Source organism: Lolium perenne, chromosome 2, assembly GCF_019359855.2.
Source record: "Lolium perenne isolate Kyuss_39 chromosome 2, Kyuss_2.0, whole genome shotgun sequence".
Lineage (NCBI taxonomy): Eukaryota > Viridiplantae > Streptophyta > Magnoliopsida > Poales > Poaceae > Lolium > Lolium perenne.
In genome coordinates, this window is record NC_067245.2 from 44,359,482 (window position 1) to 44,430,251 (window position 70,770).

A 70,770-nucleotide genomic window follows, 5' to 3' on the forward strand; every position below is an offset into this window, starting at 1 on the left:
TCAAGCTGCTCAACACCCTAATACATGTGTGGCTATCATATATACTAGACCATAATAGCGCGCGTTGCTGCGCCCGTCGTTTTTAATATATGATTTATAGGAATTTTACAAATATATATGCATTAGACGTGGGAATCAAATAATGTGTTTAGTTACTAAAGTGAAGAAGTTTAGTTTTTTTAAAAGTAGAGTTTTATTGAGCTTCTAACAAAATAATGTTATAGGTGAGCATAAAGGGGCCAAAGTAGACAGGAAGAGTGAAGCAAAAACTATATAGGTGAATAGTTCTTTATAAAATACTTGCAAAACCAAATGCTAAGTTTGTGTTTAAACACAAAGTGTGAAGAAGTTTCCATGATTCAAAGAAAGATATCCCATTCCTAGAAAGAAGACAGTTGCATGTACATTAGAAACTTGATCATGGACGGTGCTATATTGGAGCAACAACCAATGTACTCCCTCCGTTCCATGAAAATTGTCTTAGATTTATCAAAATTAAGATTTTCCTAGACATTGTCTAGGGTGTAGGTACATCCAAAATTTGACAAATACATGGCAAGTTTCATGAGCCGGAGGGAGTATAAAATGATTGAAAAATTATAATCCCTTCCATGGTATAGAGTAATTAAATTTAAAGCACATATGGTGAACCAATCTTATCAAACAGAGTATATACCGAAATGTTGCATGGCTGAAACCTGTCCGTGGTTCAAGCTCCGCGCTTCCTAGCAGTCAGTTCAGAGGTAAAACCAACCTGTGTGGAGACCACCATGGATAATGCTTACGTTTTCACGTAATAAATGGAATTGATAAATTCAGCTATTTTTTCATGGGACTGTATGCTAAATCTTGTTCAAAGGTCAAAGAAACAATAATCTTGGTTGTCCAATCGAACTAAAAAAGGGAACATTTATTATGAGGGATTAAGTTGAGCCTTAACTAAAATAAGAAAATGGTAATAATAAATCTGAAAGAGATTCTTGAGTAGGTTGGACAGGACATTCATGTTTACTTAAATTCCCAAAATTTGTATGGACCTTGTCAAGCCTGTTCCCTCAAAAGCTCAATCCCATTCTATTTCACCAAGAAAAAAAAGGTTTAACCTGCAAAGATGGATTGTGAAAATATATTAGTGTGCAGAGGTGGGCTTAGTGCAATCAGAATAGATGACGTAACAAATTGCTCAACACTACACTGGCATGTGTGTGTGTGGTGGTGGGGGTGGGGGGGGGGGGGGGGGGGTAATACTGCACAAGTCCAAATCTGAAAAACATAATGCACCAAGGAAGTTGTAAATATCTCATGGCACCCAATATAAGAAAGGAACCGGTTGAAGCAACATCTTGCGTCTCAAAACATGATTTTCTATGCTTACCCAAGTCCTAATTATAATTTTAAAATATTAAGGCCATGTATGGAACAAAATGAAACTGCACAAGTCCAAATCTGAAAAACATAATGCACTAAGGAAGTTGTAAATAGCTCATGGCACCCAATATAAGAAAGGAACCGGTTGAAGCAACATCTTGCGTCTCAAAACATGATTTTCTAGAGTTACCCAAGTCCTAATTATAATTTTAAAATATTAAGGCCATGTATGAAACAAAATGAAACAGATAAAACTTCAACAGTAAACAAAATACCCAGCAAAAGCAAATGCAGCCGCTTTTTTTTTTCTAAATTAGGTACAATTTGCTTCTCTTAAAACACTGACGTAAGTTAAACATTCCTCTTAACAATTTATAAAACTGAAGTCTACAAACCTTGAATCATTCCTGCTAGTTGAAGCCTCCTTCGTGCTTGATTCGGCTGAATGCTAGTTGTGAGAAGATTAATCTGGCCTTTGTTCGATATGCAGGCAATGAAACAACACTGATATCCTGCGACGTAAGAAAATTATGTTGTCACAAACCTACCAATTTTTTTTTTTTTTTTTTTTTTTTTTTTTTTGAGAACGAGCGTGTAGCTCGGTGGCTGTGGTTGGCGGTGGCCACACAGCCCGCCCGGGATTGATTCCCAGTGGGAGCGATTTTCCGGGTGTCTCACCGGGGGCTCTGCCCCAGAATAAAAAATGTTAGTTTCCTCCCGCGGTTCGGTTAGAGGTATTGCAGTGCTTCCCACTGCCACAGGGTTTAACCCTGGAGTTGACTAGGCTCGCGGTTTAGTACGTGTGCTATCTAGCTTGTGCACTAGGGGTGTGTGTGCGTGTGGTGTGCGTGTGGAGTGTGTTAGTGCATAAGTTCAGATACTACAGCTGTACTAAGTTGAGGAAATCTCAAAAAAAAAAAAAAAAAAAAAACCTACCAAAATTGATTTAAAGCATCAGATTGTCATCTACCTTCACAAGTGCAAGTTTTGGCTTTGGTGCCTCACATACGCAGATAGGCATCCCACACTTCCATTCCATAATGGTAGCGGCACATATAATTAACCGTTGATTTTTTGTTGGGTGATGAAGTATATCTTTATCCAAATTAAGCCCTCCATTACATAATGGTAGCGGCACATTGAATCGTTGATTTTTTGTTGGATGATGAAGTATATCTTTATCCAAATTAAGCCTTGAAAAGAAATCTGTAGCACTCAAAATACTACCGGGAAAACACACATTGCTAGCACTCAACACCCAACCTCAAATAGGAATATATTAATTATATAGCAAAACAATGGCTTATATCGAAAGCTAACCCATGTGACTACTGACTACACAATCAGGTTACAAATACCGGGCTAGCTAGAGGATTTGTTGAAGCACTCGTAACAGACCTGGGCGTTAGTGTATGCCCCACTACTGAGGCAGGCCTGGAATCAACAAACTCAAACGATTTTAATTTTCATAGCTAGAGCAAACCTAATCCAACCTCCCGTGTTCTGGGTCGCTACCATGTGGTGAGTGTTTCTCGTAGTGTCCTCCCATCGCTGCTGCGGCAGTGGTGGTGTGTGACCTGTGAGTTTGTAAAATTCATCAGAATACTCGTTTCAAAAATAAACATCATAATAAGAGACATGGTGTTTCCGTTGCTACCAGACAAATCGGCGGTTTGAATCACAACAGCCAAACGAAAAATTATGAACACATATGAGGGAGGAGAGGATCAGTACACGATGGGGGAAGGTGGAGAAGTTGCAGAGGCAGAGGCCAAAGTGTGTGTACTCATCGAAGCTGGAACGGTTGTGGCATCTCCATGGCCTTGTCCGGCGGCTCTAGCAAAGATCCTGATTTCTTTTTGCGAAACAACATTCTGATCTTGATCGGATCGAGGGGTAAGCAGTATGTACATGCAAAGAGCATCGTCGGCGTCGAGGGAGTGTGGAAGTGTGGCCGCCATCTTAGAAGGCAGCGCGCCTGTGGACGCCAATTCCGGCTGTCGGATAAGCTGCCTCGTCGAGTCGTCGCGGTAGGCATCCTACATCTCTCTTCCGCGCAGAAACCGGCGACACACCAAGCTTTTTTCCTAATCCGAGACCCAGAGACGGTCGTGGCGGTGGAGAAGTGCGAGCGGCGGATGGGAGGATTGAAGACAGCAGGAGTCAAGGGGATATTTTAGAGCCCATCTGTACACGTTTTCTGAGTCCATGGACAAGGGCCCTAGTTTTACAGTTAGTCGGCCCGATTAACCAACAAGCGTCCAGGTCAGGCTGCAGAGTAGCAGCCCCTTTTACGGTGTTGGATACTTGGCTTGGCCTGCTCGGGTAAAGTCACACCGCACGTTAGATCTGGACCCTGCAAGAACGTGATCGAACGGTTAGAGCTGCCAAATCGCTGTCAGGGCACCTAGCTACTAATATAGGGATACACTTAGTGTACAAATACAAAGTACAAGATATACATGTTGTGAAGTGTATATGTCGATTGTCTAGCCCTTTCCATAAGTTCGGACTTTTGGTTCAAGTGGCTAGTGCATGAAGCTTAACATGGTATCAGAGCCCCAGGTCTCGAGTTCAAATCCTGGTTTTCGCAATTAAGCCTAAAAATTGTTGTTGCCGCCCTCTTTAGCCACCGCTGATGCCCTGTTTCGGTGTGCTCTTCTTCTTTCACGTGTTGACTTTCTCTTCTCCCGTCACACGCGAGTGGGGGTGTTGTGGAGTGTACAAGTAGATTGCCTAGTCCTTTCCATCAGTTCGGACTTTTGGTTCAAGTGGCTAGTGCATGAAGCTTAACATGGTATCAGAGCCCCAGATCTCAAGTTCAAATCCTGTCTTTCACATGGTTTTCGCAATTAAGCCTAAAAATTGTTGTTGCCCCCCTCTTTAGCCACCGCTATTTCGGTGTGCTCTTCTTCTTTCACGTGTTGACTTTCTCTTCTCCCGTCACACGCGAGTGGCGGTGTTGTGAAGTGTATATGTGGATTGTCTAGCCCTTTCCATAAGTTCGGACTTTTGGTTCAAGTGGCTAGTGCATGAAGCTTAACAATACATAGGGCCTACTTATATACAATCCGTCTAGCAGAGCATTAGAAAAATCCTAGAAAGGCGTATTAAGGAAAATGTATATAGAAAAACCATAACTATAGATTTGGGAATATAAATAATCTCATATATGTATAGAGTACTCTTTTCAGAGACATTGAAACACATAAACAAAATTATCAAATCACCACTCTGCTTACCAATATCATGCATTGATCTCTCAAAATATCTTCTCGTGCATCAATTCTTCAAGAGTATTTACCTTGGCTGCCATCGATGAGACCAATCAAGGGAGTGGTGTTGCTCCTAGGTACATATGCTCCCCTACAATTTTGATATTTTTTGAAATGTCAAAAAGTTCCAAACAAAAAATTCACATGTACATCTTGATATTCTGCGTACACACAAAGTCTTTCCATGAAAAATCAACTTGTAGTTTGAGTTGTGCAAAAAAAATAGTGCTAAAAATAAGACTTTTTTGTGAGACCTGTTTTGTCTTTTTTACATCGACCAAAAAAATATCGATTTCTCGTGAAACTACACGAACACACATAGATTGTCGAGATGTACATGCAAAATTTTTGCTAATTTTTTTACAATTAGAAATATGTTTTTTGGGTGTAGGGAGCATATGCACTCATGAGCCAAATTGAATTTCCGATTTTTCTAGACTATCTCTCCTCTCGCCCGAATCAACTTTTCCGTTCTTTCCCTAGCTCACGACAGGAACATAGCAAGACAATAGGGTTTCCCCGCATATCTCCCGCCATCCTCCCTCACAGTCCTCCTGACTCACCCGTCTCTATCCGCTCCGGCCCGCTCCTTCAAGGTCGATGGCGCCAGCAACCTCCGAGCCAGCCCCGTCGTCGCCGAAAGACGCCCTCCTCGGTCGTCTCAACTCCGCCAGCTCCTCCCTAATCGAGCTCCCTCTAGGTGAAGCCTCCCGTCCCTTTTTTCTGGGCGGTGCTAACGATCACCCCTTAGCTATGGTTTATAACCATCGCTAAGGGGAACCCGTTAATGGGCCTGGCCCATTAGTTCGGTTATTTAAAAAAATCCAGATTCAAAAATTTGCTTAGATTTCAAATTTGCCCAGATTTGAAATTTTCTTAGATTTAAAAATTACCCAGATTCGAAATTTGCTCAGATTTAAAATTTGCTAAGATTAAAAATTTGCTTACTTTAAAATTTGTTCGAATTTGAAATTTGATTAACTTTAAATTTTGTTAAAAAAAGAAAAAAGGAAAAAAGAAAAAATCAAAAAATCGAAGAAAAACCGAAAGAAAACCGAAACCCAAGAAAAACCAAAAAAAGTAGACAAAAACCGAAAAACCGAGGCCTACAGGCTCCCTGTATGTTAACGGGCCGCGGCCCAAAGTCTCCCGCGGGTGAAACCACGCGGGCGATGGTTTGTAACCATTACCCGCGGGTGATGAATAAGGAACTGCCCTTTTTTCTTCACCTAATGTTGCTGATTGCAAGGTGAGTCGCCAGATTTTATAGGCCCCATTGTGCAGCAATGGAGAATTGCATGTCAACCAGGCCCAGTAGCTAGCTGGGCTTAGGCCCCTTGGTTTGTGGGGCGCCCTCAGGGCCGGGCCTGAACGGGGCTCCCTCCCTCGGAATGCTGCAGAGCATCTTCTCAACCCCGTGGATTCTTCTTCGTCTTCTTCTTCCTGCACATCTCCAAGTTCGAATCCCGCACCCATTTCTCCCTTTCCAAAATCCCCACCGCACTCCGCCGATTCCTCGACGCCGCCGCTCCTCTGCGCCACCCCGATCGAGCTCCGTCCCCGATCCCCCTTGCGCCGCCCACCCAACCCTAGCTCCGTCCTCACTTCCTCACCACCGCCCCGCCCCAATCAGGTCCGCAGAGGGGCCCTATCCGCCGCGGACTCGTCCAGGCGCGGGCGCCCTCCCGCGCCGAGGTCGCCGGCCACGCTCGCGCCACTCACCCCCGGTATTGTCCCTATCCTCTGCCTCTGCCCGCGCGCGCGCTCTCTCATTGCACTTTATCATCGTTTGCCGCTCTATTCCCCGATTCCCGCGCGCGTGAGGTTAGGCTAGCTAAAGTTCCCCAGGATGGGATTAGGGCGCGCGGCCGGGAATTAAATCGCACAAACATCAGAGGGTGTAGTGTAGGCTGATGGTACAAGCAAAAGAGGAAAGAGATGAAGCACACGCATTAAAGCAGAAAGTTCTTCCTTCCGTTCACGGATTAATTAGCTAGCGCCAGCAATGTAACATACTGTACTACGTTGCTGGGTGCTATTTACTCGCCTTGTAGTATTATTAAATTATGCACCATCCCTCCTCCATCTATATTCCATGTTCGTCATGTGAACTCACTCCGTGCTGATTTTTTTTGCACAAGGTTCAAACAGCCTATCTTAACTGAACACCACACTTAGCAGCACTTAGCAGCGCCCCATTTTTTTTTATCATTGAGTTTGCAAGAGATTGCTTCTCGTAATGGCACATAGCTTCCTTATATGTAGTTACATTAGATCATGAAGGTTGTGTATGTAACACATGTTTTATCGTGGAAAGTCTTCCTGCTTAGATTTTCTTTTTCAGCACCCCCTTTCGATTTTCACCCAAGAGGCTACTGAAGCAAACCACCTAATCTCCAGTGAACTGTATTTCAGGTTGTTCTGTGACTCTCAATGTCTTCGACAAGAAAAGTGAGGAATGTAAACAAGCGCTATGCCAAAATTAATGAAGATTGGAACGATAAGGATGCCGCAGTTGTACATAAAAATAAAGTGCGAGTAAGTACCTGCACTCTACCGTGGTTTATACAATCACGTAGTTGTGTCATTGATCACAGAAGCATTTATTTGCAGAAGAAAAAGTTATCTGACCTTGGTTCTCAGTGGACCAAAGATGAGCTGGAGCACTTCTATGGAGCTTATAGAAAATATGGGAAAGATTGGAAGAAGGTTTGATCTCTGCCTTCTTATTGTGGTGTGGGATTAATTTTATTAAACAGTTAGGAATTTGTTCTTTAGGTAACCACATACTACACCAACATGATTACCCGAGGGATTTATTTTATCAAGCAGCAGTATTATCACTTGAAAATAACAAACATGTTGTAACCCACCTCTTAGGAGGATTGTAAATCAAACTCTACCTTTTCAGTGAAATGAAAAGCAAAGGTCCTTTGCGTTTCCTCCAGAGTATTATCACTTATCAGACCAAGCTGGCTGTTGGCTTGTTGTGGTCTTTTGTAGCTCACTGCTCGTACTACATGCTTGTTATTTTCAAGTTGTTAAATATATGTGGCTTATATACAGGGAAAAGGAAAACAATCTTGGTAATCCATCATATCATGCTGTTATATCAATGTACACATTATCTGTGAAGCTAATGCACTATAATAAACATATATTGTTGTTCAAGCAGAGTCGTAGCATTCTTCCATGTACCGAGAGACAAGATCAAGCTTGGTGTACAAATATGGAGTAGTTGCATATTTTCCTAGATCCTTTTGCATTCCTTAAGGAAGTGTGACCATGCGAGTTTCAAATAGTAGCAGCAGTGTGCTACCACCGTTGCATTCCCCTGTGACTGTAAAAGGTGGGTTTGTCACCTAAACGGGCCGGACTCAACTCAGTTCACACCAAACCTATCTTCGTTGGCTTCGGGCTTCCTTAGTCAAAACTCAAAATCCCACTCCATTCAGCCAATTTTTGGGTTAACTACGTCTCTGGTCCTCAGAGGCCACCTAGCCTGACAAACTTACTGCTCTCACTTCCTCCGATCCTGCTGGTGGGTGGGAGCAGGTTTAATAAGGATGCTATCTAGTTTGAAGACCTGAATTTATATTACTGATTGTTCATCTCAACTTGCAGGTGGCTGCTGCCGTCCATGATAGAACATCTGATATGGTGGAGGCTCTTTACAACATGAATAGGGTAAATCCCAGCCCTCCTTTGTGTTCGGTGGCGGTTCTGGACTGTCTGCACTTGGTTACCTACCACACACCAGCTTGTTTTAACTTTCAATCCTGACTAGCAAAAATGTGTGGCATTAGTTTATTGTTGTGATGCTGTTTCTTGTAGTTTAATGGGCTAATTTTAGCAAAGCAATACTTGAGTTTTTCATAGCATAAGATCCCAGGGCTGGCCACCATATCAGTCAATAATGATTGTGATATATACTGAGATCTTGGATTCCATCCATTTGGTTCCAGCCTTATCTCCTGCTATGCCCATATGTATGCATGATAGATTGTTTAAATAGATTGTATAAGTTGCACAATTCATTTTGCATGTATTTGTCTTTCTTTTGCTATTTTTTTATGGTTATGCTGATAAATTGATCAAGCTCTGTTGTATGTCCAGGCATATTTATCTCTTGCAGAGGGAACTGCTACTGCTGCAGGGTTGATAGCGATGATGACTGATCACTATAATATTCTGGTAAAGTTAAACTTGAATGCCTATAATATTCAAGCTTCTGTAGTTCTTTCCACGGATACCTGAAAATGTTGTGAAAGTTTAACAGGGATTCCATAAAGTACTGTATCAAGTATTAGTTGATTCTTGATATTTGTGAAAACTATATCAAGTACAAGAACAAGAACTATTTGTTGCATCTATTAATATAATAGTATGAAATGCTTAGGAGCTGCAACTATTAAGATTGTAATAGTCATTTGTGTTGACTATATTAAGCTAGTAAATGATTTTCAGGCTGACATCTCCATTACCTGTCCATCATTTATAGCAACATTCTTGAGGGATTACTTCAACATCATAAAATGGAATGAATTTCTCCCTTATAAGATTACAACACATGTGTTCTTGTGACGTAGCGGAATGGTGGACCTAGCCCTTATGGTGGCATATGTGCAGCCTTGGGTCACAGTTAGTCTGTTAGCGCTCTATGCCATTTTATTGCGTTTACCAAGAATGTTTGTAACTAAGGACATATGCTCTGAACTGTAGGATGGAAGTAACAGTGATCGCGAGAGTAATGATTCACTGAAAGCTTCTAGGAAGCCACAGAAGCGTGGGCGTGCAAAGCTTCAATCTGCGTCGAAGACATCTGATACACGCTACCCTGATCTATTGCAATCTCAGCCCACTTCATCGAGCTATGGATGCCTTTCTCTGTTGAAGAAGAAACGTTCTGGAGGTAATTTGAACATCAAAGTCTAAATGTATTACTCCCTCCGATCCATATTAGTTGCCACTAATATAGATGTATCTAGACATATTTTAGTTCTAGATACATTCATACTAGTGATAAAGAATATGAATCAGAGGGAGTAGAAGAAATAGAAAACTCAGATATGCTGTGAATAGTAGCATACATGTCCTTTTCTTTTTTTAATCTTTAGTACTCCCTCCGTCCATAAAAGGATGTCGAAGGTTTGTCTAAATTCGGATGAAAGTGTATAGATACATCTGAATTTAGACAAACTTCCGACATCCTTTTATGGACAGAGGTAGTAGATTTTCTAATTTGAGTAATAAAGTTTTATCTAAAAACGAAAACTAGGGGTGTGTGTATTTCGACTCAATCCAAGGGTCAGTCTTCCTGCTCCGAGACAGTGAACACTTTGACTTTGGTCCAGAGGTTTGGATCAGAAAAAAGACACGAGGGGAAATCGGTGCATTGGAATATAGGGACGGACCTATTTTAGTCGGCTACACCCTGTCTGCAGAGCAGCAAGCGAGGAGGGGTAAATATTAACTATTTTTTTTTTGATACAAATAGCAAGCAATCAGGAGATAATACAAAATCAGGAACCTATTCCTTCAGGCGAAAACTTCATTTTCTCCCCTTCCTTTCAATCCATCTTTTTCAATTGCAAAATCAAAATCCAGAAATAATCAAGAGAGACAAACTGTGGTCTGCTTCCTTTGCACGGCTTAGAGCATCTCTAGCAGAGCCCGTAAACACGTGAACTGAAAAATGCGAGTTCAGTTCACCGAACTCGTGTTTACGGGCCGGAAAACCGTTGTCACAGATTAGAAACCGTAAAAGTGGAACTGAAAAACGGAATTCGAAATGTCACGGGTAAATTAGGCGATGATCATAGTTCGAGATGAATTTGATGCTCCGATTGAGCATCAAAACTTACATAGTTCGACAAACTAAAGCTAAAGTACTTGTACACCGGCGAGCGCTACTTAGATAAGCAAAATGTGGCCTAAAATAGTGGCATATGCGCGCGGCAATGCCGGTGGTGGCGCAGCGTGTCGGCGGCAGACGGCGTCGACGTTGTCGTGGAGGAGCTTCACGCGTCGTCGGCGTCAAGCTCGACTATTTTGAGCTTCACGCGGCGGACGCGGGCCTCCCGGCGGGCCGCCTCGTATTCTCGGACCTGGCGGACGGCGTCCGCCTCCTCCCGGCGGAAGCGAGCGCGGGCCTCCGCCTCGCTGACGGCCTTGGTCTGCGCGAGGACGGCCTCCTCCTCGTCGCTGCCGTGGACGTAGTCGCCGGCGGAGATGGTGGGCGACCGCGCGGGGACGAGGTCCTCGTCGTCGCTGCTGTCCGCGACGGGGAGCCACGGTTCGTGGCTTGACTGGCCGGATGAGGAGCCCTCGCCGGCGTTGCCGTACTTGGCGAGCTTCCCTGGGGGCGTGAGCCCCCAGTTCGTCCACCGGCGGGCGCTGCGCTTGCGCGTGCCCTCCGACCGGTTCCATTTGCGCCACTCCGCCTTGGTGCGGAACACGGGCGGACGCGGCGGCGAGTCGCCGTCGCCCAATCCGGCGCCACGGCCTTGGGAGCCGCCATGGGACGCCATCGCGCCGACACGGAGGGTGGATCGGTGCCTGCGCTCTGCTGGATTGCTCGCCGGAAAAGGGGCTTGGCGGCGGCGGAGGGAGTGGAACGCCGGAGGGGAGTAGGGTTTGCAAACCGAACTCCCCTCCGCGAACCCTTTTAATACGGGGCGGCCGCTCGATTTCTCGGGGGCCTGAGCTCGTTATACGGGCCAGGCCGCGAGTTCGGGCTCCGTTCTGGCCCAGTTTCGGCCCGAACCCCTATTCTCGCCGGAATTTTACGGTTTCGGCCGCGAGTTCGGGCTCTGCTAGAGATGCTCTTAGTGACGATAGAGGAGCGGAGGGCTCCGTCCTCCGGGAATGCCCTCACCGGGGGCAGATCTCGCGGCCGCAAGTGAGAATAGAGAGCTGAGTGGAACACTGGTAGGCAGGCTGTGCTTTAGAGAAGATACAGAAGGGCGGGGCTGGTAACCAGCCTCCCTGCCTGCTGATAAACTTGCTTGAGTTCTGCAGCACTTGCTCTCGCTCTCCCTCACCCAAAGAAAATGGATCATTACATTAGATACAGTGGATTAAGTGTAGCAGACATTTTGGCCCGAAGGTTTGATCCATGCAATTTCATATGAGATTTGGTTCAGGAGATCAGGTGCGGTTTCTGAACATGAACCGTGCCCACCCCTAATGGCATTTGTAATGCAAGGTGCTTACAAAAAATAAACCCGGTTTTTTCTGAAGCAGAGTGCCTATTTCTAAAGGACAGATGCTTAATTAGGCACCTCTGGTGTAGAAATAGCACACCTCCGTAAGCACCTTGTACATGCCCTAAGGAGAACACAGAACAGGTCATATTTTCATTTACCAAAAGCTTTTAAGGCTAAATTTATTCTCTGTTAGTGTTTTAGTTTTTGTAAACAGTTAACAATCTACAATTCAACTATGAGCACAAAACATTTCACAATCTACAATGAAATTGTGAACTTGTACATATGTGTTACCTTCTTATAATTAAACACGGATACATTTATGTTAAGTTCCCATCGGCATGTGTTATTACTCTCTACTCTCTAACTTAGGACTAACTGCTATTTAATGGTTGAAAATATGACCTCCGAAATTTGCTTCATGGCTGCACAGTATTAAGATGTGGCACTGTGTACTCATAAACAAAATTAGGATTGAGGTCTTGAAACTTGTCTAGACTTGTTTGTAGGGAACAGGCCACGTGCTGTTGGAAAAAGGACCCCGCGAGTGCCTGTTGCAAGCATGTACCACCGAGATGACAAGATAGGTCCAGCAAATAGACAAGCAAAACCAGATGCTACTAATGGTGATGATGAAGGTGCTCATGTAGCAGCTCTAGCTCTAGCAGAGGTCTGTCAAAGAGGAGGCTCACCTCAGGTTTCCCAAACACTTGGAAGATCGAGTGATCATATGTTCCTGTCTCCTATTAAAAGTGCCGACAGAAAAGTAAGAACCCAGGTTCTATTTGCTCTTTATCTCTAGTCCACTCATCTTGCAAGGTAATTGCATGATCATATCTGTATGATGTTTGCAGAATGCGGATTCAGAGATGGGAAACTCAAAGATGCATGGATTTCAAGTAGAAGCTGATTATCCAGAAGGTAGCGTAGGAAGCAGGGAAGCAGAGACTGGTGACCATCCCAAATATGATTCTTATTTTATGAACAATGAAGGCTCTGCATTTGGCAAGTCTAAGCAAAAATTGAAGAGGCCTCAGAGGAGAAGAAAGAAAGCTGCACACAAAACAGATGATCAATTCGAAGATGACAGAGAGGCATGCAGTGGCACTGAAGAAGGGTACAGCGCCAGAAAAGCTAAATATGAATCAGAGGTGGACGCATTAGGAAGTAAAGCTTCATGGCCATCTAATAAATCAAGCAAAAGAAGTCGCCAGCTATTTTTTGGCGGTATGTCTGATCTTATCTTTTATTTTTAGAAAGGTAATGGAATTATTGAAAGATGATCACAATTCACAGCATATTTTCTTCTAGGCTTCTAGCACAGTTGAAACTATCAGTTAGGTGGTTTATTGACTTGAGTCTTATCTTTTATAAAGTTGCACGGTAGTATTTTCTCAACTATTGAATACAATATAGACATATTTATATTATTGAATGATAATAGTAAACCTCTTTGGAGGAGTGTAACACAAACCCTTCTACCTTTTCAATGAAAAGAAACACAAAGGCTTTTTGTGTTTTCTCGATTTTTTTATTGAATGAGAATAGTATTCCAGCAAGAAGGACAATGGGCTAAGCTTCTCATATTTACGTACATCACAGTATTTTCTTGATTCTGTGGTGAAACATAAGTATGTCCTATGCTTTGGTGGTCAACCATCAGTTTTATTTCAGAATATTTGTTGTCTTCATTGGGTTGTTGCATTTGTAAAATAAACTGACAATCTCCCTACCATGGAAAACTCAAACAGAACTATGTAATGATTATTACACTGAAATCGACGTTGCTCTACAAACTTCGTAAGGAGGATCTGTTGTTCTTTGTAAATTGTAATACAGTCTGTTCATCTTTGCTTTGCGCTCACACATTATTTATTTTACTGTGTAATGCTTGCTAAGTTGTAAGGATACTTTGTTGGAATTCTTGCTTTTGTATCTATATAGCACAAACCTTTGGTCCTGATTTGCCTAATTGGACTTTGTTTGGCAGATGAAATCTCAGCTCTCGATGCATTGCATACATTAGCTGATATATCTGTGAATATTCTACAGCCTTCTTCCAATGCTGAATCTGGTTAGTCTTATCCCAGACTATGGTGCTAATTCAGAAGTGGGAATATATTTTTACTATTTAATTTCCGTGCACCTCAATGTATCCTTTATCATGTAATAGTAGTTACTTTTTTAATGATTATGTGATGCGGTGGCAAAACCATGCAATGGACAGCTTGGCAGTACAGTTTAGTACTCTCTCCGTCTATAAATAGATATCCGAAGTTTGTCTAAATCTGGATGTATCTAGACACTAAATAGCGTCTAGATACATCCAAATTTAGAGAAATCTCAGATGTCTATTTATGGACAGAGGTAGTACTTAAGTTCTTGCAATCGCTGTACAATGGAGTCAGAGCTGATTATCCGTGGAGCCAATATGTCGTTCTTATCTTTTGTGGAGTCTAATCTTAAAGGAGTCCTGCAATCTGCATAAATTCCTATACATACAAGGACCATTTATGTACCCCCACAGCTCCAAGCATGCCTGCTTGTCTTATGGAAGAAATGGATACAGCAAATGTTTAGGCAACTCTGTAGCTGTGTAGATACCTTCCACCTTCCACCTGTTTTACCTGCAACACACTTAACTTCATTCACCGGCTTCCATTTGCAACCACAAGAATTGTAGATACTGGGCATACTGTTCAACAAATTGTTTAACCAGGTCCTCAAAGGTAGATTTTTTGCAAGTTTTAGCAGTCCGACCATCATGTGAAAATCTCAGAAAAGTTATGGACAAAAGTGGTTTTGCAGAGTTAGGTTTTGACCAATATGCTAAGTTTGTAATGATTTGTGTTTGATTGTGCTATTGATATTGCCTGTGCTTGTTTTCCAGAATCATCAGCACACATTAAGGATGAAAGCAAAGACAATGAATCTGATGAGAAGCCAAATGAATCTGATGAGAAGCCTAGTGTTCCTGCAGCAGTACCACTTTTTGAGAAAAAAGACAACTCCAGAAAAACGAAGAAGATTAAAAGGCAGTCAGAACTTGTAAACATTGAGATGGTTACTAGGAAAAAAGCTAGACTAACTAAAGATCCACATCATGATGGAAGTACTATTTCTGAAGTAAAGCAGCAAGATTGTAAATGTGGTGTCAAAACGGAGAAAAAGAAAAGAAAGTATTCCACAGGAAAGGTACCTGCAAAACTGTTACCTGTTGAACATGTGACAAGCCACAATATTGTTAGTTCTGTACGTTGCTTATGGTTTGCATATATTTGCTGCTTTATGTTCAGATCTCCAAAGATGCAAAGAATGCACTAAAAGATATTGAGAAGGCAGAGGTACGCACCCCACTTATAGTCTTGCCTTTTCTTTTGTTGCTCCTGATAAACAGTTTAACAAAATAAAGCTCTCTCTGATTCTTAATCTTTAAACCTCCATTTGGATAACATACCTTCTCCCACTTAAGAGGAGAAAATACTTTTTTGTTGCATGACCTCCTTGTTTTTAAGCAACTTTCTCCTTCTCTTATCCATGTGGTATATAGTTTTTTACGTCAATGACATATAGCAAATGGGGAGACTACTAAGACATACGTTGATCAAAGTAACTCTCATTGCTGTTGCCAAAGTATTCCCTTCCAAACATTCTTTTTTGTAAATTTTCCGTGGGTGACCTACTACAGTATGTCACTCCCAAACACTCCTTGTCTTTGTGAATTTAAAACTTGAAATGGCCAAGTTGACATTTTTCTTTCCTCCTGTGTTCTTCTTAAATGGCAAAATATGATTTTGCTTGTATATCTGCCTTTGCTAGGTTTCTGCTGAAGAAGGGAATGTAGTTTCTAATAAGGGTAGGCATACTCATGTTAGTCCAGTTTCAAAACAAAACAAGTCCAAAGCACAGGAAAGTTCTCCAGCACATGCTGATTTTGGAAAAGAAGCCATGGATAATATGGACACAACACAAAATGCAATAACTCAGCAATCTGACTCGCCGTCGAAGGCTAGAAGCCGGCGCAAATTAGGCATTTTAAAAGCACTTACTCCAGAGTGTAAGCCTCCTGAGGGTGCTGATGATTCCTGCGATAATGTTACCTACCCAGTGAATAACGTTCTCGATCTTAAGGTTTGATGTTTTGTCAAGAAACTTTTCTGACCTATTCATCTCATCATTTGCAAGGTATAGAAGTTACAACTTACGTTTTTCCTGACCCCTTGCAGGACAAGCTCTCTCACTGCTTATCGTCACGATTTCTCCGTAGATGGTGCATGTCCGAATGGTTCTATAGTGCAATTGATTACCCATGGTTTGCAAAGAGTGAATTTGTCGAGTACCTGAATCATGTTAAGCTGGGTCATGTGCCAAGGCTGACTCGTGTTGAGTGGGGTGTTATACGGAGGTCTGTCATCTTCAGTTGATTTTTTTGCTTCAGCTTTGTTTGTTTTCTGAGTCTAGTTTTTTGCAGTTCTCTTGGAAAGCCACGTCGATTGTCGAAGCAGTTTTTACATGAGGAGAGAGAGAAGCTTTCTCAGTATCGAGAGTCAGTCAGACAACACTATGCTGAACTCCAGTCTGGTGTTCGAGAAGGTCTACCAACTGATCTTGCTCGACCTTTAGCAGTTGGACAGCGTGTCATAGCCTGTCATCCCAAAACCAGGGAACTTCATGATGGCAGTGTTTTGACTGTTGACCTTGACCGTTGCCGGGTTCAATTTGATCGGTCGGAGCTGGGTGTTGAGTTTGTCATGGTAAACAATATATATCTAAGTTCTATTTTGATTATTTTTGTGGCATGTTTTATTTTATCTCTTATGGTTTAAAACGTTATCGACTGATTTGTTTTGATTTCTTGTATTCCACTCTGCAATGCATGCTTTCACTAAACTGTTTCTCTTCATTTGTCCATGCTGAACTGAAAACTAAGAGTAATACATTTTTTTTTGTTTCTCTTCATTTGTCCATGTGGATGGACCAAAGTGTCGTTTTGTACACTCACATAATCCGCAGAAAACAATTTTGATTTGCGACCGGAAGTTTCTACGGTGTACTATCATTGTAAAATCTAAAACAGTAGACAGTAATCTACTGATATTTTCATATCTTCAACCTAAAAAACATAAAATGTTTATCGATCAAAGGTTAATTAGCTTGACTGAACAAATTCTAGGACAACTCTTGTTTTACTCTGGTGGGAGAGCGGTATACATTTTGTGTTTTGGTCACTATGCTTTAATGTGATTGGCTTTCCTTGCACATCTATACCCATTCTATTCATTTGTTTTATACCCGAGGATGTGGGGTGTTATACTTATGGAAGAATTTTCTATCTGAGTGGCTTAGTGCAAATGTTTCTTCTTTATGTCTGTTCGAATATACTAACTAAACCAATGTAATGATGAAATATTGCCATGTCAAATAGGTTGCTGTTATTCACCCACAAAAAAGTTGTTGAATGTTAAGGACTTCTTTACTTTGCAGGATATTGATTGTATGCCACTACACCCACTGGAAAATTTCCCCGAATCTCTCCGACGGCAAAATATCGTGAATAAATACTACCGCAGCTTCCCAGAAGTAAAATTTGAGGATCGATCTAGAGAGTATGGTGGTGGTGGTGCAGCAAAATTCGTACCAAATGTGAGTTTCACCGGTGCTGATGCAACTTCCTTTGTACTTTTTAGTCACTCAACAAGTATTTTAATGAAGCAAGCTAAGATGACAGCATATGTAGTGGGAGCTTTATAATATATGTACTTGACGTGGAATAACCTAACTGTTGCTCCCTTGTGGAATTTCTGCAACAGGGAGACACATTTGATTCAGTTGCACATGCAAAAAATACTGGAAATGAGTCTACAGTTGCTGCACAACAGGCAATGTATAGTCAGCCATGTACACTTTCACAGCTACAGGAACGAGAAGCAGATATAAGGGCTCTTGCTGACCTATCACGCGCCCTTGATAAAAAGGCAAGTGCAACATGCTTGGTCTTTGTGATTGTGTTTTCTCTAGTGTCTGAAGATGAAAATGGAAACCACCTTTGTTATTAAAAGTTGGAAGTCATAATTGAAAATTGGAATTGGGCGAATCCATACGACCATATGAGTCTGTTTTGGTTTCATGTCAGCCTGTGACTGAAGGACTCTACAATCATCCAAATTCCACTGTGGGGCCAGTATGCAATAATAATTTATTGGATAAACATGCTAGGGGATTTTTTACGCGATCCAAGTGCACAACATTTATGTCTATGAACTATTTAATCTTTTGTAGGAAGCTTTGCTGGTAGAATTGAGGCACATGAATGAAGAGGTGTCTGGAAAGCAGAAGGATGGGGAAACTATTAGAGATTTGGAGCACTTCAGGAAGCAATATGCCATGGTGCTTGTACAGCTAAGAGATTCGAATGATCATGTAATTCCCAGGTCTACATGTCACTTGCAGTAGTCTTTTTTGTGTGTGGATTTCATGCACTAACAAGATTCAACAATATATTTTCATACTCAGGTTGCTTCGGCCTTGCTTTCTCTGCGGCAACGTAACACATTTCATGGGCATCCCACGCAGTCATATCCTATTCCTAAATGCGTGGAAAACAGTGGTGCTTTTAATAGAACACCAGACGCATCTAACCTTTTTGGTTATATTAACCAGGAATCTGGATCCCAAGTCATGGAAATTATTGAGACTTCGAGGTGCAGAGCTAAGGCAATGGTTGATGTTGCTATTCAGGTTAGATAGTCATACATATTTATACTTTATCATGTTATTATGTTAGTCAGTCCAGGGGTCCTTGATATTCATTCCTTTATATACGTTGGATGATCACCATCCGCATCCGTTAGTATAGATCAGTCTCACTTCATGGTAATAGTTAAAAGCATATATGAATGCAGAAAGCGATCCTTTTCAACCAGATCATGAACCCTATATTGCTCTTTGGACTTCACCACTCACGAGATCATATTAATTAAAAATATTTCAAATTCGTAATCTAACAGTAAATATTGAGTTAATAATGAAATGCGTGAAAATTTAAAGTGAATAAGTAGCAAAGAGAACCTACTTTTTTTTATCAACAATCATTTATGTTCAGTTCAGTGCTTGAGGTAACTAAAGATTCATGGTTCGTTGATCATTTCCTGTTCCATTTTTGCAATCTATTTTCTGTAGTCTGCACCCTCACAATTAGGTTTAGTGTTGGATGCATGGAGCATTTAGCTTCTAGATTTTCTTTCGTGTCTGAAGCATTGCCTATTTTATTCTGCCCTTGTACATCTGGTGTTACTGAAGTATACAACTTTGGTTTGTTATTAATTTACGTGTCTGCTGTCTACCTTTTTCTGTGTAATCAGGCAATGTGCAAAGTAAGTGACGGGGAGAATGCTTTTGCGAAAATAGGGGAAGCACTAGACAATCTGAATATCCGTGGCACCGGCTTTGGTTCTAGCATACTAGGCATACGGCGGATACCTCCTGATTCGGGACAGGCAAATTCAGCCTGTCAAGATAACAGCACTTCTGGCCGCTTTGACCCTGCGACAACTAATGTTAACAGTCCAAGATTGCCCAACGGCCGTGATTCTGAAACTCAGTTCCCTTCAGAGTTGATTTCATCCTGTGTAGCTACCATCCTTATGATACAGGTAAACAAACCATAGAGATCTTGCATATTCTTCAGGCGTTATGTGCTGGTGTTCTAATGGGTATTCTTCCTTTGAATGCATCAGAACTGCACGGAGAAGCAGTATCATCCTGCCGAAGTTGCGCATATTCTCGATTCGGCACTCTCGCGCCTACAACCGTGCAGCTCGCAGAATGTCCCGATCTTCAGGGAGATCGAGATGTGCATGGGTATCATCAAGAACCAAATGCTGGCGCTGATACCCACTCCTAGTGGTTAGTGTGCCGTGGCTAACATTCTTTCTTGTGGTATACATATGTAGGGGAAGGAAAATTTGACGATGTATGTGCTTATGCAGTGTGTATTCTTAATGTCACAGCCTGTATAAGGTGTAACTTATTAGTTATTGTTATATATTTCTTGTATTCTATTAGTCATTCCAGTTGACTGATGAAAGCTATACGTGTGTGCTCTCCCTCAATCTGGCCTTGAAACTTGAAACTCTTGCTGATGTGGTGACAGCGTTGGAGTAGGGTTTTGCCAAAGATTAACCTGGAAATAGTCTGTTTTTGTTAGCTGCGACCTTAGACTTGTTTTCCTTCCCGATGTTATATGTTCTCATTGACGAGCGTCTGTCTGCGATCACTACTCACACTTGCCACTCGTGCTTATTTCAGATTGCAGATTTACGATTTTGCATTTCCCTGTTCCCGCGGAAATGGCAGTAAATGCCTCCAGCTGGGAAGATGATATCCGTGTTTCCAGATTCCCAGAGCCATTTCGGACGAACGGTTCACTCCAATGGATCTTGCCCTGTTGCTTGAAACTTCCAACACTCAGGTCGTCGGCAGGCTGAGAGAAAGTGAGGCCCAACAGCGTGGGCCCTAGCGGCAGCCCATCTTTTTTTTGAGAATTAGCCCATCTTTCTTTTGATGCGTATGATGCTACTCCTTCAGAACGGGCCGACGAGCCCATCTTCTGGAGCCGCCCCACTCAATTCCTTTGTAAAAAAAAAAACTTATGAGCAAGGAACTATGTGAACCATGATCATTGTTTGTGGTGGTTGAAGAATAGTGCCATTTATAAGTTAGTATTTTAATATTTATAGACCCATAATTGCACTTAAGATGATGTTCTCGTATTTGCGAGGGTCACCTAGCTAGTTATACTCAATGCACAATACAAAGAAATAAATGAATAGAAATAAAGCTAGCATGGTGGTGCCTTTCTAACGAGACTAGTTTATGACCCCCCTACACATTTATAGGTCAGATGATATCCATGGATATCTATACCCAGGTCTGAAGTTAACATCTTTACCAGTTGAAGATAATAAGTTATATTTTATCGCCATTCATGAAGCAACATTAGTTTGCTATTAGATTTGAAAGATCTTCAAAATAATAATTGCCTATTTTTTTGCGGGGAAAACAATACTTGTCTATTGCGCAATTGGATCAATTAAACTTTACTTTAACTTGAATCACAACATACAAATCATAATAATTATACCACCAATACGGAGATCACACAGCCCAAATGTTAACCTCCATACTGATTACACCACAAAAAGAATTACTTGCTAGCCTGAAGTCCGAACTTTATTATAATCATATTTAAATGATACATACGGTTACTAATACATTATGCTTATGAAAATGGAATAATTAATAACCACCCATCCACAAAGTAAAAAAAAACTTTCTGTAATGGTGACTTTTATTTACATAATATTGTGGTGGCACATATCGAATAATGCGCTATCATCAATTTAAAGGTGATATTTCCTCGCATATGTACTTCTCGTTTCATTCTCATTTCAGGGAGTAGAATATTAGCACCAACTAGGGTACGATTGGTTGTTGGGTACAATTTTGTGTTAGAGTCGAACGTTTAGGGCAAGTCCAATCTGACCATATATCACTACCAATCTGTACTACAATGAGCCGAACCACGGCATCAAGTTGTACAACTACATCTGACCCTGCCAAAAGGTGCCTCTTCCACGGCTGCAGCTCCATCCAAAAAAAAAAAAAAAACGTAACTTTTTGTGTCCCTGGCGATTGCGGATACACCAACTATGAAGAGTACTACATCGACCATGGCAACATCATCGGCTACCTGGACATCGACATCACATCTACATCTACAATGACACATCGGCAACACCCCCAGTTCTTAGCGTTCGCGCGATCACTTGATTCATGAAACTTCCGTTGTGAGTTGTGACTGTGGGAGGGAAGAGAGGAGATATGGAAAGGTCCGGAAAGGAACATAATTTAGAGAAATTTAGATTAAAGAGAAATATTATGAATATTCCTTGCCATATATGTACACTGGTTATCTCGAGATTATAAGGCAAAATCAGTATAGATGACAATATGTTAAAGTTAAACCACATCATTATGGTTTGATTGAGTCAATCAAGACCATCATGTCTCCTCATTTAATCTCTCTATGTAACCGTTGCCTTTGGCTCTATATAAATAAGTAACTCGTGCGAGACAAAGCATCACTTTCACAACACAAAGAAAAATCACATGGTATCTAGGTTTCTCGTAATTTCGCATCCTACCCGAAGAAAACTCACAGTCGTTACCTAGGATATTAAATGAGCCCCCGCAAACCTATGACATCATAGTAATGTACGGCTTGTACCTAAAAAAAAAAACCTAACGGAATAATTCTCGATCGTATGTACAATCTAAATGCTAAGAGCATCTTCAGCGTCCCTCAAAGCATCCTCCAAAGCGATTTAGGGCGCGTCGAACAAAAAAATATTCCCAACCGCGTCCCCCAAAGCCCATTTTTATCCGGCGCGGCCCGATACGGTGTCCGGCGCCCCGAGCCCATTTCCGCCCCACAGGGGACACACCGGGGACGCCGGATGCACCGAAAAGCGAGGCGAAGCGACGTGGGCCCGACCCGCCAGCGGCTCGGAAGCCTAAAACCCCGCCGCCTACCTTTGGTCAAGCAACATTAATGGCGTCCCAGTTTTCCCAGGCGACGCAGGGACGCGTCTCGTCGTGCATGGACGCGTGTCCGTCCGCGCCGGCGTTATTGTGTGCAACTACCCGCTGCCGCCGCTGTACATTAAGAGGCTCTGCGGTTCGTTCCAATCTCTCACCGCTCCCAAACCTTCTCCTCGCCGCCCCTAGATATTCTCCTCGTCGCTCCAAGCAATGTCGTCCTCGTCCTCCCGCAAGATAGCCGCGGCGAACGGCTTCGGCCACGACAGTCTAACCGTGAAGGAGGCGTGGGCGCTGTACCACGCGGGATACCCAGTCCCGCCGGACATGCGCCTGCCAAGTAGCGGTGGTTGGAAGATGGTCGTGAACGGCATTAGCGTCCCACCGCCGCCGACGCCAGGGATAGAGCGTTGGAAGGAAGCCATCAGGACCCGGCGGGCTGAACTCACCGCCCAGGAGCAGGCGGATCTGACCTGGGCGGCGAAGAACAACGATGACTGGTGGGCCACGTACTTCAAGGGCAAGTACGACGTGGAGATGCGCAGCACCACCAGCCTCGTCGGCGGGCCAAACAGCCGGAACAGGGACGGGCGCGCCGCTTTCTGGGGCGTTCTGGGGTGCACCCTCGACAACGCCATCCGCGGCATCCGCGACGGTGCTCCAAGGTTGGAGGCGCCTCCCTCACCGCCACCGTCTCCCACTGCGCAATGGCAGCCGAGGAGGACCACGTACCGTCCTCCTCGAACTCTTCTTCCTCGGGACCGGCCCGATCGACGCCGTCCTCGTCGTACCGCTCGGCGCCCTACACCGTCCCCAATCGCATGAAAGAGAAGCCGGGGACGCCCGTCAATCCGAGGCGCGACGACAGCGGTAGCGGCAGCCGGCGGCAGCAAGAGAGGCGCGTCGGCACTCTCCTCATCCCGAAGCCGGAGGTGAAGGAGGAGTCGGAGGAAGCGTCGCAGGAGGCGCTGCTCGCGGAGTACGAGCGGCAGCAGTGCCTCATCGCCAGCAGCGATGACCCCGAGGACTGCCCAGGGCTGCGAGCGGCGTTCTTGGCGTCGCTCAACGACAAGGAAGCCTGGAGGGCGACGTCGAGACGGCGATCGCCATGTCCATCCGCGACTCCGGCAAGCCGCTCGTGGACCTCACCGACGACGGCGAGGCAGGGCCAAGCGGCCTGGTGAAGGACGAGCCCGACGAGCGCATCAAGCAGGAGGTCGTCACCGACGACATGTACAACTTCCATCAGTACTACGATGCCTCCGGCCGCCGCAAGTACTACTAGATTAGGTTTAGTTTAAATTTAGTCGAATCTATGTAATATATGCCAAATTTGGATGAATTTAATTAAATCTCGCACAAGTTTAAAATTTCCAAAATTTTGTTTGGGGGACGCGACTGGGAAGCGACGTCCCCCAAACGTGGCACGAACAAAACACGTCCACCAAACGCTTGATCCGGCGCGGTTTGGGGTTCGGTGAGATGCTCTAACCCGTTGGCTGAGTAGTCTAAATTTGTCCACTGGCCGCTCCCTCCTATTTTGCTCCGGCTGCCGCCGTGGTTACCATGCATAAACACACAAGAGGTGAGTGTGTGTATGTATGTGTGAGTGTGTACCGTATTTCGCAAATAAAACCATGCACAATTTCATTGTTTGGAAAGAACCAAGACATATGCTCATCTCTTATGTTACTAGCTTTTGTGCTGGAACCAAAAGGTCGGAGATATATATAAGTATATAACTCTGGTGGCGTACCATTGTACCAACCAGAAATGTATTTTTGATCGTTGCTTCCGTTTTACTGAACTAAATAACTATAGTAAATTCATTATATATTCTCTGTTCCAATGCGATCAAAAGAAACAGAATTGGCTGCCCAATAGCAAAAAAGTACGTTGTTTTTATGGGTTTGCCTTTTAGGGTATCCACAGCAACCTGAATCATCAAGCTTAAAAAAGGGAAGGTTAGTCACTTGGAGTGCAAGGGAGGTTAGAATCTAAGCTAAACTGATACCTTAAACATACCCCACAGATCGATACTTCCATGCATTACACCTCTATATATAGCATGCACAGGTCCAGCTATATATCAACAGTCCACAACAACACGAGAGCTGCCCACTTAGCAGTCCTCTCCAATTTTCGCAGCTTGCACTAGCAAGTAGCAACAATGCAAGGCCTCGCAACATCTTCCAGGCTGTCTCCGACCGTCCTGGTCGTGGTATTTCTGCTCGGCATGGCGGGTTCCGCCCACGGCCTGGAGAGGCTCGTCTCCAGCAACTCCAACGAGCCGTGCAAGAAGATGACACTCTACTACCACGACATCCTCTACGACGGCGGCAACAACACGGCCAACGCCACGTCGTCTGGGATCACGAAGCCGACGGCGCTGAGTACGAGCCGCAGTAAGAACACCACCTACTTCGGCATGCTTGCGGTGTTCAACGACCCGATGACGGCGGGGAAGGCGCTGCCCGTGGCTGGGGAGGAGCCGGCGGCGCACGCGGAGGGGTTCTACTTCTACGACAAGCAGGAGGCGCAGAGCGCGTGGTTCGGCTTCTCTATCGTCTTCAACTCAACCGCGCACAAGGGCACGATCAACCTCATGGGCGCCGACCTCATGAGCGAGAAGACGCGGGACATCTCCGTGGTTGGCGGCACCGGCGACTTCTTCATGGCGCGCGGCATCGCCACGCTCAGCACCGACGCCTTGGAGGGCTTGTACTACTTCCGCCTGCGGATGGACATCAAGCTCTACGAGTGCTACGTCTGATGGTACCTTGTGTGTGCCAATACCGAATCCATATGTCAGCTGCTCATGCTTATGCTTTTTCGATTTACATTGGTGTGTTTTTATAGCTGGTTATATGCATTCGCGTATATACGTGCATCTTGTTTGGCATTCGGATAAGCAAGTATGCGTAATTCCACTATCACGTTTATTGTGACTCACTTTGTAAGTGTTGGTTCCTGTTTTTTTATATCTTAACATGTAAAAAGTTTTAAGAAAATTGTTGTATCACTACGGGAAAAAACCGTATTACCGTGCAGCAAATCATTGCCGTGAGCCGCTCCACAGCAAAGACATCTTTGCCGTGCGCAGCAAGTAGTACGCACGGCAAAGATAAAGCGCACGGCAACGATTGAGAGCAGCGCACGACAACAAATACATGTGTAACACCCCAACTTATGCAACCTTGATTAATTGTCCTTAATGCAAAAATTAGGGGGAACAAAAACTTTTTCTATAGACCAATTTAGATGAGTTGCCTTGATTTGTTTGTTGTGATGAATTGCTTTGATCTGCCACTAGATATATTGTCTTGATTTCTTGTTGAGTTCTGTGTTGAGTACCTCAAAGAACAACACCTCTAGTGGTCAGACATACAACTCACCTAATAAAACACATGTGTGACTTAGGTAAAATTGTTTTCCTTTTTACTACATCAAAATCTTCTCCTGATGGCAACATATGTGTGCCATCTTGATATTCCTATTTGTGTTAGTCTAGCTCAAACCATCCTTGAATCCAAAATTTGGGATCATCTACCCTCATCACATCCTTCTCTTATACCCACTCATCATAGGTTGATTCTGAAGCGAAGTCAACAATCTGTTTTGGCAAGCTTATAAGTTCCAGACTTTGGCAGTTAATATCTAAGCAACCACCACTGTTATTGTTGACCTCAATGCATGGATCTCATCTATGCAACATCCTCTTCAACCTCCACGTCTTGCATGTCTCAGTCAATCCTTGCAGCTCATATATTCAACTTGATCTTGTACCCTATCCAATGTTTTACCTCAAGATCACTTCCTTCACTTTTACCTCTTGTTTTTATTCAAGTTTAATCTTCACAAAACCAAGATTGGGAATGATGGGTACATTTTGAGGCCACCATCTACCCTTGAGAACACTCCTCCCTAAATTAGTTTTCTTTCTCAAAAACCCTATTGATTTTCCTTCTCTAGTTTTGATCACAAAACTACTTCTAGTTTTATAAAATCTTTTCAGGATATTTCTTCAAAGAAAACAAAGAACTGAAATGGGTTTTGTTTTTCATCCCATTTCTACCAAGTACTGATTTCTAAAACATTATTTTCTATTTTGTTTTCCATTTTACAAAAGGGTTGTTTATGGTACCTATACCATTTCTTGTCTTCCTCTTGCTTATTTTACATTTGAGAAAAACTCTACTTCACTTGAGAAAGTAAGTAGAAAATTTTGACCTCCTATGTTCCAACTAGTTTCTCTCAACATTTTCAAATTCCATTCCACTTGAGTTCATTCCCAATTGAGGTGTTTCAAATCCCTTTCAAATAAATTCTTTTTTTTCAAATGACAATCCTTGCACATCTTATGCACATCACTGATTTACCACATTGTATCCCCTCATCCTCCAATTCTTGATCAAATGGATGATCATTTGATACTTTCAAATGGACTCCCTTCAACTGAACCCTAGACTCAGGGAGTATTTCAAACCACTCCAAATTGACCTCTTTTTTTAGAACAACTTATTTTTCCTCATACCTATCTCACTCCCCCATTCTTTTCCATCAACACCTTGACCTCTTGAATTGATTTTATGCCACCATATTCACCATTGGTGTTGTATCTGTACTTCCATCACTACCCCTCTAAACCTTGGATCTATCTCTTTCCATCATTTGTTTGCCACAAACAAAGTGATAACAAATTTTCCTTTTAATGCATATCACTCTCACTCTCCATTTCTATCTCTATGTCTCAACCTCCATCAACATTACCTCCTCAACATCATGCACATGGATGATGTGCATCTCTCTCTCATTGTTCATTTTTGTTTGGCAAGAATGGAGCCGGCCAATTTGTGTTTGCATTCAAATTTCTGCCAGCACTAGCTCCCCTTTTTCTTCTTATACAAGCCATGCCTCCCACCTACCCCAATCCATAAATGGGCAGCCTCCCAACCAACTCAATCAATGAGGAGGCTACCTCCCAACCAACTCAATCAATGAGGAGGCAGCCAACCCACCCCCTCTCCCTCTATATAAAGGGGCTTGGCAGCCCACTCCCTCCTCACTTGCTCTCATTTCCCACTCTCCACTCCTCTCCACTCCTCTCCTTTGCCTCATTTCTTTTCACTCCCTACTATTTCCTCCACTCCCTCACACTCTCCTCCTCCACTTCCCCACGAAAATGGTGCTCCCCTTGCTCCCATGGCCGGCCATAGCCATGGCAAGCCACCAAGATGAAGCTCTCCCTCCCTCAAGCTCATCCTCACCATGAGAGCCTCCCTCTCCTTCTTCTCCCTAACCTTAGATGGTTTAATCTCCTCTTCTTCTCCCTCCATTGCTAAGATTGGATCTTGATGCAGGTGCATGTTGGTCCAAGCATGGAGAAGGTTGAGCTATCCTCAGATCTGAAGTTCTTGAGCAAAGTTCGTCCAAAACCTTGCAGTAATTTCTGTTTCTTGCTGTTTCAGATTCTGGTACGATCTTGTAAAATCCGCCAAATCTCGTGTGCAGATCCAAATCGAGTGGTTCAAAGTTCTGCAGATAGGTACTGAAAATATCTACAACTTGGCGTTGGTCTAATCCTCAAATTCGTTACGGATTTTGCATGATAAATAAAGTTCTGCAAACATGAAGAATCATTGTTTGTTAGATTTCTTCCGTTTTACAAAACCTTTTTGAGCAAACTCAATTTTGGGTGAAAGCCCTCTCCAGTACCTTCATTTTGGCGTTGGGTTCACTTCAAATGACCTAACGGAATTGAAATGGTTCACAGATCAAGATCTGGTCAGATCTGACTTTGTCGAATTAAATCAGGAGCTTGGAAACGAATTTTTGAATGAAACCAGTTGGGTAAGAACCACCTTTACAATACCTTTCAGATGCAGCTGACCTCATATTTTTATGAGTTGTGTACGATTTGTGGTGAATTAAACTTTTTCTGTGTGTTCTGCAGACATGGCTGTTAGCTTTTAATTCATCAAAAATCCATTTTTGAACCTAATTGAGTGATTCCACTTCTGTAGGATTGCTGAATGTTTTCTTAATCATCTCAAACAAGTTTCAAACCTTTATCTGTTATGTAACTCCAGAGGTAAAGCAAATGGTATAGACATGCAGTAATCTTGTCAATCCATTTGTGAGAGTTTCAGAAACAATTTGAACCCAAATCCAATTGTGTATGCTTCTCTGTTTGATTATCTTTCAAATGCCAGTGGCCTCTTATTTTTAGGATTTTTCTACGATTTATGGCTTACAGATCTTGTTTTCTGTACAGTCAGATTCAAAGAAATTCCTAAAAATGTAGGTTTGATATTTTTGGGTGATTCCAATTGGGTTAGTCTTGTATTAGTACTGGCTATCTAGGAAAAATATTGTTAGTCTCTGTTCACACATATTTGTTGATGTTAGTAATGTTTATGTGTGACATGCATTGTTGAAGCAAAACTTTTCGGTTTATTTAAAACCCTTGACCAACTCTTTTTAGTAGAGTTGGGCAACCTTTGTTTTATGCTTGCAAAACAAAACCTCTGCAACTTAACATTAGCCCTATTGTTTTGCTTAAGTTTTCAAATGAGGTGGAATATGGTTTGCTTCCTATTTTGGATGTTGTGTTATGTGAGCAAACTAAGTTAGGAAAACTGTTTTCTACTTTTCCAAAAATGTTTGAAAATGTTTTGTGAATGTATTTGATGTCAAACTAATGCTCTTGTCCTCTTCATGATGTTATCTACCAGGGGATGTTTGGTTCATACCATGGTGATAACCGAGAGAGGCAATTGCTAAGTTGTGATACTCTCATACCTTTACTAGGTAAATAAAATGGGTTTTCTTTTAGTTGCTTTGTTGTATCTATAAGTCCTTAGTATGTTATACCTTGGCTGCATGATTAGTTGTTGATTGTTGAATGTTGTCTTGTTGATGCAATGTGATTGATTGTGTTCCTTTTATATTTTCCGGCGATAGATGCGAACAATTCTGGAGAAGAAGAAGAAGTGGAATCGGACGAGGATTTTATTTATATTGTTGGGATTCTTATATTGATAGAGTTGAAGAAGTATAGGGACAAATAAGCCAAGGCAAGACATTTACTTTGATCCATCATTCTCTATGTTCTTGATTGAGATCTTGCCATCCTTTGGTCTCTTGGCTCCTTGTGTTCCTTGGGTTTTCGATTACTTTGTTTCTTTACATACTTGCCTCCAAGTATGTAAGGTTCTCCTTGTTACTTTGCATACCTACTCTAAGTATGTGAATCACATTCCCCACCTTTTGACACCCTAATTACATCATTAAAATTGCTCTACTTTTTGATCATCTCCATTCATGCTCAATTGGAGTATGGATGGCCTTGACACCCCTTCATGTTATGATGGCAATCATTATGCTATTATACATCTTAGTCACACATAAACTTTAGGTTGGGAAAACCCTCAAGGTTTTACCTTGTTGTAAAAGTTTTTGTTAAAACCTTGGGTATAATGTTATGCCCAAGTGAGAATTTGAGAAAGGAAAGGGTTTGGTAAAAATGATGGGGATGAGAAATTGGTTGGGATATTACGAAAACTTTGGCGCCTAAGTACTCACCCATGACAACAAACTAGCGCAACCACATTACTCCAACATGGGCACGGGGCTTAGCTCGACGTTCGTTCTCTTTAGCATGAGGCACCGCATAACTATACAAGGGTACGGATACCCCCGAGTCCGGATTGTTGAGGTTGGGACAATAGTATAACGGGAGGCCTTCGGGGCTGACCCGTCCGGAAGACACTATGGGTCTCCTGGCTTGGCGGTGGAGCCACGCTCAAAAGGAGGTGAGCTGCCACGGTGCCGGGGAGGTACATACTCCATAGGGTAGGACCTCTTGCTAATTAGAATGGGCGAAAGGCTTCGACTGGTTATCCGATACCCACATACTTTCGTATGATGGCCCGGGGATGATCCCGGCGGATTTATCAGATCTTGTGGGGAAAGTGTGCAAACTCTGCAGAGTCAAATCTATTCGAATAGCCGTGTCCGCGGTCATGGACGGTTGGATTGGCTGTTGCTTAGCCTGATGTGTTTTGTTTGTGAAAATGTTTGACAAAGGAAAGAAACGGGTTTTGTGTTGGAGTACTTGGTGTACTGGTAAAATGGTTGATGACCACAATGAGGTGGTCGGAAAGGAATTGATAAAAATTGGGTCTACCCTTCCTAAGCGTTTATGTCGTGAAAGATCTTCCTAAATTAAGTCTAGTAGTGAGGTCTTAGATATGTTCTCTCATCTCCTTCACCCATGAAGATTGAGATGCTAACCCCACTAAAACACTTCTTCTCTTCTACATAACATATTCTTGTTATATAAGTGGTCATTCCCTCTTGATCTCCTAGTTAGTCCTCGGTACCTTGTTCTCCTTGATATGTTACTTTGTAAATGGTTTGCGAGTACAATTCCAAATGTACTCACGGCTTTGTCCCTGGCTATTTACTTGGCCAGACTTGAAGGAGTTCGACTGATGAAGAAGGAGTTGCGACGTCTATGCGAGCTAGGAACGTCTTCCCAGTTAGTTGCCTGTAGGGTTATGGCAGATGACTTGGGTACTGCGCTGCTGAAGTGATGATGCTACTCTGATGTTTAGTTAGGCCCTTCGAGGCTATTATGTAAGTATTGGTCATGTGACCATGTTGTAATTTTCTTATTCCGCTTTGTAATGGATGGTGTAATTTGATATCAGTTCGGTTATGTGTTCACGGCGCACTGATCATGGGATCGTGAACTGTATACATAACAGGGTATTTCGGACAGCTAGTCCGGGGTCCCCACAGAGCTGGTATCAGAGCCATCCTGACTGTAGGAGACCTTAGTTAGCATGGACGTTAGTTAGGAAACAAGTACTTGGACAAAACTATTTACAAAACAAATTGTTTCTTTAGTCGGAAGTATAGCTTCTACTCCTCTTATTTATTCAAAGCTTCTAAAATTCTTGCCTCTCCGCTTTATAAAAAGGTTTGAAAATTCTTACTCTATTGTCTCAGCCAATTCAAACCTACATATTGGACGATGTCCCCAACTCAGACTGGAGACTCGAACTCGAAGATGGCTCAATCCCTCAGGAAGACTCATATATCTCCAACTGCAGCTATTGAAGATTGGATGCCGACGTAGCCGTGTGCTTGTTGGGATGATAACATCATGTCTTTGGTTGTCACCAAAGTCTGTCAAGGAGCTGACCTTCTTCCTCCGTGGACCTGCACTTTTTGCAGTCATCTGGGATCAAGTCCTCAGTTCTTGACTAGTAATTTTTAGGCCAGCTACAAGAAGTTGACGATTTCGGGAGTACCTCAACAACTACCTCTTCGAAGACCTCACGTCCCCGGGATGTTGAGCAAGAAGACTACGCAGTTTTCTCCTCCGCCTCAACATAGAAGACCGAACACTGTGCTCGCTTCGCAACCAACTGCCCCGAAAATCCATGTTGGAGTCCATAAGAGCAAAATGAAGACGGCAACATATGTGACCAGCCCCCAAACCAATAGGATGGATAGGACAAACTCAATCGCTTTGATTGAGCTACCCCCACGCATTAGGCATTCCATGGGTACTTAGGTTACCATGCCTGGTTTGATGATTGCTTGTAGTTCCCTTGTGTGCTGCCTTGAGTGTCTTTTGTTTGTTTGTTGTGTGTATAATTGTCTTGGCTTTTCGGTCTGAAAAACACCCTTAGTGTGATAAACTAGCTTAGAAAGCCTCCCAAAGATGTTTTCACCCTCACCTACCTCGCCGATGCTTTGCTAACTGCTAGTTAGTTGGATAAGTTAACGAAAAGCTCTAAACCCGTTGGAAGTTGTTTTTCAACCGTCAAGAAAACTAACCCGACCCCTATCTACGCTGACTTCCTTCAAGATCAGCTGGAGCATCTCCACTACGCCAAGAAAGAAGAAGCCCTACCTTCAAGAGTGACTGCACCTCTACGAGAAGACATACTAACTTGGTCTAACCTTGGAGTATACTCGCGCTAACCGCGAGGATATCTTTTCTAAACTACCCTCGAACACACCGTCTAACAAGTTGAGAGAACAATAGCGTCAAAGCCGAGCTACACCATATGGTTCAGTTAACACCGTGAGTGCCTCTTGAAGTGGTGGTCTGCACGTCGCCCCCGAAGATTCTTCAGCTGAACAAGGAAGACCGATGACTTCTTCAGAAGCCCCAGACAGAACTACAAGGCAGAAGCTCTGAGTTTTTCCGAGAACCCGATGAAAAATCTTAAGGGTGGAAGACTTCGTCTTCCACTAAAAGTTGGAGCTAACCCTAACATTTTAACACACCGTTGGAAACGTAGGATGCACTAACCCCTCTTGAAGCCGTGGACTACTCAACGCCCGCTGAAGATGTTCAACTCCAAAGATCAAGGGCTTCTCCAAAAAGCGCCCGACAAGACCCGTGGCCGAAGCTTACAGTTTTTAACGCCCCCTCCCCGATGAACAATTTTAAGGATGGAAGACTTCGTCTTCCACTAAATTTAAGCTAACTCTAAAAAGTTTTCAACCCTGCTCAAGCACCATTGGGTGCACTAACTCTCCCACAATCATGAACCCCGCTAGGATCATTAAGAAGGTATAGATCCAACATCTGCACGGAGTAGTCAACCTCTTCATGAAGCTCACCATCGGCAGGAATCCATCATGTCTGCTAGAAGAAGAAGCAACGACCTTCTATACAATGGTGCATCTACAGAAGGATGGAGTCTAACTTTCGTTAAGCTTTACAACCCCTCTAGTTCTACGCTCAGTAATCTCGGGACGAGATTATTTTAAGGGTGGAAGATCTGTAACACCCCAACTTATGCAACCTTGATTAATTGTCCTTAATGCAAAAATTAGGGGGAACAAAAACTTTTTCTATAGACCAATTTAGATGAGTTGCCTTGATTTGTTTGTTGTGATGAATTGCTTTGATCTGCCACTAGATATATTGTCTTGATTTCTTGTTGAGTTCTGTGTTGAGTACCTCAAAGAACAACACCTCTAGTGGTCAGACATACAACTCACCTAATAAAACACATGTGTGACTTAGGTAAAATTGTTTTCCTTTTTACTACATCAAAATCTTCTCCTGATGGCAACATATGTGTGCCATCTTGATATTCCTATTTGTGTTAGTCTAGCTCAAACCATCCTTGAATCCAAAATTTGGGATCATCTACCCTCATCACATCCTTCTCTTATACCCACTCATCATAGGTTGATTCTGAAGCGAAGTCAACAATCTGTTTTGGCAAGCTTATAAGTTCCAGACTTTGGCAGTTAATATCTAAGCAACCACCACTGTTATTGTTGACCTCAATGCATGGATCTCATCTATGCAACATCCTCTTCAACCTCCACGTCTTGCATGTCTCAGTCAATCCTTGCAGCTCATATATTCAACTTGATCTTGTACCCTATCCAATGTTTTACCTCAAGATCACTTCCTTCACTTTTACCTCTTGTTTTTATTCAAGTTTAATCTTCACAAAACCAAGATTGGGAATGATGGGTACATTTTGAGGCCACCATCTACCCTTGAGAACACTCCTCCCTAAATTAGTTTTCTTTCTCAAAAACCCTATTGATTTTCCTTCTCTAGTTTTGATCACAAAACTACTTCTAGTTTTATAAAATCTTTTCAGGATATTTCTTCAAAGAAAACAAAGAACTGAAATGGGTTTTGTTTTTCATCCCATTTCTACCAAGTACTGATTTCTAAAACATTATTTTCTATTTTGTTTTCCATTTTACAAAAGGGTTGTTTATGGTACCTATACCATTTCTTGTCTTCCTCTTGCTTATTTTACATTTGAGAAAAACTCTACTTCACTTGAGAAAGTAAGTAGAAAATTTTGACCTCCTATGTTCCAACTAGTTTCTCTCAACATTTTCAAATTCCATTCCACTTGAGTTCATTCCCAATTGAGGTGTTTCAAATCCCTTTCAAATAAATTCTTTTTTTTCAAATGACAATCCTTGCACATCTTATGCACATCACTGATTTACCACATTGTATCCCCTCATCCTCCAATTCTTGATCAAATGGATGATCATTTGATACTTTCAAATGGACTCCCTTCAACTGAACCCTAGACTCAGGGAGTATTTCAAACCACTCCAAATTGACCTCTTTTTTTAGAACAACTTATTTTTCCTCATACCTATCTCACTCCCCCATTCTTTTCCATCAACACCTTGACCTCTTGAATTGATTTTATGCCACCATATTCACCATTGGTGTTGTATCTGTACTTCCATCACTACCCCTCTAAACCTTGGATCTATCTCTTTCCATCATTTGTTTGCCACAAACAAAGTGATAACAAATTTTCCTTTTAATGCATATCACTCTCACTCTCCATTTCTATCTCTATGTCTCAACCTCCATCAACATTACCTCCTCAACATCATGCACATGGATGATGTGCATCTCTCTCTCATTGTTCATTTTTGTTTGGCAAGAATGGAGCCGGCCAATTTGTGTTTGCATTCAAATTTCGGCCAGCACTATCTCCCCTTTTTCTTCTTATACAAGCCATGCCTCCCACCTACCCCAATCCATAAATGGGCAGCCTCCCAACCAACTCAATCAATGAGGAGGCTACCTCCCAACCAACTCAATCAATGAGGAGGCAGCCAACCCACCCCCTCTCCCTCTATATAAAGGGGCTTGGCAGCCCACTCCCTCCTCACTTGCTCTCATTTCCCACTCTCCACTCCTCTCCACTCCTCTCCTTTGCCTCATTTCTTTTCACTCCCTACTATTTCCTCCACTCCCTCACACTCTCCTCCTCCACTTCCCCACGAAAATGGTGCTCCCCTTGCTCCCATGGCCGGCCATAGCCATGGCAAGCCACCAAGATGAAGCTCTCCCCCTCCCTCAAGCTCATCCTCACCATGAGAGCCTCCCTCTCCTTCTTCTCCCTAACCTTAGATGGTTTAATCTCCTCTTCTTCTCCCTCCATTGCTAAGATTGGATCTTGATGCAGGTACATGTTGGTCCAAGCATGGAGAAGGTTGAGCTATCCTCAGATCTGAAGTTCTTGAGCAAAGTTCGTCCAAAACCTTGCAGTAATTTCTGTTTCTTGCTGTTTCAGATTCTGGTACGATCTTGTAAAATCCGCCAAATCTCGTGTGCAGATCCAAATCGAGTGGTTCAAAGTTCTGCAGATAGGTACTGAAAATATCTACAACTTGGCGTTGGTCTAATCCTCAAATTCGTTACGGATTTTGCATGATAAATAAAGTTCTGCAAACATGAAGAATCATTGTTTGTTAGATTTCTTCCGTTTTACAAAACCTTTTTGAGCAAACTCAATTTTGGGTGAAAGCCCTCTCCAGTACCTTCATTTTGGCGTTGGGTTCACTTCAAATGACCTAACGGAATTGAAATGGTTCACAGATCAAGATCTGGTCAGATCTGACTTTGTCGAATTAAATCAGGAGCTTGGAAACGAATTTTTGAATGAAACCAGTTGGGTAAGAACCACCTTTACAATACCTTTCAGATGCAGCTGACCTCATATTTTTATGAGTTGTGTACGATTTGTGGTGAATTAAACTTTTTCTGTGTGTTCTGCAGACATGGCTGTTAGCTTTTAATTCATCAAAAATCCATTTTTGAACCTAATTGAGTGATTCCACTTCTGTAGGATTGCTGAATGTTTTCTTAATCATCTCAAACAAGTTTCAAACCTTTATCTGTTATGTAACTCCAGAGGTAAAGCAAATGGTATAGACATGCAGTAATCTTGTCAATCCATTTGTGAGAGTTTCAGAAACAATTTGAACCCAAATCCAATTGTGTATGCTTCTCTGTTTGATTATCTTTCAAATGCCAGTGGCCTCTTATTTTTAGGATTTTTCTACGATTTATGGCTTACAGATCTTGTTTTCTGTACAGTCAGATTCAAAGAAATTCCTAAAAATGTAGGTTTGATATTTTTGGGTGATTCCAATTGGGTTAGTCTTGTATTAGTACTGGCTATCTAGGAAAAATATTGTTAGTCTCTGTTCACACATATTTGTTGATGTTAGTAATGTTTATGTGTGACATGCATTGTTGAAGCAAAACTTTTCGGTTTATTTAAAACCCTTGACCAACTCTTTTTAGTAGAGTTGGGCAACCTTTGTTTTATGCTTGCAAAACAAAACCTCTGCAACTTAACATTAGCCCTATTGTTTTGCTTAAGTTTTCAAATGAGGTGGAATATGGTTTGCTTCCTATTTTGGATGTTGTGTTATGTGAGCAAACTAAGTTAGGAAAACTGTTTTCTACTTTTCCAAAAATGTTTGAAAATGTTTTGTGAATGTATTTGATGTCAAACTAATGCTCTTGTCCTCTTCATGATGTTATCTACCAGGGGATGTTTGGTTCATACCATGGTGATAACCGAGAGAGGCAATTGCTAAGTTGTGATACTCTCATACCTTTACTAGGTAAATAAAATGGGTTTTCTTTTAGTTGCTTTGTTGTATCTATAAGTCCTTAGTATGTTATACCTTGGCTGCATGATTAGTTGTTGATTGTTGAATGTTGTCTTGTTGATGCAATGTGATTGATTGTGTTCCTTTTATATTTTCCGGCGATAGATGCGAACAATTCTGGAGAAGAAGAAGAAGTGGAATCGGACGAGGATTTTATTTATATTGTTGGGATTCTTATATTGATAGAGTTGAAGAAGTATAGGGACAAATAAGCCAAGGCAAGCCATTTACTTTGATCCATCATTCTCTATGTTCTTGATTGAGATCTTGCCATCCTTTGGTCTCTTGGCTCCTTGTGTTCCTTGGGTTTTCGATTACTTTGTTTCTTTACATACTTGCCTCCAAGTATGTAAGGTTCTCCTTGTTACTTTGCATACCTACTCTAAGTATGTGAATCACATTCCCCACCTTTTGACACCCTAATTACATCATTAAAATTGCTCTACTTTTTGATCATCTCCATTCATGCTCAATTGGAGTATGGATGGCCTTGACACCCCTTCATGTTATGATGGCAATCATTATGCTATTATACATCTTAGTCACACATAAACTTTAGGTTGGGAAAACCCTCAAGGTTTTACCTTGTTGTAAAAGTTTTTGTTAAAACCTTGGGTATAATGTTATGCCCAAGTGAGAATTTGAGAAAGGAAAGGGTTTGGTAAAAATGATGGGGATGAGAAAGTGGTTGGGATATTACGAAAACTTTGGCGCCTAAGTACTCACCCATGACAACAAACTAGCGCAACCACATTACTCCAACATGGGCACGGGGCTTAGCTCGACGTTCGTTCTCTTTAGCATGAGGCACCGCATAACTATACAAGGGTACGGATACCCCCGAGTCCGGATTGTTGAGGTTGGGACAATAGTATAACGGGAGGCCTTCGGGGCTGACCCGTCCGGAAGACACTATGGGTCTCCTGGCTTGGCGGTGGAGCCACGCTCAAAAGGAGGTGAGCTGCCACGGTGCCGGGGAGGTACATACTCCATAGGGTAGGACCTCTTGCTAATTAGAATGGGCGAAAGGCTTCGACTGGTTATCCGATACCCACATACTTTCGTATGATGGCCCGGGGATGATCCCGGCGGATTTATCAGATCTTGTGGGGAAAGTGTGCAAACTCTGCAGAGTCAAATCTATTCGAATAGCCGTGTCCGCGGTCATGGACGGTTGGATTGGCTGTTGCTTAGCCTGATGTGTTTTGTTTGTGAAAATGTTTGACAAAGGAAAGAAACGGGTTTTGTGTTGGAGTACTTGGTGTACTGGTAAAATGGTTGATGACCACAATGAGGTGGTCGGAAAGGAATTGATAAAAATTGGGTCTACCCTTCCTAAGCGTTTATGTCGTGAAAGATCTTCCTAAATTAAGTCTAGTAGTGAGGTCTTAGATATGTTCTCTCATCTCCTTCACCCATGAAGATTGAGATGCTAACCCCACTAAAACACTTCTTCTCTTCTACATAACATATTCTTGTTATATAAGTGGTCATTCCCTCTTGATCTCCTAGTTAGTCCTCGGTACCTTGTTCTCCTTGATATGTTACTTTGTAAATGGTTTGCGAGTACAATTCCAAATGTACTCACGGCTTTGTCCCTGGCTATTTACTTGGCCAGACTTGAAGGAGTTCGACTGATGAAGAAGGAGTTGCGACGTCTATGCGAGCTAGGAACGTCTTCCCAGTTAGTTGCCTGTAGGGTTATGGCAGATGACTTGGGTACTGCGCTGCTGAAGTGATGATGCTACTCTGATGTTTAGTTAGGCCCTTCGAGGCTATTATGTAAGTATTGGTCATGTGACCATGTTGTAATTTTCTTATTCCGCTTTGTAATGGATGGTGTAATTTGATATCAGTTCGGTTATGTGTTCACGGCGCACTGATCATGGGATCGTGAACTGTATACATAACAGGGTATTTCGGACAGCTAGTCCGGGGTCCCCACAACATGCACGACATACTCAGCAGTGGCACACAACAAAAAACATTTGCACGGCAAAGTCCAACCAAAGCGCATGGCAAAGAAACTCAGCACGGCAAAGACCCTACGAGCCGCACGGCAAAGGCTCTGGACGTTGCCGTGGCGCGTCCTTTGCCGTGCGGCCAGACAAGTTGCATGGCAAAGGCGCCTTTGCCGTGCATTCCTTTCTTTGCCGTGCGTCGACATACATTTTATTTGTTTTTCTTTCTATTTTATTTCATCTAATACTTATATTTATTTTTTAATTATTTTTACTTTTTGATGATTATTTATTAGTGTTACTTAAGACAATGTGCAATACAAAATTACTCTCCATGTTCATCCCCCCACATATACCAGGGTTTCGAAGCAATCTGGGCTTCGGAAAATCTGCTAAGTGTTATCGCCTAAATGTGAGGAAGGTCACACCGGGGAGCTACTTTTGCACCATTACACCTTCCACCACACTTTCACACATATCATAGGTCTACATGCAAGATTTGGTGGGCTTTCGGTGCTCCGACGGTCGTTCTCCCTCTCCTCCCCCCAAAAACAGCGGTATGTGTGCGCCGACGGGTCTACTTCCTTAGATTTCTCCGCGCGAGGGTGCACCAATGTACTTTTTCACTATTTTAGGTTTGTTTAGGACATATACACATTGAGAACCAAGATTGGGACCCTTTGGCACATATACCCGCAGCTAGAGCCATTATCACACGATCGAGGGTGTGCCTGATCTACTGGTTAGGGTTAGCTTCAGGGTTAGGGCTAGAGTTTAGGGGTAGGGCTAGGGTTTAGGGTCAAGGTAAGGATTTATGGTTAGGTATAGGTTTAGGGTTTAGGGTTAGGGTTAGGATTTATGATGCAGGGTTTTGCAGCTCCGGTGTCAGCACGTGTAGTTAATGGTTTAGGGTCTAGGGGTTTAGGGCTCGAAGCCTCCCCAATTTAGGGTTAAGGGTTTAGGGGAGCTACTTTTGCACCATTACACCTTCCACCACACTTTTACACATATCATAGGTCCACATGCAAGATTTTGTGGGCTTCCGGTGCTCCGGCGGTCGTTCTCCCCCTCCCCCCCAAAAACAGCGGTATGTGTGCGCCGGCGGGTCTACCCCCCTAGATTTCTCCACGCGAGGGTGAACCAATGTAATTTTTCATTATTTTAGGTTTTTTAGGACATATACACATTGAGAACCAAGATTGGGACCCTTTGGCACATTTACCCGCAGCTAGAGCCATTATCACACGATCGAGGGTGTTCCTGATCTACTGGTTAGGGTTAGCTTTAGGGTTAGGGCTAGAATTTTGGGGTAGGGCTAGGGTTTAGGGTCAAGGTAAGGATTTATGGTTAGGTATAGGTTTAGGGTTAGGGTTTATGATGCAGGGTTTTGCAGCTCCGGTGTCAGCACGTGTAGTTAATGGTTTAGGATCTAGGGGTTTAGGGCTCGAAGCCTCCCCAGTTTAGGGGAGCTACTTTTGCACCATTACACCTTCCACTACACTTTCACTCATATAATAGGTCCACATGCAAGATTTGGTGGGCTTCCGGTGCTCCCGCGGTCGTTCTCCCCTCCCCCCGCCCCAAAACAGCGGTATGTGTGCACCGGCGGGTCTACCCCCTTAGATTTCTCCATGCGAGGGTGCACCAATGTACTTTTTCATTCTTTTAGGTTTGTTTAGGACATATACACATTGAGAACCAAGATTGGGACCCTGATACGTCTCCGACGTATCGATAATTTCTTGTGTTCCATGCCACATTATTGATGATATCTACATGTTTTATGCACACTTTATGTCATATTCGTGCATTTTCTGGAACTAACCTATTAACAAGATGCCGAAGTGCCAGTTGCTGTTTTCTGCTGTTTTTGGTTTCAGAAATCCTAGTAAAGAAATATTCTCGGAATCGGACGAAATCAACGCCCAGGTTCCTATTTTGCCCGGAAGCATCCAGAACACACGAGAACCGCCAGAGAGGGGGCACAGGCTCACCAAACCACAGGCCGGCGCGGCCTAGGGGTGGCCCGCGCCCCCCTATAGTGTGGGCCCCCCAGAAGTCCACCGACCTTGCCCTTCCGCCTATTTAAAGCCTCCGTCGCGAAAACCCTATCACGTTCGATGAAACCCGCAGAAACCTTCCAGAGCCGCCGCCATCGCGAAGCCAAGATCTGGGGGACAGGAGTCTCTGTTCCGGCACGCCGCCGGGACGGGGAAGTGCCCCCGGAAGGCTTCTCCATCGACACCACCGCCATCTTCATCACCGCTGCTGTCTCCCATGAGGAGGGAGCAGTTCTCCATCGAGGCTCGGGGCTATACCGGTAGCTATGTGGTTCATCTCTCTCCTATGTACTTCAATACAATAATCTCATGAGCTGCCTTACATGATTGAGATTCATATGATGATGCTTGTAATCTAGATGTCGTTATGCTAGACAAGTGAATTTTACTTATGTGATCTCCGGAGACTCCTTGTCCCACGTGTGTAAAGGTGACAGTGTGTGCACCGTGTGGGTCTCTTAGGCTATATTTCACAGAATACTTATTCACTGTTATGAATGGCATAGTGAAGTGCTTATTTATATCTCTTTATGATCGCAATGTGTTTTGTATCACAATTTATCTATGTGCTACTCTAGTGATGTTATTAAAGTAGTTTTATTCCTCCTACACGGTGTAATGGTGACAGTGTGTGCATCCGTGTTAGTACTTGGCGTAGGCTATGATTATGATCTCTTGAAGATTATGAAGTTAACTATTGCTATGATGGTATTGATTTGATCTATTCCTCCTTTCTTAGCATGAAGGTGACAGTGTGCATGCTATGTTAGTACTTGGTTTAGTCGTATTGATCTTTCATGCACTCTAAGGTTATTTAAATATGAACATTGAATTGTGGAGCTTGTTAACTCCGGCATTGAGGGTTCGTGTAATCCTACGCAATGGTGTTCATCATCCAACAAGAGTGTAGAGTATGCATTTATCTATTCTGTTATGTGATCAAAGTTGAGAGTGTCCACTAGTGAAAGTGTAATCCCTAGGCCTTGTTTCCAATACTGCTATCGCTGCTTGTTTACTGTTTTACTGTGTTACTACTGCTGCGTTACTACTGCTTGTTTACTGTCCTGGGCAAAGCACTTTTCTGGTGCCGTTGCTACTGCTACTACATATTCATACCACCTGTATTTCACTATCTCTTCGCCGAACTAGTGCACCTATTAGGTGTGTTGGGGACACAAGAGACTTCTTGCTTTGTGGTTGCAGGGTTGCATGAGAGGGATATCTTTGACCTCTTCCTCCCTGAGTTCGATAAACCTTGGGTGATCCACTTAAGGGAAACTTGCTGCTGTCCTACAAACCTCTGCTCTTGGAGGCCCAACACTGTCTACAGGAAAAGGAGGGGGGCGTAGACATCAAGCTATTTTCTGGCGCCGTTGCCGGGGAGGAAAGGTAAAAGGTACTCACACTCCGGATCTCGGCTACTAAGCTATTTTCCGGCGCCGTTGTAAGTACTCGAAGCTATTTCCTTTAGATCCTGCAATTGCATCTTTTTGTTTCTTGTTTTACACTAGTTTGGCATAATGGACAAGAATGAGCTTCTTATTCTATTTCCTGATTTAAAACATGGATTGTTTGATGCGAAAATTAAAAAACCTATGGAATCTTATTTGCATGCTGGTAGTAATATTAGTATGAACGCTTTGAACACCATTGTTGATAATAATATAGAAAGTTTTAAGCTTGGGGAAGCTGGTTTTCATGATCTTTTTAGTCCCCCAAGCATTGAGGAGAAAATTTTCTTTGATGATACTTTGCCTCCCATATATGATGATTATAATGATAGTGGTCTTTTGGTGCCACCTACTATGGAGAGTAAATTTTGTTGTGATTATACTATGCCTCCAACACTTGATGAGAATAATAATGATAGCTACTTTGTTGAATTTGCTTCCATAACAACTAATAAAATTGATTATGCTTATGTGGAGAGTAATAATTTTATGCATGAGACTCATGATAAGAATGCTTTATGTGATAGTTATATTGTTGAGTTTGCTCATGATGCTACTGAAAGTTATTATGAGAGAGGAAAATATGGTTGTAGAAATTTTCATGTTACTAAAACACCTCTCTATGTGCTGAAATTTTTGAAGCTACACTTGTTCTATCTTCCTATGCTTGTTACTTTGCTCTTCATGAACTTGTTTATTTACAAGATTCCTTTTCATAGGAAGCATGTTAGACTTAAATGTGTTTTGAATTTGCCTCTTGATGCTCTCTTTTTGCTTCAAGTACTATTTCTTGCGAGTGCATCATTAAAACTGCTAAGCCCATCTTAATGGCTATAAAGAAAAGAACTTCTTGGGAGATAACCCATGTGTTATTTTACTACAGTACTTGGTTTTTATTTTGTGTCTTGGAAGTTGTTTACTACTGTAGCAACCTCTCCTTATCTTAGTTTTGTGTTTTGTTGTGCCAAGTAAAGTCTTTGATAGTAAAGTTCATACTAGATTTGGATTACTGCACAGTTTCAGATTTCTTTGCTGTCACGAATTTCGACCTTCCTCCCTGTAGGTAGCTCAGAAAATTAAGCCAATTTACGTGCGTGATCCTCAGATATGTACGCAACTTTCATTAAATTTGGGCATTTTCATTTGAGCAAGTCTGGTGCCATTTTAAAATTCGTCTTTACGAACTGTTCTGTTTTGACAGATTCTGCCTTTTATTTCGCATTGCCTCTTTTGCTATGTTGGATGAATTTATTTGATCCATTAATGTCCAGTAGCTTTATGCAATGTCCAGAAGTGTTAAGAATGGTTGTGTCACCTCTGAACATGTTAATTTTTATTGTGCACTAACCCTCTAATGAGTTGTTTCGAGTTTGGTGTGGAGGAAGTTTTCAAGGATCAAGAGAGGAGTATGATGCAATATGATCAAGGAGAGTGAAAGCTCTAAGCTTGGGGATGCCCCGGTGGTTCACCCCTGCATATTCTAAGAAGACTCAAGCGTCTAAGCTTGGGGATGCCTTGGGCATCCCCTTCTTCATCGACAAAGTTATCAGGTTCCTCCCCTGAAACTATATTTTTATTCCGTCACATCTTATGTGCTTTGCTTGGAGCGTCGGTTTATTTTTGTTTTTGTTTTGTTTGAATAAAATGGATCCTAGCATTCATTGTGTGGGAGAGAGACACGCTCCGCTGTAGCATATGGACAAGTATGTCCTTAGGCTTTACTCATAATATTCATGGCGAAGTTTCTTCTTCGTTAAATTGTTATATGGTTGGAATTGGAAAATGATACATGTAGTAAATTGCTATAATGTCTTGGAGAATGTGATACTTGGCAATTGTTGTGCTCATGTTTAAGCTCTTGCATCATATGCTTTGCACCCATTAATGAAGAAATACATAGAGCATGCTAAAATTTGGTTTGCATATTTGGTCTCTCTAAGGTCTAGATAATATCTAGTATTGAGTTTTGAACAACAAGGAAGACGGTGTAGATTCTTATAATGTTTTCAATATGTCTTTTATGTGAGTTTTGCTGCACCGGTTCATCCTTGTGTTTGTTTCAAATAACCTTGCTAGCCCAAACCTTGTATCGAGAGGGATTACTTCTCATGCATCCAAAATACTTGAGCCAACCACTATGCAATTTGTGTCCACCATACCTACCTACTACATGGTATTTCTCCGCCATTCCAAAGTAAATTGCTTGAGTGCTACCTTTAAATTTCCATTCTTCACCTTTACCATATATAGCTCATGGGACAAATAGCTTAAAAACTATTGTGGTATTGAATATGTACTTATGCACTTTATCTCTTATTAAGTTGCTTGTTGTGCGATAACCATGTTTCTGGGGACGCCATCAACTATTCTTTGTTGAATATCATGTGAGTTGCTATGCATGTTCGTCTTGTCTGAAGTAAGAGAGATCTACCACCTTATGGTTAAGCATGCATATTGTTAGAGAAGAACATTGGGCCGCTAACTAAAACCATGATTCATGGTGGAAGTTTCAGTTTTGGACATATATCCTCAATCTCATATGAGAACACTAATTATTGCCACATGCTTATGCATTAAAGAGGAGTCCATTATCTGTTGTCCATGTTGTCCCGGTATGGATGTCTAAGTTGAGAATAATCAAAAGCGAGAAATCCAAAATGCGAGCTTTCTCCTTAGACCTTTGTACAGGCGGCATGGAGGTACCCCATTGTGACACTTGGTTAAAACATGTGTATTGCGATGATCCGGTAGTCCAAGCTAATTAGGACAAGGTGCGGGCACTATTAGTATACTATGCATGAGGCTTGCAACTTGTAAGATATAATTTACATAACTCATATGCTTTATTACTACCGTTGACAAAATTGTTTCATGTTTTCAAAATAAAAGCTCTAGCACAAATATAGCAATCGATGCTTTCCTCTTTGAAGGACCATTCTTTTTACTTTTATGTTGAGTCAGTTCACCTATCTCTCTCCACCTCAAGAAGCAAACACTTGTGTGAACTGTGCATTGATTCCTACATACTTGCATATTGCACTTATTATATTACTCTATGTTGACAATATCCATGAGATATACATGTTATAAGTTGAAAGCAACCGCTGAAACTTAATCTTCCTTTGTGTTGCTTCAATACCTTTACTTTGATTTATTGCTTTATGAGTTAACTCTTATGCAAGACTTATTGATGCTTGTCTTGAAAGTACTATTCATGAAAAGTCTTTGCTTTATGATTCAGTTGTTTACTCATGTCATTACCATTGTTTTGATCGCTGCATTCATTACATATGTTTACAAATAGTATGATCAAGGTTATGATGGCATGTCACTTCAGAAATTATCTTTGTTATCGTTTTACCTGCTCGAGACGAGCAGAACTAAGCTTGGGGATGCTGATACGTCTCCGACGTATCGATAATTTCTTGTGTTCCATGCCACATTATTGATGATATCTACATGTTTTATGCACACTTTATGTCATATTCGTGCATTTTCTGGAACTAACCTATTAACAAGATGCTGAAGTGCCAGTTGCTGTTTTCTGCTATTTTTGGTTTCAGAAATCCTAGTAAAGAAATATTCTCGGAATCGGACGAAATCAACGCCCAGGTTCCTATTTTGCCCGGAAGCATCCAGAACACACGAGAACCGCCAGAGAGGGGGCACAGGCTCACCAAACCACAGGCCGGCGCGGCCTAGGGGTGGCCCGCGCCCCCCTATAGTGTGGCCCCCCCAGAAGTCCACCGACCTTGCCCTTCCGCCTATTTAAAGCCTCCATCGCGAAAACCCTATCACGTTCGACGAAACCCGCAGAAACCTTCCAGAGCCGCCGCCATCGCGAAGCCAAGATCTGGGGGACAGGAGTCTCTGTTCCGGCACGCCGCCGGGACGGGGAAGTGCCCCCGGAAGGCTTCTCCATCGACACCACTGCCATCTTCATCACCTCTGCTGTCTCCCATGAGGAGGGAGTAGTTCTCCATCGAGGCTCGGGGCTGTACCGGTAGCTATGTGGTTCATCTCTCTCCTATGTACTTCAATACAATAATCTCATGAGCTGCCTTACATGATTGAGATTCATATGATGATGCTTGTAATCTAGATGTCGTTATGCTAGTCAAGTGAATTTTACTTATGTGATCTCCGGAGACTCCTTGTCCCACGTGTGTAAAGGTGACAGTGTGTGCACCGTGTGGGTCTCTTAGGCTATATTTCACAGAATACTTATTCACTGTTATGAATGGCATAGTGAAGTGCTTATTTATATCTCTTTATGATTGTAATGTGTTTTGTATCACAATTTATCTATGTGCTACTCTAGTGATGTTATTAAAGTAGTTTTATTCCTCCTACACGGTGTAATGGTGACAGTGTGTGCATCCGTGTTAGTACTTGGCGTAGGCTATGATTATGATCTCTTGAAGATTATGAAGTTAACTATTGCTATGATGGTATTGATTTGATCTATTCCTCCTTTCTTAGCATGAAGGTGACAGTGTGCATGCTATGTTAGTACTTGGTTTAGTCGTATTGATCTTTCATGCACTCTAAGGTTATTTAAATATGAACATTGAATTGTGGAGCTTGTTAACTCTGGCATTGAGGGTTCGTGTAATCCTACGCAATGGTGTTCATCATCCAACAAGAGTGTAGAGTATGCATTTATCTATTCTGTTATGTGATCAAAGTTGAGAGTGTCCACTAGTGAAAGTGTAATCCCTAGGCCTTGTTTCCAATACTGCTATCGCTGCTTGTTTACTGTTTTACTGTGTTACTACTGCTGCGTTACTACTGCTTGTTTACTGTCCTGGGCAAAGCACTTTTCTGGTGCCGTTGCTACTGCTACTACATATTCATACCACCTGTATTTCACTATCTCTTCGCCGAACTAGTGCACCTATTAGGTGTGTTGGGGACACAAGAGACTTCTTGCTTTGTGGTTGCAGGGTTGCATGAGAGGGATATCTTTGACCTCTTCCTCCCTGAGTTCGATAAACCTTGGGTGATCCACTTAAGGGAAACTTGCTGCTGTCCTACAAACCTCTGCTCTTGGAGGCCCAACACTGTCTACAGGAAAAGGAGGGGGGCGTAGACATCAGACCCTTTGGCACATATACCCGGAGCTAGAGCCATTATCACACGATCGAGGGTGTGACTAATCTACTGGTTAGGGTTAGCTTTAGGGTTAGGGGTAGGGTTTAGGGGTAGGGTTTAGGGTCAAGGTAAGGATTTATGGTTAGGTATAGGTTTATGGTTTAGGGTTAGGGTTTATAATGCAGGGTTTTGCAGCTCCGGTGTCCGCACGTGTAGTTAATGGTTTAGCGTCTAGGGGTTTAGGGCTCGAAGCCTCCCCAGTTTAGGGTTTAGGGTTTATGGGAGCTACTTTTGCACCATTACACCTTCCATCACACTTTCACACATATCATAGGTCCACATGCAAGATTTGGTGGGCTTCCGGTGCTCCGGCGGTCGTTCTCCCCTACCCCCCCCTAAAAAAACAGCGGTATGTGTGCCCAGGCGGGTCTACCCCCCTAGATTTCTCCGCGCGAGGGTGCACCAATGTACTTTTTCATTCTTTTAGGTTTGTTTAGGACATATACACATGGTGAGACAGGTGAGGTACTTAATATATTTATGTGCAAAGCTATATTGACAAATGCACACATAAATCAACTCAAATATTTGAAATGCTGATTTTTTTTGAAATTGAAAGCATGATACATACATTATTAAATAATACACATATTGAAAAAAACAGGTTTAATAAAATGTAGAAATAAAAATGAATGTTGTTGACAATTAAAATGATAAAAAAATCTTTGCCGTGCACAGGCACACGGCAAAGAAGCCTGCCGCACGACAAAGGCCCCCTGCGCACGACAAAGAGTCGCCGCACGGAAAAGGGCTGCGCACGACAAAGGGTGCGGATAAGGCTCTGGTCGGGCCGCGCCCTGAGCCACAAAAGAACCTGGTCGATCTCCTCGCTCGCTCCCCGTGCCGCCACCACACGAACGCAGGCCGCACGCCGCCGCCTCGATCTCCGTCGCTGCCGCTGCTGCTACTCCCCCGCCCCCTCCCCCGCCGCCGCTGCTGCTACTCCCCCGCCCCTTCCCCGCTGCCGCCGCTGCTTCTCCCCACGGTCGCCCTCACCTGCCATTACTGCTCGCCGGCAGGCTGCAGCTACTGCCCGTGCCAACTGCTGCTGGTCGCCCCCGGCGGCTGCTACTGGTCGCCCCCGCCGGCTACTGCTGCTGCTCGCACCCCTCCTCCCCCCATCGGCTGCTGCTCGTCCGCCTCGGCCATTCCCCGGACTCCTGCTCGCCACCACCCGAGCCGCTACCAGCCGCAGAGAAGAGCTCCGACCGCCACCACCTGGCCTCCCGCGCGCGTTGGGCGTGAGGTATGTGCCTCTTTTTTTTTTGAAATTTTCATATTACTTATTGTATTTAGGGCAGTTAAAAAATATTATGCATGCTAATTAGTAGTTACAATAAATATGCATGAAAATAGGGTAGTTTAGTATAGAAATTATTAGAAATATTTTATTTACAATAGTGGGATTTAGAGCAAACAAATGGTCTTTATCGCTAATTACTTTTCTCGCTATGCAGACGATATTTCGAGGTGGACACATGGGCCGGCGTTGTCGGGGTGCTTGAGGAGCGTTGCTCAGAGGGACCGTTTTACCGAAGGGGATTTTGCCGGAGGATCGTTGGTCTTCTTCGACGGCTGTCGATCACGCTTTGAGGGTGAGAATCCGTTCGCCTCCCTTGTACCTAGGTTTTTCTTTGTGTCTAGATCACCAAGTCTATCGTGATACCTAGGCAGAATCAGTCAGTGGAACTATACTGATGAATGGGGAGAAAAGACCGAGCAGTTTGTGGATAGGGTGTTTGCCATCCCTAGCAGACCTAGTGGAACTAATATTCATCTCTTTACATTGCGTACTAATAAACCACTCTCTTCATTTGTGTTTGCAGGTGATTGAAACATGCCACCAAAAAAGGGGTGGCGGTCTTAGAAAGAAGCTCAAGGACTTGGTAGGTGTAGGGACTTCGAGGCCGGGAGGCCGAGCTGCTACCCCCTACTAGCCCCCCTCCTCCCGCTCCCCCAGGGCGGCCGCGTAGGAAGAATGCAATGCAGGTACTCACTCCTAGTCCTAGCCCCCCTCCCGCAGCTGATGATGATGATGGGGTAGAGGATGGGAGTGAGGAGGACCAGGAGTAGCATGGGGGTGGGGAGGACCAGGAGCAGCACGAGGGTGGGGAGGGCGAGCAATACGGGGGTGGGGAGGACGAAGAGGAAGAGGAGGAGGGGGGACGAGGAGGACCTCTCGGAGGATGAGGGGTTGGGAAACTTACCGTTCGATCCTGATCCGGACCTAGTTTGGGAAGCGCCGGCGGAGCACCAGTACGTTACAGTTGTGGAGAGGCTGAGGCCACGTGATAAGAGGCCATATCAGCGTGGGAAAACACAACTCCCCTCGCTGAAGGAGTGGCCCTACAGCCATGTTGTTCTAGAGCCCGCTGGAAGGAGGTACATGTTAATTTTGGCATTTCGTTATCGCAATTTTATAATTATCAAAATTATTATCACATACATATTGATGTTGTCGTTTCATGGTGCAGTTCGTTCAAGTTTGAAGACCCGTCGCAGAGGCCGCCACATGGGTACGCGAACATCTTTGGGGGCCTACTTAGAAGGTATTTCCCTGGGCTAGTCGATCTCCCTACTGGTGGCCGCGACGTAGCTTGGAGGTGAGCGGACTACAGTCTCACGCCAGATCCTCTTGGCCGCGGCAGCATGCATGACGTGGTTGTTCACAAATTTTGGGTACGTGATTTTTGACTTCTTACCATTCATACAGTCTCCTTGGTTGATAGTACGTGCACTAATGCCCCTTGTTTTACCTATGTGCATGGTTGCAGAGATACTTCCGGAAGGCCGAGGGTAAGGAAAATGCATGCAATGCTGTCCTACACCAGATGGCAAGGACGAGGGTGACTGGCATACACTACGAGGCACGTGTTCAGTGCGTCCGCAACTGGCACGCCGACCGCTTCGTCCATATGTATGTACAACCCTCCTCAGTACGTCGGCAACGACGAGAAGTGCTTTCTGGCGATGGTCATGTGGTGGACATGCCCCCAGTACCTCAAGAAGCACGAGAAGGACAAGAAGAAGCGGGCAGAGATGCGAGGTGGATCGCATATCCAAGGCAGCATCCCCATATCTCTTCACCTGCTGAACGAGGTGAGCAAATTAATGGTTCCTTCATTCTTTGAATTCACGTTATATATTGTTAACTCCGTAAGGGTGTGCCACTTCACTTAATTACATGTTCTCTTTTGTAGGAAGTCAGGACAGGAGTGAAGCCTAACGTCTTTGCTGTGCTAAAAAAGATGAAGCAAAGGAAGACGCCGCATCCTGAGACGGGGTCCGTGTGGGTTAACCCACAATCCGAGACCCAGTGTACGTCGTATGTCTCCAAGTTCAAGCAGAAGCACGGAGAGAGCTCCAATCCAGAGGCCGAGGACTTTGACCCTGAGGTTGCGGTGCTTGCGGGAGAAGGCTTGAAGCATGGACGCCTATGTCTTGGTGACGGGTGCGTCGACCCAGCGACTGTTCCCTCTCTCTGCCAGATCCGTCGTGGTCGTAAGAGCGGCCAGCCTAAGGTAGAGACCCGGGCACGGGCTTTGGATCTAGCCGTCAAGCGATTACATGTATGTTCTTCCTTGGGCCTCTATCTTTCCTTTACATGCTTTTTATTGAAATGTTAATGACATCGCGGCAACACAATGTAGGGAGAGATGGCAGCAAAGGAGCAGCAGGCCCAGGAGCGAAGGGCGCAGATGGAGAAGCAGATTCTGGACTACCAGCAGAACCAGGCATATATGATGCAACAGATTCAACAGCAGCAACAGATTCAACAGCAACACCAGGCACAGATGAACTGGCTGATGAGCCAGACCAATCTGTCTTCTCCATCGGGGAGTCTTCCTCTTCCTCCTTTCTCCTTGTCGTGGATGCCGCCACCATCCACTCAGAGTCCGGTGAGTCATTTCACCGTGAACAACACAAACATCATCCGGAGACTGAACCACAGTGAGTCCTCCTACACTTGTGTCCAACCCGCTTCTTGTACTTGTTCAAGTGTTCAATATGCAAATGCAAATGCTAATTCCATCAACCTTGTAGAAACATGACAAGGCAATGGTGATGATGCCGGCGGAAGCAATGAAGGAGGACAAGGTTGATGCCATGGTCGTCGTGCACTTGTCGTTATTGTAATGGATTGTATGCACTTGTAATGGATTGAAATAATGACATTATTGCTATTTAACTTGTGTGGATGGACTATGGACTCTATGTAATGCATTGTATGCATGGATATGTGTGTTCGATGTATTTGTGGTGTTCCCGTAGTGTTTGGTGATGATATGTTGAAGATTATATGTTGTATGTGCTCTATTGTCAAATGTTATTTTTGAAATGCAGGAAATATGCAAAACAACAGCAAAAAAATGAAAAAAACAGGGCCCTTTGCCGTGTGTATGCAGTGCACAAAGCAAAGGACTTTTGGTCACTTTGCCGTGTGCACACACATTGCAAAGGAGCCACGTGGCGGCAACCTGTACACCTGGGAGCTCCTGCGGGTGTGCCTGGAGGGGCCTTTGCCGTGCGGGCTGGCATGCTGGCGCATGGCAAAGCCAGCTGCACGGCATAGAGCTGCCGCACGGCAACGATTGCACGCACGGTAAAGAGCACGCCGCACGATAACGTTGGCGCACACGGCAAACCCTAGCCCGCATGGTAAAGTGGGCGCGCACGGCAAAGAGCGTGCCGCACGGCAGCCCAACGCGCTCACGGCAAAGGACTTTGTCGTGCAAATGGTCGATGCGCACAGCAACGTCCACTTTACCGTCGGAAGCTTTGCCGGGCGTTCTTTGCCGTGCATCTGTTCAAGGCAACGCCTTTGCCGGACATACAGGGTCCTTTGACGTGCGATTGTTCGCACGGCAAAGACCAATTTTCCCGTAGTGTATCCTGTAAAGAATTGCGTTCCTGCAGAATTGTGAGCAATCATGCACAAAACAACATCAGATCCGCTAGAATGCCAACAACAGAGCACCAATCACAATTTATCGGACCAATATATTACTCCATCGCAAAAACAACAATACAGTATATACAGCAAAGTTGAGACATCATCTACGAAAAGTCTCTTTGGCTCACCAGTGCTCCTGTTATTTTTTTTCTTCGAAAATCATACATATTTGTTTTAAAAAATCTAAAAATAAATCTAGACATAGTAAATGAAGTAACCTACATGCGTGTGAAATTTTAATATGAAATTACTTTTATTGTAGGCTACACAAAAAGATAAAATATGTTGAAATTACGAGATTTGAAATATGCATACCCAGATCCACACGTTTGTCATTTTTGTGTAGCCCAAACTATTTTGTATTTAAAATTGAAATTTTGCACGTTTAAGAGATAATTCATTGGCTACACCATGATTTTTTTTCAATTTTTTTTGAACCACATAAATATAATTTTTAAATTTTTTAAAATAGCAGGAGTGCCCAGGAGCCAAAAATCCCTATCCCATCACCTACCCCATCCAAATAATCGTGTACTTATAAAACATACCAGCGGTGCTCCATTGCTATGTGACTTAGTAGTGGCGCACCAAGCAGTGCGCTTGGTGCGCCACTACTAGATCCCTGGTGCACCACTGCTAAAATTGGGAGGTGCGCCACTAGATAAAAAAGAGGTGCGCCACTGCTAAAATTTTAAATTTCCGGATCTAGATCTAGATCTGGCGCATTTTTCGAAATTTTTTGCTCGTTTTTTCTCTCGTTTTTGTTGCTCGAATTATTTGTCCCGTGTTCATCTATCTCATCCATAGCCTAGCCGCTGGTGAGGATGGATGAGAGAAGGAAGGAGAGGTGACGTGAGGATGGAGGATGGAGGATGGAGGAGAGGAGGGTTCATAGAGAGGAGGAGGGTAATGGAGGCCGGAGGGAGGAGGGAGGCCTTGAGGGTCGTCGGTGTTCACCGGAGCGGAGGAGGAAGGCCGGAGGGTCATCAGAGAGGAGTAAGGAGGAGTGGATGGAGGAGTAGAAGGAAGGAAAGGAGGACATGAGAGGAGAGGAGGAGGCAAATAGAATGCATGGAGGAGGAGGGAGGAGGGAGTAGGAGGGGGTAAGTGGCCGGCCGGGCCATTTCAAATTTCATGGGCGGGAAGTTTAGCAGTGGCGCACCAAGGCATGGGTGTGCCACTGCAAGTTTTGTTTCCTTTTTGTTTTGAAATTTATGCTCGAAATCTAAAACCTGAAAAAGTCTTGTTTCTATTTTGAATTTTATGAATCCAATTTTTGTTTAAACGAATCGAATTTGGATAGGAAATTTCGGGTAGAACATTTTCATATAAAAAAGATTTTCATTGGAGGTCGTATGCAACCAAAAATCCCGTTTTACCGAAACATGACACCTTTTTGCAAAAAGGTCAAAATTCATGTTTGTTAATTCTCATTAATACTAGATAATACATGGGCATCTCAAAGGATTTTATTTTTTGAAATTTATATCTATTCTTTTATTTTTTCAAAACCAAAAAGGGGATCCACGAGGAGGCGGGGGGTGGGGGGGGGGGGAGGTGGTGGTGGAAATGTTTGGGCACCACTTAGCAGTGGCGCACTAAGTGGTGCCCAAACGTTTCCATCATCCCTTATACATAGGAATGGCGCACCATTTGGAGGTGTCCCACTGCTACCTCAGATAGCAGTGGCGCACCAGTAAGGGGTGCGCCATTGGTAAGTTTGGGTGAGGGGTGGACAATGTCAGATCTTTACTGGTGGGGCACTACTAGGCCGGTACGCCACGCTAACTTGCCTACCAGTGGAGCACCACTTTGGTGCTGGTGCGCCACTACTATATAGCAGTGGCGCACCAGTAAAATGGTGCGCCACCGCTAGCAATCTACGGCTAAGCCTTTTTCTAGTAGTGGAGGAAAGGTGGTGTCCATAGGCGTTGCCGCTGTCGCGATCGGCACCGCTGATCAGGGATTTATCCCAATGGTATATTCCCGCCACCAGCACCCCCACCGGCCCATGATCTCTTGCCAACCGACCATTGATCTGGCAAGGTGGGAAGCATCTGAATTGAGAAAGCGTTGGAATCTTCAGATATGGTGTCGCCGGACACTTAGTAGGACGTCGTGCCATGCCTTGCACTTGTCGGCTCCATGACATCCATACGTCCACGAGCCAGTCCGCACCGTGAGTACCACTTGCCGCCTAACTGGTGTTGCCTGTCCATTCGAGGTCGCCGCCTTAGTTTCCATATCCCTCCTCGTGGAAGCGGCGAAATCTCCATGGTCGCCGTCCTTGGCGAGCCCATGGGCATTCCCGACGACGTTCCCTGGTGGTGGCCAGGTCAGGGAGGCAAAGGCTGGAGGCATGCGGTGGGTGAGGATTTGGTCAGCCCCTGGAGCGAAGCAAAGCCGTGGCCTATGTCATGTCTTCTTGTTTGCTGAGTTGACAATCTATAGCAATTGAAATCAAGGGTTTTGTAGTATGGTTTTTTCTGAGAAATGCTCTTCTTGCATGCACAGGATATACCATGCTTGGCCTACCGTCTCTCTAATTCCCTTTTTCTGATTTTTTGTGAGAAAGATTATCCCTTTTGCCACACTATTAAATCTAGTACTAGAACTTAGAACTTTCGTAGCTTTTAAACCATACTTAAATTTGTGAACTGTTTGAATATTTGAGTTTCTAGTGAAAGGTGCTTTAAAATAAAAATAATATAGAATATATATTTTTGACAATTTGTGAAAATCTGAAGTGCCAATCTCAAAGAGGTAAGGGTGGATGCGTGGGACATCCCTGAGCTACCGCCTACCGTGCAAACTGCAGAACTACAGTATGTAGGTATGTAGCTTCCTCATCAGTTCCTTTGGGATTCATATCCATAGCATTGCCCCCCATTGTTGCGCTCTCCATTTTGTGCATCATCGCTCCCATCATTGCCATTATCCGTTTCAGCCATATATACTTCTTGTGACCCATTTGTTGCCTCCACTTCAAAACCCAACTTAAAAAAACCCCTTCTAATGAACACACCACTATCTACACAAATAAGATTACGGTCCAAACACCCAATCTTAGTCCTAAGCACCTTATTGTTCCGAGTGTATGCCATGTCAACATCCAAAATCTTTCCAAATAGAGTTCCCACGCCCCATAAGGATAGATAATCAGACCTAATGTCATTTGACAGTCCTGATACATGAACCCAAACTTCTTGCAATGTATACAGTGGCTCCTCCAAAGATGACTCGATATTAAAAGACAAGCAACGTTCCCTGTCAGTGCATATGTTAGTACCAAAAATTTTCAACCTCTGAACTTCCTGCTTACTTGGTAGTTTAACTCTGTATATATTCTCTCTAAAATGATAAACTTCCTAATTGAAATTGTCACATGGACCAATCTTCTTCAGTTGATCAACAATAACTTTGGCTAACTTTGGGTTCTCTACCTTGGACTTAAAATCACCACAAGGTAGCTCAAAAAACATAATGGCCTCATTTGCATATCCATGTATAATTGTTGTAGGCTTTGGAGCTTGCAGAAGGTGACAAGCTGGAGCTGCATGATGGATTGGCTCACAGAGATCACAAGAAGGCGTAGGACAGTCATCAATATAATGTCCAGGTTGTTTACATCAAAAACACCCCGCTTTGTCGTCCTTCTTCTTCTTTAGAGGACCTTGACCTTCATTGTCTTTACCCATTGCTCCTGCTCCCTAAGTATGCTGAACCTCCTAAATTGGTGTCTGCTGTGGGATTGCATTAATTGGGCGCCGCAACCGACATCCCCGCATGCTGACCCACACCACCGACCATACCATCAGAATTTGCTACAACCTGAGTTGTTTCACGGACTTTGGTGGCTGCCGGGACTGCAGCGACAACCGCTTGCACAGTTTGATGGAACAGCTCATCATCAATACCACACCGTGGTGGTGCACCGACCCCATTGTCCCTAACACGACGATGAAATCCTCCACCTCGAGTTGCTTGCCATCTCTACTGATTGCCGCCATACCCAAAGTTGTTACCATTGCTATAATTGGGATTCTGCTCAAAGTTGTTCGCTCAACCCCAATTGTCATGATGATTTGAATTGCCCATGTCAGCGGTACCACTAGACTCCCCTAGAGTAAAGTTTCGGCCTCCACCGAAGCCAGCATTTGTGATGTTGCTTTGGAAGCCGGCCACGAGCATATCTATGGCCGCCACGAGCGCCGCCCAAACTCTACCGACCACGCGCTGCATTGGCACCCCAACCTTGATAGCCACGCCCTTGGAAGCCGCCACGGCCTTGGAAGTCGACATGACCTGGTAACCACCGCAGCCCGAGCCAAAGCCGCTCCGCCTTGAATTAAATCTGCCTTGGCTGCCATCTGTTCATGGCAATCGCCGGAGCCTGCCGCCGCACAACAGGCTCCCCCGACTCGATTTTTTTCCAGGCTAACCCTAACATACTTCGGAAGGCTAGTCCAGAGACAGAGTCTCCAATTTTGGCATGCCTTGGCCTCCGATCGTCGTTTGATCGTGACTCATCCGATATGCGATCCCTCGCAAAAAATGGGCCACACCGATCCATCTTATTGTTTGTGCTGGCCCACAACCTTGCCAAGCCCAAAACATGAATTTTTTAATTGTCCACTTTTCTCGGATCGTGTGCCCTCGTGCCGATCACCGGTGGCCAACGCCTCCGATGAACGACCGTCCACCCCTCCGTACTGTCATCCATGAAAACAGATGGATCCATGACCGGCTTGATCAAAGTCTTTGCCTTACCAGAGGACTTTTCCAACGACAAGGAGATTGGCGAGAACCTACCTTCCGGTGATGTGAGCGCCATAGCCGCCTTGGTCGCCATCCACTGCGTGTCACGCCTATTGGCTCTCTTGAGAGTCCGCTGTGCTAGCTCCGACAAGCTTTCATCAATGTACCTTCCACTAACATGCGTCGGCGTGCGGCGTAGATATGGGATAGTCTTGTCGATGTCCGAGAGCGGTGAAACATCCTCTGCTTCCCCTTCTTCTTCCTCATCTGAATCCTGCAACGACCAGAAACGACTCCCGCTGAGCCGCACCGGCGAGCAATCTTCACGTTCTCCCTTGGGGTCCGTCGCCGGCATTGGGGATACGAGATCGCCCCCGAGTTGCCATCGCCCCAACCAACGGTCATCGACGAGAGCTTCATGCCTTTCGATCTAAAAAATGTGCAGGTTAAGAATAATGGGATACAAGGGATGCAATTGCATTCTCAACAAATTGAGGAGATTAAGATTGGTCCTATTAATGTGCAGCTTAGCCCTACAGGTACACCCTGTTCTGTCCAAAATTTCGGTAAAAAAACACTTTTTCTAAGCCATTATCTTATGTTGAAATCCTGATGCAAAATGACAAATCCTGTGCTGATTTTGATCCAAATTGTTTACTTAGAATATCTACATCAGGATTGCCCCAGGTGGGAATCTGTGCATCTGGATCAGTGACTGACAGAATCAGGTGGCAGAAATCTGCTTTGCCTGCACGTCCATTGGTTGCTGCTGCTGCTGGCCAGCAGTGTATGCAACCTGTTTCCTCGTCTGCCGTGCAACAGTAGTTGCAGCCGACAGGTACCTGCATCGGCAGCAGGCAGCACGGGAGTGGGTGCGCTACCGCCATGTGTACGTGCGCAGGCTGACGCGGTCCCCATGCGGGATCTGCTGTGGCCGCGGAGGTTGCTCTGAACGCCACACTGCGTCGCCACAGAAGATCGGGGAGGCCAGCAGGAGTGTGCAGCTGTCGGCCACGCCTATCAAAGGTAATGATGAGGCAATCATTGCCAGGGAGTAGCTCATGATTGGAGACGTGGGGATCAGTGCGCTGGATCTTCTGTGCCTCAGCTAGAGAAGGGAAATGGTATGGCTTCTAATTCTGAAATTTTAAATTCTGGTTTAGAGAAAAAATATAATGTTTTCGGCAAACATTGTGTCAAATTTTGTTCCGGAGGGGAATGTTATTTCTGATGCAGGTGGTCTAAAGCATCCTACCCTGGTTATGTCATTGGAACAACAGGTGGATGGTGCTAGGGAAGAATACATTTTGAGTAAGAATGAAGAGGACGATACAATTGGTCTTCATAGTCCGATGGGGAATGCCTCATCTATGAAGATTAAGGGTAAGTCCCCTATTTCATGTCAGTTTTCTTCTAACCATACTTTAACCCCTTTATCATTATCCCTAATAGAGAGTTCTTCAAATGTGCTAGCTCAACCCACCATGGAAGAGGTTATTGCTTTTGGGGGGATACCGAAGGCGTCAACTGGAGTGAGGTCCAGCTGTAGATTGGAGGGTCAACATGATGCGAATATGCCCCAGATGGAGAAGGCAATGAGGCAGGCACAGTTGCGAGAGGCTTCTTGTAGTTCAGATAAACCTACAACTCCAACATTCTCTATCATGAATATCCCGGATGAGGAAATTAGTCATAGAGAGAATCAGTTAGGAGTTTCTTTAGGTTTATCGGAGGGGGATGTGGCAAAGTCTATTAAAGGTATTAAGATGTTAGAAGAGGAACACATTCTAACAATACTACAAAATAATATGAGTGAGAAGGACATTGAAGAAGAGGGATTGTCCTCTCTTGTAATGTCAAAAGTCTCTAATTTATGTGAGGATTTGGTAGAGGATGATGATATCTTTTTGGGTTTGGATGATCATGTGGAGCATATAGAGCTGGTTATGAAGGTGAAGAAAACTAGACAGAGGAAAGTCTATGATACTAATAATATTCACAAAAGTACTAGGACGAGTTAAAAAACAGTATTCTTAATGCAGAATATAAAAGGAATAATTTGGAACCTCGGGGTTTTTGAAGATACTGCTAAACACTTGTTTGTCAAAGAGGCAATTAGAGAACATAAGTTAGATTTCATAGCCTTATTGGAGACTGGGAGATCTAACTTCTCTATACCCTTTTTGAATCAACTTGCTGCGGGATATAATTTCTCCTGGTTTTGTTTACCACCTCATGGTCGTTCTGGAGGTATTGTAGTGGGTATAAATTCAGATACGCTTCAGGTGTTAAAGGTCGACACAGGTGATTTTTGTGTAAAGTTACATATTAAATGTAAGAGATATGGTTTTGAATGCATTTTGGTGCCTGTCTATGGCGCTGCCCAAGATACGCATAAAGAAGAATTTTTGGTAGAATTAGTAAGGACATGTGAATCTGAAACATTACCTATATTGGTAGGGGGTGATTTCAATATCATAAGAAAGAGAGAAGAAAAAAATAATGATAACTGATGACCCACAAGTATAGGGGGTGTATCGTAGTATTTTCGATAAGTAAGAATGTCGATCCCAACGAGGAGCAGAAGGTGTTGACAAGCAGTTTCGATGAAGGATTCACTGTAAATGCTCACAGACAAGTATTCAGGGGGTTTTGATGTAACAGTTGAATAAAGTACGAGTAAGTAAAGTGCGAGAGTAACAGTTGCAGCGAGTGGCCCAATCCTTTTTAGCACAAAGGACAAGCCGGTTTGTTTACTTATAATGACGAAGCGTTCTCGAGGACACACGGGATTTTAGTCTAGTGCTTTCGCTACATACGGCTAAATAATCTTCATTGTTATGATAAGTGTTGTGTGGGTGAACCTATGCTAATGTACCACCCTTCCTAGGACTAATACATACTTGTGATTATACCCCTTCCAAGCATCCGCAACTACAAGAAAGTAATTAAGATAAATCTAACCACAGCCTTAAACTCTGAGATCCTGCGATCCCTCCTGCATCGATATACCAACGGGGGTTTAGGTTTCTGTCACTCCGGCAACCCCGCAATTGGCAAACGAATACAAGATGCATTCCCCTAGGCCCATAAATGGTGAAGTGTCATGTAGTCGACGTTCACATGACACCACTAGAAGAATAACACCACAACTTAAATATCATACCATTGAATATTACCCAACCATAGTTCACTACTAACATTTAGACTTCACCCATGTCCTCAAGAACTAAATGAACTACTCACGAGACATCATATGGAACATGATCAGAGGTGATATGATGATGAATAACAATCTGAACATAAACTTGGTTCAATGGTTTCACTCAATAGCATCAACAACAAGTAGAGATCGATACCGGGAGAGTTTCCCCTATCAAACAATCAAGATCAAACCCAAATTGCTACGGCGGTGACGGTGTCCAGCGGTGGAGACGGCGGTGATGATGGTGGAGATGATGATGATGGTGATGGAGATGATGTCCAGCTCGATGACGGTGACGATGGCGTCGATTTCCCCCTCCCGGAGGGAATTTCCCCGGCGGATTCCTGCCCGCCGGAGAGCTCTTTTCTCTCTGGTGTTCTCCGCCCCGCAGAGGCGGCTGTAACTCTTCGCGAGGTACCCCACGTGGCTTAGGTTTCGAGACGAAGGGTTTCGCGAAGAAAAGGAGGCGAAAGGGGCTGTGGGGCCCCCACACCACATGGTGGCGCGGCCAGGCCATGGGCCGCGCCGCCCTATGGTGTGGGCCCACCCTGGGTCCACCTGGCTCCTCCTTCTGGCTTCCTTCGTCATCTTGAAAAATAGGATTTTTGGTATAATTTCCTTCCACAGTTGATCTTCCGAAATATTGCGTTCTGACGGTGCTTTTTCCAGTAGAATCCTGGCTCCGGTGCTTGATCCTCCAATAATGATGAAACATGCAAAATAGATGAAATAACATAAGTATTGTGTCCCAATATGAAATATATCAATGAATAACAGCAAATTATGATATAAAATAGTGATGCAAATTGGACGTATCAACTCCCCCCAAGCTTAGACTTCGCTTGTCCCCAAGCGAAACTGAGCTCGATAAACAGGACCACATGTTTATGGAGTGAAGAGTCGATAAATAAAATACGGACAAGAAGCATCATATTCATTCGCACAAGACATTATAGTAGACAACTTCCTCATATAACTCAACTTGAAACAAGTATAAGGTAATCACAAATAAAGGTGCATAAGAAATCATAATTGGTGATGGCAAACTTCGTTCTTGGTCAGAGAACAATTAACAGATTATACTTATCTCATTAAGCAGCGCTCTCATGTTAAAGTTTATAAGGCACAACTTGCATACTCAATCATAATGGTCTCTTCATGATCATTGATAACTTGCAAAGCTATATTCATTCAGATAAAACTTGTACTAAACAAGGAAGAATAAAAGACATGATGAAGCAAATCACAATATAATGGTTTGATCACAACTACTCAAATGCTTGCTTGAGATGGAGGGAAATAGGTTTACTGACTCGACATAAAGTAAAAGAAAAGCCCTTCGCAGAGGGAAGCAGGGATTAAATCATGTGCTAGAGCTTTTTCAGTTTTGCAATCATATAAAGAGAATAAAAGTAACATTTTGAGGGGTGTTTGTTGTTGTCAACGACTGGTAGCGGTATTCTAACCCCCTTGCGGACAACCTTCAAAGAGCGGCTCCCATATTATTTTTATTTTGTGTGGCACTCCTTCCAACCTTTCTTTCACAAACCATGGCTAACCGAATCCTCGGGTGCCTGCCAACAATCTCATACCATGAAGGAGTGCCTTTTTATTTTAGTTTTATTATGATGATGACACTCCCCCAACCTTTGCTTACACAAGCCATGGCTAACCGAATCCTTCGGGTGCCGTCCATCAATCACATACCATGGAGGAGTGTCTATTTAGTTTAATTAATTTGGGACTGGGAATCCCATTGCCAGCTCTTTTTGCAAAATTATTGGATAAGCGGATGAAGCCACTAGTCCATTGGTGAAAGTTGCCCAACAAGATTGAAAGATAAACACCACATACTTCCTCATGAGCTATGAAACATTGACACAAATAAGAGATACTAAGTTTTGAATTGTTTAAAGGTAGCACATGAAGTATTTACTTGGAATGGCAGAAAATACCATGTAGTAGGTAGGTATGGTGGACACAAATGACATAGGTTTGGGTTAAGGTTTGGATGCACGAGAAGTATTCCCTCTCAGTACAGGTCTTTGGCTAGCAAGGTTAATTAGCAAGCATAAGAGTTGAGGGAAACAAACAAATATACATGTGATAGAAACAATCATGCATCTTCCTTGTAAGCACAAACAGTTTTAACTTCAGAATAAAAAGCTATGAGCTAATAAGAAAGAAAGACAATGAAACATCTACATGTATTTCTCTTTTCTACTTAAACCTCAAAGTGTTGTTGCTATTGACCAATACTAAGTTTGCCAAAACCAAGTAGATTTATTCAATGCTCCGAAAGTGATACCAATACTAACAACAAGGTAAATCATATGATAGAGATTGCAAACTAGAATAAGATGTGTAATATGTAAATGATAAGACTTCTCATTAATATTCCATAACGATAACTCACACCAAGGGATACATAGACAACCAACTAAAGGAGAGATACTTCCAACTGCAACCCATCTTATATGATAACTTCCCTACTCATGATATGACACTACTTGACAATAAAAGTAAAAGGTAGTGATGATGTGATACCGCGGCACTCCCCCAAGCTTGGAACAAACCAAGGGGATGCCAATACCGATGATGAATTACTCCTTTGGCGATGGTGATGATGAATTCCTGACAAGCTTCTCAATAAGCTCCTGAAGCTCATCAATCCTGTATGTGAGATTGCGAATCATCTCCGAATTGTGCTCGACGCGGTTAAGGAGTCTGTCTGACGGCGAGTCCCAACTCTTGGAGTTATTTCCCCACTCTTGACCTCGGGCTCCCTCCTTCCTGCAGTGTTAGAGCGATCTATATCCCACTGACTAGGCAATGCTGCCTTGGGAGTCCCTTCAATTTGATTATTGAAAATTAGATTGTGGAAGGGGTGATGAGTGCCTGATAAGGATGTCTTCGGAGCCAGGTAATGACGTGGAACCGCTCCTCCAGTGCGAATTCTTGCGCTCTTGTTTGCACTAAAAGGGTTGTCCACCACCTTGATGCTTGCGATGGTAGCACGCGGGTGTGCGCGCGAATCTTCCTCCATCTCTTCTTCACCCTCTTCCTTGACGTCCTTGTCCTCCTCTTTCCACTCAAGATCTTGATTATCTTCATCCGGAAACTCCCTGCCCTTGTTCTTGGAGACCATGGTGCTTCTAAACTGAAAACAGATCCTGGCAGAAACAGCTCGAAACAAAACACGTCGAGAAAACGATATACGGACCTCCAGGGGTCCGGGGGATTATATAGCAAAAATTTTCACGACAAACGGAAAGTACCAGATCGAACCAGAGTCGGAAAGGGGCGACGGGGCGGCCAGACCATAGGTCAGCGCGGGCCCAGGTCAGGCCGCGCCGCCCTATGGTGGCACCCCCTCGTGCGTCCTTTCCACTCCGTTTTGAACTCGTAATTTTTCATATTTTCCAAAAACAGCAAAAATATTGTTCGGAAAGTAAATTGCGTACTTTTCATTGCCAGTACTGTTACCTATTCAAAGTCGAGTTCTGGCGGACTGTCAATTTGCCCTTTGATGAAAGCCTCCGGTGTTTCCACTTGAATAATATCAACATCAACATTATAGGAATCACCTGAGATATAATGCTTGAGTGTTTGTCCATTCACCACTTGCGTAGCATTGCCTTGGAGAGAGCTAATTTTGATTGCTCCTGAACGATACACCTCCTCGACAACATATGGTCCTTCCCATTTCGAGAGTAATTTCCCTGCAAAGAGTCTGAGACGAGACCGATACAATAGGACTTTATCCCCAATATTAAATTCTCTTTTGATAATCCTTCTATCATGCCATTTTTTAACTTTCTCTTTAAAGAGTTTAGCATTTTCATAAGCTTCACTTCTCCATTCATCTAGAGAACTTAATTGCAACAACCTCTTATCACCGGCAAGTTTAGGATCTTTATTTAATTCTCTAACAGCCCAATAAGCTTTGTGCTCTAGTTCTAAAGGTAAATGACAAGCTTTCCCATAAACCATTTTATAAGGTGACATTCCCATGGGATTTTTATAAGCAGTTCTATAAGCCCATAGTGCATCCTTCAATTTACTAGCCCAATTCTTTCTAGTTTTATTAACGGTCTTTCCCAAAATAGATTTAATCTCTCTATTTGATAATTCTACTTGACCACTAGTTTGAGGATGATAAGCAGAAGCAATTCTATGATTAATACCATACTTAGCAAGAGTTTTTCTAAAACCTCCATGAATAAAATGAGAACCTCCATCAGTCATAATATATCTAGGCACTCCAAATCTAGGAAAAATAATGTCTAAAAGCATTCTTAAAGAGGTCTCACCATCAGCACTTTTTATAGGTATAGCTTCCACCCATTTAGTAACATAATCAACAGCAACAAGTATGTGAGTGTTACCTTCTGAAGACGGAAAAGGTCCCATGAAGTCAAATCCTCAGCAATCAAACGGTTCAATAACAAGAGTATAATTCATAGGCATTTCATTACGTCTGGAGATATTACCAACCCTTTGGCATTCATCACAAGATAAAATAAACTTTCTCGCATCCTTGAAGAGAGTTGGCAATAAAAACCTGATTGTAGAACCTTTTGCGCGGTTCTTTCTCCGGCGTGATGTCCTCCATAAGCACTACCATGACATTTACTCAATATCTCTTGTTGTTCATATTCTGGAACACATCTTCGCATAATACCATCCACTCCTTCTTTATATAAGTGTGGGTCATCCCAGAAATAATGCCTCAAGTCGTAAAAGAATTTCCTCCTTTGCTGAGCTGAAAAGGTTGGAGGCAAGTACTTGGAAACAATAAAGTTAGCATAATCAGCATACCAAGGACTGTCTCGCGAGCTCACCTTTATTACAGCCAATTGTTCATTTGGAAAACTATCATTAACAGGAACAGGATCATAAGCAATATTTTCCAATCTAGACAAATTATCAGCAACAGGATTATCAGCACCTTTCCTATCTACAATATGTAAATCAAATTCTTGCAAAAGAAGTACCCATCTAATAAGCCTCGGCTTAGCATCTTTCTTTGTCATAAGGTATCTAATTGCAGCATGATCAGTATGAGAGAGTGCATTTGCTACCCGCATGGGTAGCTACACACCCATGGTGAATACCAATATGCAAGCCATATTAACTTGTTTTAGCTCGGTTTCCTTGTAGAACGTGAAATTCTAGTGTACAAAAGTGGTTTCCGAATTTTGATACGAATATTTTTTGATCAAAGTCAACTCACCAATGTATTTTACGTTGACTTTATGAATACAGAGTTGACTTTGACAAAAAAAAGTTCAAATCAAAATTCGGAAACCACTTTTGTACACCAGAATTTCACGTTCTACTAGGAAACCGAGCTAAAACAAGTTAATATGGCTTGCATATTGGTATTCACCATGGGTGTGTAGCTACCCATGCGGGTAGCAGGCTTCATCCCATCAGTATGAATAGTAACTTTTGAATCAACAATATAAGATCTAAATTTATCGCAAGCAAAGACTACAGCTAATAATTCTTTTTTAGTTGTAGCATAATTTCTTTGAGCAGCATCAAGAGTTTTACTAGCATAATGAATAACATTCAGTTTTTTATCTACTCGCTGTCCAAGAACAGCGCCTACAGCAAAATCACTAGCATCACACATAATCTCAAAGGGTAAGTTCCAATCAGGAGGTTCAACTATAGGAGCAGTTGTTAGAGCTTTCTTTAGAGTTTCAAAAGCTTCCTTACAATCATCATCAAAAACAAATGGTACATCTTTTTGAAGAAGATTAGTAAGAGGTTTTGAAATCTTGGAGAAATCTTTAATAAACCTCCTATAAAACCCAGCATGACCAAGAACACTACGAATACCTTTAACATCCCTAGGATAGGGCATCTTCTCAATTGCTTCAACTTTAGCTCTATCAACTTCAATACCTCTCTCAGAAATTTTATGTCCCAATACAATTCCTTCATTGACCATAAAGTGGCATTTCTCCCAATTAAGAACAAGGTTAGTTTCTTCACATCTCTGCAAAACTTTATCAAGGTTTCGCAAGCAACTATCAAAAGAATTCCCATAGACGGAAAAATCATCCATGAATACCTCTACAATACTCTCGCAAAAACCATGAAAAATAGTAGACATGCATCTTTGAAAAGTAGCAGGAGCATTACATAAACCAAAAGGCATGCGTCTATAAGCATAAGTTCCATAGGGACAAGTGAAAGTAGTTTTCTCTTGATCTTTAGCTTTAACAGCAATTTGTGAAAACCCAGAATAACCATCAAGAAAACAAAAATGAGTATTTTTAGACAATCTTTCTAGCATTTGATCAATAAATGGTAAAGGGTAATGATCTTTCTTAGTAACTTTATTAACTTTTCGAAAATCAATGCACATTCTATACCCTACAAATACTCTTTGAGGGATGAGCTCATCATTATCATTAGGCACAACGGTCATTCCTCCTTTCTTGGGAACGCAATGCACAGGACTAACCCATCTACTATCAGCAATAGGATATATAATACCAGCTTCAAGAAGTCTTAATACCTCATTCCTTACCACTTCCTTCATCTTCGGAATTAGACGACGCTGATGTTCAACAACAGGCTTTGCATCATCTTCCATATTAATAGCATGTTGGCAAATAGAAGGAGAAATCCCTTTCAAATCATCAAGAGTGTAGCCAATAGCTCCTCGGTGCTTCTTCAATATTTCCAATAACCTTTCTTCCTCAATCTCTGAAAGCTTAGAACTAATAATAACAGGATATATTTTCTTATCATCAATATGAGCATATTTAAGATTATCAGGCAAAGGCTTTAAATCAAAAACAGGATCTTCCTTTGGTGGCGGTGTTGTACCCAAATCTTCCACCGGTAAATCATGCTTGAGAATAGGTTGGCGAAGAAAAATTTCCTCAAGCTCATCTCTTTCTTTCCTAAAAACTTCACTCTCGCTATCCTCCAAATGTTGCTGCAAAGGATTATTAGGAACAAGAACAATAGATGCACACTGTTCCATTTTAAAATCATCACTAGGCAAATCAGCTTTATAAGGAGTTTTGGTAAATTTAGAGAAGTTAAACTCATAAGATTCACCAGCAAATTTAGTCAAAATTTTCTCTTTCTTGCAATCTATAATAGCTCCACAAGTATTTAGAAAAGGTCTACCGAAAATAATAGGACAATCATCACTAGCAATGAGAACCAAGTACCAAAAAGTCAGCAGGATATTTAATCTTACCGCATAAAACTTCCACATCTCGAACAATACCAATTGGAGAAATAGTTTCTCTATTTGCCAGCTGAATGACCACATCAATATCTTCAAGTTCACAAGAATCAATCTCGTGCATAATCTCCGTGTAAAGCTCATAAGGAATAGCACTAACACTTGCACCAATATCACATAATCCATAATAGCAATGATCACCAATTCTAACAGATAGCATAGGAACACTAGCTTGTTTGGGTTTATTAGGATGTGAAACAATATTAGAAGCATCTTCACCGAAAATAATATGACCATCCTCCACATTTTCAGTCACAAGATCTTTAACTATTGCAACAGCAGGTTCAACTTTTATTTGTTCTTCAGGTTCTACAGGTTTCTTTTCACTTTTATGAACCGCACTATTTATAACAGAGTACTCCTTCATTTTAGCGGGGAAAGGAGTTTTTTCAATATAAGCTTCAGGAATAACATGATCAGCAGTTTCAACTACAACGCATTTATTAATAGATGAATCAATTTTATCTTTATATGGTTCATGATACTTATCAAAATTCTTCTTTGGCAATTCATAATGAGAGGCAAAAGCTTTATAAAGATTTACAGCAACTTGAGAATCAAGACCATATGTAGCACTCATATTACGAAATTTATCAGTATCCATAAAAGCTTCAATGCATTTATAATCATAAATTATACCTGATTCTCTATCCTTGTCGTTCTCCCAACCTTCAGTATTTTCTTGGATCCGATCAAGAAGGTCCCTTTTAAACTCTTCTTTGTTGCGTGTAAATGATCGAACAAGAAGTATCCAGCAAGGTCTTGTCTTGAAAAGAAAGTCTTGCATAGAAATTATCAATAATAACATTACCAGGAAGCTCATGAATGGGGCATTTGAGCATTAAAGACTTCAATCTCCCCCAAGCTTGGGCAATACTCTCTCCATCATGAGGCCAAAAATTATATATGCGATTCCGATCCTTGTGAATTTCACTTGGAGGATAGAACTTAGAATAAAACCGGGGCACAATATCATTCCATTCAAGAGAATCCCCATTATCCAGTAATTTGTACCAATGCGCCGCTTTACCAGACAGCGATAAAGAGAATAGTTTCTTCCTCACTTCATCCATAGCAATACCTGCACACTTGAATAAACCGCATAATTCATGTAAGAACAATAAATGATCTCCAGGGTGGACAGTTCCATCCCCTTCATAGCGGTTATCCATAACACGTTCAATAATTTACATAGGTATTTTATATGGTATCACTTCCTCACCTGGCGCCTCATCCACTACCGTTGCAGTAGTAGTAGATTTCCCAAATAGAAATTGAAGAGAAGATCTCTCCATAATGACTTATAGCAGCAGGCAGAAATAAAATCAGCACAAACAGTAAAGGTTTTCCTTACCAATTCCACTTACCAATAGCGCTTCACTCCCCGGCAACGGCGCCAGAAAATAGTCTTGATGACCCACAAGTATAGGGGTGTATCGTAGTATTTTCGATAAGTAAGAATGTCGATCCCAACGAGGAGCAGAAGGTGTTGACAAGCAGTTTCGATGAAGGATTCACTGTAAATGCTCACAGACAAGTATTCAGGGGGTTTTGATGTAACAGTTGAATAAAGTACGAGTAAGTAAAGTGCGAGAGTAACAGTTGCAGCGAGTGGCCCAATCATTTTTAGCACAAAGGACAAGCCGGTTTGTTTACTTATAATGACCAAGCGTTCTCGAGGACACACGGGATTTTAGTCTAGTGCTTTCGCTACATACGGCTAAATAATCTTCATTGTTATGATAAGTGTTGTGTGGGTGAACCTATGCTAATGTACCGCCCTTCCTAGGACTAATACATACTTGTGATTATACCCCTTGCAAGCATCCGCAACTACAAGAAAGTAATTAAGATAAATCTAACCACAGCCTTAAACTCTGAGATCCTGCGATCCCTCCTGCATCGATATACCAACGGGGGTTTAGGTTTCTGTCACTCCGGCAACCCCGCAATTGGCAAACGAATACAAGATGCATTCCCCTAGGCCCATAAATGGTGAAGTGTCATGTAGTCGACGTTCACATGACACCACTAGAAGAATAACACCACAACTTAAATATCATACCATTGAATATTACCCAACCATAGTTCACTACTAACATTTAGACTTCACCCATGTCCTCAAGAACTAAACGAACTACTCACGAGACATCATATGGAACATGATCAGAGGTGATATGATGATGAATAACAATCTGAACATAAACTTGGTTCAATGGTTTCACTCAATAGCATCAACAACAAGTAGAGATCGATACCGGGAGAGTTTCCCCTATCAAACAATCAAGATCAAACCCAAATTGCTACGGCGGTGACGGTGTCCAGCGGTGGAGACGGCGGTGATGATGGTGGAGATGATGATGATGGTGATGGAGATGATGTCCAGCTCGATGACGGTGACGATGGCGTCGATTTCCCCCTCCCGGAGGGAATTTCCCCGGCGGATTCCTGCCCGCCGGAGAGCTCTTTTCTCTCTGGTGTTCTCCGCCCCGCAGAGGCGGCTGTAACTCTTCGCGAGGTACCCCCTGTGGCTTAGGTTTTCGGGACGAAGGGTTTCGCGAAGAAAAGGAGGCGAAAGGGGCTGTGGGGCCCCCACACCACATGGTGGCGCGGCCAGGCCATGGGCCGCGCCGCCCTATGGTGTGGGCCCACCCTGGGTCCACCTGGCTCCTCCTTCTGGCTTCCTTCGTCATCTTGAAAAATAGGATTTTTGGTATAATTTCCTTCCACAGTTGATCTTCCGAAATATTGCGTTCTGACGGTGCTTTTTCCAACAGAATCCTGGCTCCGGTGCTTGATCCTCCAATAATGATGAAACATGCAAAATAGATGAAATAACATAAGTATTGTGTCCCAATATGAAATATATCAATGAATAACAGCAAATTATGATATAAAATAGTGATGCAAATTGGACGTATCAATAACTTCAGAACGCGTTGGCCTTTTGTTTTTAATGCAATCATCGAGCATTTAAATCTACGTGAAATTGCGTTATCGGG

The 70,770-nt window shown here is 43.1% G+C and overlaps 4 protein-coding genes across 12 annotated transcripts; all 4 read left to right on the forward strand.

Moving 5' to 3' along the window:
* Window positions 1-6,079: 6,079 nt before the first annotated feature.
* Window positions 6,080-19,962, forward strand: LOC127331970 (protein ALWAYS EARLY 3). 2 transcript variants are annotated; one of them, XM_051358201.2, is made up of 20 exons: window positions 6,080-6,370; window positions 7,059-7,181; window positions 7,257-7,352; window positions 8,268-8,330; window positions 8,760-8,837; window positions 9,366-9,555; window positions 12,349-12,617; window positions 12,706-13,078; window positions 13,842-13,925; window positions 14,742-15,046; window positions 15,148-15,195; window positions 15,671-15,982; window positions 16,078-16,256; window positions 16,323-16,605; window positions 17,336-17,494; window positions 17,662-17,830; window positions 18,135-18,271; window positions 18,365-18,589; window positions 19,213-19,503; window positions 19,588-19,962. In XM_051358201.2, the coding sequence occupies exons 2-20, from the start codon at window positions 7,077-7,079 to the stop codon at window positions 19,759-19,761; spliced, it is 3,540 nt and encodes a 1,179-aa protein (XP_051214161.1). In that variant the 5' UTR covers window positions 6,080-6,370; window positions 7,059-7,076; the 3' UTR covers window positions 19,762-19,962. The 2 variants fall into 2 exon arrangements, with proteins under 2 accessions (XP_051214161.1, XP_051214162.1); XM_051358202.2 differs by having other exon boundaries at window positions 12,361-12,617.
* A 4,595-nt stretch (window positions 19,963-24,557) lies between these two features.
* On the forward strand, window positions 24,558-25,417 carry LOC127329901 (dirigent protein 5-like). The gene has a single exon (XM_051356311.2). The coding sequence runs from the start codon at window positions 24,621-24,623 to the stop codon at window positions 25,221-25,223; it is 603 nt and encodes a 200-aa protein (XP_051212271.1). The 5' UTR covers window positions 24,558-24,620; the 3' UTR covers window positions 25,224-25,417.
* Window positions 25,418-27,347: 1,930 nt separating this feature from the next.
* On the forward strand, window positions 27,348-31,394 carry LOC139829928 (uncharacterized). 5 transcript variants are annotated; one of them, XM_071825989.1, is made up of 6 exons: window positions 27,348-27,837; window positions 27,919-27,995; window positions 28,224-28,300; window positions 29,185-29,260; window positions 29,414-29,526; window positions 30,927-31,394. In XM_071825989.1, exons 1-5 carry the CDS (start codon window positions 27,815-27,817, stop codon window positions 29,518-29,520), a joined length of 360 nt encoding a protein of 119 aa, XP_071682090.1. In that variant the 5' UTR covers window positions 27,348-27,814; the 3' UTR covers window positions 29,521-29,526; window positions 30,927-31,394. The 5 variants fall into 5 exon arrangements, 2 of the variants coding, with proteins under 2 accessions (XP_071682090.1, XP_071682089.1); XM_071825988.1 differs by having other exon boundaries at window positions 27,349-27,873; window positions 27,962-27,995; XR_011751560.1 differs by lacking the exon at window positions 29,185-29,260 and having other exon boundaries at window positions 27,350-27,873; window positions 27,962-27,995.
* A 3,594-nt stretch (window positions 31,395-34,988) lies between these two features.
* Window positions 34,989-38,876, forward strand: LOC127331971 (uncharacterized). 4 transcript variants are annotated; one of them, XM_051358207.2, is made up of 6 exons: window positions 34,989-35,511; window positions 35,600-35,633; window positions 35,862-35,938; window positions 36,823-36,898; window positions 37,052-37,164; window positions 38,565-38,876. In XM_051358207.2, exons 1-5 carry the CDS (start codon window positions 35,443-35,445, stop codon window positions 37,156-37,158), a joined length of 363 nt encoding a protein of 120 aa, XP_051214167.1. In that variant the 5' UTR covers window positions 34,989-35,442; the 3' UTR covers window positions 37,159-37,164; window positions 38,565-38,876. The 4 variants fall into 4 exon arrangements, 2 of the variants coding, with proteins under 2 accessions (XP_051214167.1, XP_051214172.1); XM_051358212.2 differs by having other exon boundaries at window positions 34,990-35,475; window positions 35,557-35,633; XR_011751562.1 differs by lacking the exon at window positions 36,823-36,898 and having other exon boundaries at window positions 34,990-35,633.
* Window positions 38,877-70,770: the final 31,894 nt, after the last annotated feature.

What these genes read in the sequence shown, in the direction of transcription:
- LOC127331970 (XM_051358201.2), top strand. Translation starts at nt 7,077, where the DNA reads ATGTCTTCGACAAGAAAAGTGAGGAATGTAAACAAGCGCTATGCCAAA. An exon ending in CTCTTTACAACATGAATAGG is followed by an intron (nt 8,331 to 8,759) that starts GTAAATCCCAGC and finishes TTGTATGTCCAG; the next exon opens with GCATATTTATCTCTTGCAGA. An exon ending in TGGGTGTTGAGTTTGTCATG is followed by an intron (nt 16,606 to 17,335) that starts GTAAACAATATA and finishes TTTACTTTGCAG; the next exon opens with GATATTGATTGTATGCCACT.
- LOC127329901 (XM_051356311.2), top strand. Translation starts at nt 24,621, where the DNA reads ATGCAAGGCCTCGCAACATCTTCCAGGCTGTCTCCGACCGTCCTGGTC.
- LOC139829928 (XM_071825988.1), top strand. Translation starts at nt 27,805, where the DNA reads ATGCAGGTGCATGTTGGTCCAAGCATGGAGAAGGTTGAGCTATCCTCA. An exon ending in GTTCAAAGTTCTGCAGATAG is followed by an intron (nt 27,996 to 28,223) that starts GTACTGAAAATA and finishes AATGGTTCACAG; the next exon opens with ATCAAGATCTGGTCAGATCT. An exon ending in TTTTGAATGAAACCAGTTGG is followed by an intron (nt 28,301 to 29,184) that starts GTAAGAACCACC and finishes GTTATCTACCAG; the next exon opens with GGGATGTTTGGTTCATACCA.
- LOC127331971 (XM_051358207.2), top strand. Translation starts at nt 35,443, where the DNA reads ATGCAGGTACATGTTGGTCCAAGCATGGAGAAGGTTGAGCTATCCTCA. An exon ending in TTTTGAATGAAACCAGTTGG is followed by an intron (nt 35,939 to 36,822) that starts GTAAGAACCACC and finishes GTTATCTACCAG; the next exon opens with GGGATGTTTGGTTCATACCA. An exon ending in TACTCTCATACCTTTACTAG is followed by an intron (nt 36,899 to 37,051) that starts GTAAATAAAATG and finishes TTCCGGCGATAG; the next exon opens with ATGCGAACAATTCTGGAGAA.